The sequence below is a fragment of the Taudactylus pleione genome, unplaced genomic scaffold, assembly GCF_031769625.1.
Source record: "Taudactylus pleione unplaced genomic scaffold, aTauple2 ptg000138l, whole genome shotgun sequence".
NCBI classification, from domain to species: domain Eukaryota; kingdom Metazoa; phylum Chordata; class Amphibia; order Anura; family Myobatrachidae; genus Taudactylus; species Taudactylus pleione.
In genome coordinates, this window is record NW_028284540.1 from 11742308 (window position 1) to 11814396 (window position 72089).

General features: G+C 41.2%; 1 protein-coding gene across 2 annotated transcripts; it reads left to right on the forward strand.

Moving 5' to 3' along the window:
- The first annotated feature begins 9156 nt into the window (after window positions 1–9156).
- On the forward strand, window positions 9157–43692 carry TFCP2L1 (transcription factor CP2 like 1). 2 transcript variants are annotated; one of them, XM_088473665.1, is made up of 16 exons: window positions 9157–9283; window positions 19752–19903; window positions 27770–27846; window positions 27945–28050; window positions 28346–28452; window positions 28795–28947; window positions 29957–30067; window positions 30863–30954; window positions 31383–31431; window positions 31634–31687; window positions 31785–31878; window positions 33438–33528; window positions 33621–33721; window positions 34980–35122; window positions 40814–40865; window positions 40976–43692. In XM_088473665.1, the coding sequence occupies exons 1-16, from the start codon at window positions 9231–9233 to the stop codon at window positions 41011–41013; spliced, it is 1473 nt and encodes a 490-aa protein (XP_088329791.1). In that variant the 5' UTR covers window positions 9157–9230; the 3' UTR covers window positions 41014–43692. The 2 variants fall into 2 exon arrangements, with proteins under 2 accessions (XP_088329791.1, XP_088329790.1); XM_088473664.1 differs by lacking the exon at window positions 9157–9283 and adding an exon at window positions 9559–9930.
- The last annotated feature ends 28397 nt before the right edge of the window (window positions 43693–72089 follow it).

Here is a 72089-nt window from a genome sequence, read left to right on the forward strand (position 1 = left end):
ATCCTGGGACATATATCCTGTACCAACAGACGGAAATTAGATGCATATATTTTACAAGTGGATTGCAGCAACAGTAATACGTTTATATCTGTGACCCTGCCTACTTGCAATGTAAAGCACACCCCAACCCCAGTTGTTAGAATTAAATAGGACAGTTCCATTGTTGATACTGGGCCTGATTCAGCAAGGAACTCATGGATGCGGATGCACGCAATTGGCCGCTGTGAGAATATGCTAATGAACGCTTGGCTTTCTCAGCAGAATAAGCAGACGCCTAGCACTACATAATACCACCCACTTCCCTTTACTTGCGTCCTCTATACCGCACAATAGTGATTGACCTGACCCTCATGCAGACATAGCGAGACTTCTTGTGTGCAACTAGACCTCAGGCTGCGTCTATCGCTGCAAGGACTTAATTATGTACGCCCCTGAAACGCCGTCCAAACGCACAGGCATGCCGTACGCATACTCCATCGCACTGGCTGGTTCGCATGTGCAGTGCAAAACCATCGACTGATTGCGTGTGTCTGCATCCGTACGTTCCTTGCTGAATCAGGCTCACGGTGCAAAGAGATCTGTTAATATTAAGTGTTTACAAAGGCAATAGGAAGCAGTGTGCTATTATCTGGGACAACATAATTCTGGTCTTCATTACTATTGTGCCAGACACTTCCAATACTGGAAACTACAGCGACACCCTGAGAATAATTTGTGTGAAACGGTCTCTCTCTACTTGCTCTCTCTGCATTTGATGTGCACCGGCAAAAGCCTGGCCAGGGAAGATTCAAAAAGGTTATTACGTTGATACGGGACTGTATTGGATTATGTGTTATTTATATTCATGCCGTAGCTAAAGCGTGCAAGCTTAAACCCTGAGTAAAAAGTTCACCCCTTGGAGATATGTGCCCTTATACCCTTTTCAGACATAAGACCTGGGAAATACACGTGTACTTCCCGGGTCTATCTATCCTGGAAATCCCCAGGTCTTAGTCTAAGACCACCAAAACCCGGGAAATTCTAGGGTCGGATATGTTCACACTGAACCCGGGTCTGCCGTGGAATTTGGTTTAGATTTAATGGGTACATTTGTTTTTTTTATTGACAGTAATGACATAATACAAAAATTAAAATTTTTAGAGTAAAGGCCACTAAGTTTGTTTGCTATTAATGTTTTTTTTATTGAAAACCAATACATTTTTACATTACAATATAAGAAATTATGGATATAGCCTTTACAAATACAAAATTTTCACATAAAAAAGTTAAACATAAAATAATACACACTTAAATTAATTTGCTCCCCAGCCATGTGGTCCAGATGCCTCGTCATTGTATTGGAGAGCTAGGGGAGTTTCCTGTCTCTCTGCCATGGTGCAGGGGTCCTAAAGAGAAAGTATGGTCCACACCACCACTAGGGGTGTTACACTATCACTTTGCTTATGGGGTCGTAACCAACAAGCCTAATGGGCATCCGTCAGTGGGGGCTGGAGGGTACAGATCTGGAGATCACTTTCCAGTAAAAATTGCATTAGAGTAGCCCATAAGCTACTATGAGCTAACGCCATCAGAATGCGAAACTTGGTAAATCTCATAAACAGCAGCCCCCAAAGAAACCTATGGATGTTGCTTGTGTTATCAGAAATTGGGGACCCCCCCTAGATACATCCTGGGGATATTTTACATTTACAGCTATCCCTCTGAAATCAGGTGTTTTCAGGGAATAGCTGTTACGGATGTCGGGGATCCGACACCCAAGAATCCCTGTCGAAGAGCGGTACAGACAAGGTGGAAGGAAAAGTCTTATCGATGGCAAGCGGTCACTAATGGAGGTGTTTGCGCCAGATAGCTGTAGCAGTTGGCCAACTGGTGAAGATGAAGCTGGTGCCGAGGATTTGGAGCGGCTGGGCAGAACAGCTGAGGCAGCGACGTGCGGCCGATGCTGTTACCAAGGCCGATGTTGCGGTTTGAGGCCGATGGAGCGGCTTGAGGCCGGTGTTGTGACCGAGGCCAATGTTGCGGCTTAAGGCCCGATGTTGCGGCTTGAGGCTGATGTTGCGGCTAGAGTAGAAGTGCAGGCTGTGGGAGAATGGCTGCTGGAGTGGCTAAGAAGCAAAAAGAAATGCACTCCATCGCGACCATCGGGCTTGCGATGAGACCCTTGTGGTAGGGTCTCGTTGCCGCAAGCCCTAGAGTGCAAGCGCAAGCCCTAAAGTGCTTTCGGCTCTACCAGAGCCGAAAGCACTCCCACTGACATCACTTGTGATGTCAGTGGGGCCGGCCCCAGACGGTAGGCGTTCCCATGGGAACGCCTCCGTCTGGGCAGCCACACCCCCGGCCCACCCACCAAAGGGGGCGTGCTGTCACTCAACACCGACAGCACGCCCCCTTTGGTACGAGACCCGGAGCGACGGTTTGCCCGTCGCTATCCGGGTCTCACGCATGCGCACTGGGCCACCACCGACCCGCTTGCGAGCACATAGCGCTCGCGAGCGGGTCCGAATCAGGCCCAGAGACCGATTCCCTCCCCGTTTTAATGGTGGTACCCAATCAATAATGCAACATCGCAAAGATAGTATTTGATGTCCTAGTTGCAAAGAGTGATGGGCAACCGATTTATCAGTCACACCAGCCATTAAAGCCTATTGTATCGACATCCGGTGGTTGTCCATTCTCTCTCAAAACTTGCAGGTGGTCATCCCCATTTACGACAAACCACATGGGCATGTTAGTAGATAAGTTACATGGTCCAATAAGCAGTGTAGCTTGTATCGTATCCGTATAGGACTTCCACTTTGCTGGTGCAGAAAATGCATGCCTGGGATCACGGAATGATATCTAGTGCAGCCTGCATATTTAATAAACCGTGGTTTTTGGGTCATAAGCCAGGTCTGGTCACGTGATGTGAAGTCACTTCTAGGGTGCATTAGCAGTTGTTTTAAGTTCCTGCCCCATCTGTAAGCCATATTAGGTGGATCCCCTGTAAGCCAGGCTCAGATTTTGGTCAGTGGCAATAATGGGCAGGTGCTTCTTAATGGAATGGGCTACCTGTGAGGATAATGCATCATATTGAGTGACGAATATAATCCGATATCCAACTTTCTTGGATTGCAAGATGGCTTTTTTGCGTGCACTGGTGAGGCAACCTTCAATAGTTTTACGTTTATGCCCCCTCGAGGAATCGATCAAACATCTCCCTTATTTGGCATTCAGCCATAACAGGATCATTATTGTTTCTTATGACCCTCATTAACTGGGAGATAGGAAGACTGTCCTTTAATTTGGGTGGATGGTTGCTGGTGGCATACAGGAGGGTATTGCGATCAGTTTCCTTTCTATACAGCGTCGTACTGAGTTTGGAGCCAGCAAGAGTAACTGTCACATCCAAAAAATTGACAGTACTTGGACTGCAATGGCCAGTAAATCGCATCTTGCTTTCTAGGTGATTCAGCTCTGTTAGGGACTGTGGGTCTGATTCAGAGCCAGACGCTCTGACAGAGTGCTCTCTCTGAATCAGGGCCGGCCTTCTGTTTTTTTTCAAACGGCCTCCTGGCCGCTTGCATAGCTGTGGGTGACCACCCACAGCTATAGCGTGTGGCCACGATGATGGTCGCGATGGTCAAGACCATCGGGCTTGCGACGAGACCCTTGTGGTAGGGTCTCGTTGCTGCAAGCCCCAGTGTGCTTTCGGCTCTAACAGAGCCGAAACCACTCCCACTGACATAACTTGTGATGTCAGTGGGGCCGGCCCTAGATGGTAGGCGTTCCCATGGGAACGACTCCGTCTGGGCAGCCACGCACCCGGCCCACCCACCAAAGGGGGCGTGCTGTCACTCAACATCGACAGCATGCCCCCTTTGGTACGAGACCCGGAGCGACGGATTGCCCGTCGCTATCCGGGTCTCACGCTTGCGCACTTGGCCACCATCGACCCGCTTGCGAGCGCACAGCGCTCGCGAGCGGGTCTGAATCAGGCCCTGTGTTTGTTGTGGACCCGGGGTGGAAACAGGAGCAGACACCAGCACAGATTTAAACTGAAAGGTGGATTGTTTAATGTGAATGTTCATAGAAATGAACAATACGATAAACACTAGTCCAGTAATAAACACTGATATATGTGCCTGAAGGGAACTGTAGTGAATGGGAGTAAACATATGTACAGATCAGTGACAGAGATGAATCCAGATAGACTGAAAGTGAAGTGGATATCCTGGTTTGCTGAATGGTGGCTGAAAAGGAAATCCAGAAATGCTGTGATGATGGCTGAAAGGGAAATCCAGAAATGCTGTGATGATGGCTTTGCAGGAATGGGTTAACTGAGGAGGCAGGTTCAGTCTGGTGGAAGGTGCAGGGCTGAACTCCAGCGGAGAGCAAGGCAGAGCAGTGCAGACTATGCAGGGAGCCAGAGGCCGACAAGGAGCTAGGGCAAGCACCGGAGCACAAATCTAAGGTAAAAGAGCGCAGAGAACTCTCTCTCACAGCTATTCTGTGAACACGTTGCACTGGCAACTACAGGGAGCTCCAAACACCCTAAAGTACCCAGTAGCGGAACGTGATAGACCAGAGAGACCAGGTGACCTACAGCCAATTGGACTGCTATGTCACATGGCCAAAGACAACATGGTGGCACCCAGACACCTGTGACGCAGAGACGCCGCTACACTTAAGCTGGCCACACACTGGACCAACTTTCATCCAACCAGCTGATTGGTTGGAATGAAAATCTGGTAAGGAATGAAAGCAAATGACAATCAGCAATTTGCTCCCAAATGCCAGAAAATGGACAAAAACTGTTGTTTGAACAAATTGTGTAGATCAAACAGTTAACAAATTTGTCTGACGACCATTTTTATCTGTTTTCTGGCATTTAGGAGCAAATTGCTGATCATCAGTTACTCCCATACGTTACCAGATTTTCATTCCAACCAATCAACTAGTTGGCTGGTTGGATGTAAGTTGGTCTAGTGTGTGGCCAGCTTTACTCTTGCCAGGATGACCCAATGTGGGCAGACCTCTGTGAACAGCCAGTGCCAGTCTCCACACGCGAGCTCCTCCGACAGAAGGACTGCGCCACAGCAAACCTCCTCGCCGCGAAACCCTGGTCGTGACAAGCTCATCCAACATAACAAAAAAATCCCTCCTTGGTGCCCCACCAAATCAAAAAAATATCAGCAATGTACCTATTAAAATATAAAATGTTTTCACCAAACTTAGGCAGAATATGTTTAGTCTCAGTCATGCATGACAATAGTTGCATATATCGGTGTCACATTTAAGCCCATCATGGTACCCGCGGCTTGTATATAGTATGTATCCTCAAACATGAAATGATTATATACAAGAATGTATTCAAGGAGTTCCAAAGTGAATTCAGTGGGAGGCCCACCTGTGACCACTTTAGACAACTAAAACCGTACTGAAGAGAGACCTTCATAGTGAGGGATGATGGTGTATAGCGAGGAGATGTCAAGTGTTGCCAACAACACAAAGTCCCCCGGATCATCAAATGATATCACTTTATTCAAAAAGTCACCTGTGTCCCTCACGTAGCTAAGAATCAGGGGGACCAAATCCTGAAGGAAATTACATAAAAACCGTAAGTGACTGCAGCAAGGAGCCCCTGGCAGATATAATAGGTTTGCCAGGGGGGATCCACCAGGGCACGGTTAACCTTGGGTAGAGTATAGATGACAGGGCATACCGGATGGTCTACCTTCAAAAAAGAGAGAGATGTCTTCTGTCAGCCACCCAAGGTTCACAGCCCTGTCTACAATGGTATCAATGATCCTCTTGATCCTAGACATAGCATTACCCTCACATTTCAATTAGGTACTTGTGTCTGACAATTGTCGTTTTATCTCAATATCATAATCAGCAGTATTCTGCAAGACAACTGCCCCGCCCTTATCCGCAGGGTGTATAACAATAGAGCGGTTGTCACGCAGAGATTTAAGAGCTTGACATTGCTCCAGTGTTAAATTGCCAAATTTCTGCTTAGATCTAGATGTGCAGAAATCTTGCCGTCATCCGTAAAAAGGTATGTTCACTAGCATTGCACAATTGGGGATCAAACAGGCTAGGTTTGCGTAATGATGAAATAGTACCTGCATCAGGAGTCTGTACAATCCCCTGTCTTGTTCAAAAATTCTCTCAATCTTCATTTCCATCCAAACTTGAAATGATCTACTGCTAGGTTGAAATTATTATGTCTAAATGTTGGTAAAAAAGACATATACAAAGATAGCAAAGAATCTTCGTGTATAGATAATTGATAATCAGACAAATTAAATATTAAGCTCAGATCCTCCTTCTTCTGCCTATTCTCCTTGTGCCTCCCTTGCTTTGGATGGGAACTCCGTGATCTCCTATGGTGCCGCCAAATTGGTCTCTGAGATTGGGGCCTAAAAAACCACTTGGGGGGAGGGAGGCAGAAGTGTCAGAATCTGATGCTGACTGTGAAGACCCAGAATCTAATTGATCAGTCGCTCTTGTGTGGGGAGTTCTAAAGAAAATCTCTGTCGGCGTCCCCTAGATGGTTCACCCATTAATCGATGATAGACCTGGTGGGTCAAATAATCATTATTGACAGTTTGTAACTTCTTCCTTTTAAAGGAAATTAGTTCTTCCTTGAAGGATCCCATTTCTGTCTGCAGTTTGTCACACCAATTGTCTGTTCGATCAGATCCAATGAGCACTTGTTGAGTACTGTACACCGCACCATTGCTGCAAAAAGTGGCATCGGTGCGGCCAATGGTGGGTATATTAGGAATTCTAAAACCACGTGGTATGCGTTTAGACCTGTGATACTCCGACAGAAACTGCCCAAGTAATGTGTATATATATATATTTTTTTTTTTTTGGGAGGGGACCTCTCCTACACTCATATGAAAGTTTAGCACAACCAAAGAAGAACAGGAGGAGTTATATCTTAATAATATAAATCTTCATACTTCATTGGTTATTCTTTTAAACACATAATACATTTCTTCTAAATTGGAATCCTGATAAGTAAGCAAAATATTAGAAAATATAAATAGAATATAAAAAGTATAGATAAAGAAGATTGCAAAAGAATGGAATATATTCCCAGCCACCTATACAGTATATAATTATCTGTATATTTTAGTATATCTTATTTACCAGTTTTCAAACTTATATTATATGTATAGGGGTAGGGATAACATTATAACAATTAGGAAGCACCCATGAAAAGTGGTAAATAAGATACAGTATTCTAAAATATACAGATAATTATATCCAGAACATGTTGCATTGATACAGAATTTTAATTCACTAAAGCTAGGTACACACTGGAGCAACGGGTATTCGTTCCGACTTCAGAACAAATGCCCATCAACAGTGAATATGCTTCCACACTGGACGATTTTAATGAACGACGTAACGATCACTGTCACGTCATTCATTAACAATGCATTGGCTGCTAACGATATCGCTAGACTTGATGTGCAGCACATCAAACCTGGTGACCGTCACTAGCGACCGCGGAAGCGTGCAATCGCCCGTACACGCTGACCAATGTAAGCGATACGTCATTACGAAACGGCATATCGGCCCGACATCGCACCACTGTGTACCTAGCTTTAGGGGTCTATTCATCACCACATTTTAACAATTAACAGTTTCACCTACTTTTGTATAATTTAAGTGTCAGAACCATTCATTATAAAGAGAACGCAGGAGATATCACATTTTATATATATATATATATATATATATATATATATATAAAATGTGATATCTCCTGCTTACCGATCAGTCCCGGTCTGGGCCACTGTCCCCATACACTAGAATGGAGACCTAAATTCATCAAGCTCTGAAATACACAATTTTCAGAGCTTGACTGCGGGAACTTTCGCCATCTTCAGATGCCGTTTGTTCACACACATCCCTCCACCCAAGTTCACGCATGTGCAGCAGCACTACCCAGTCAGACTCAGTAGTGCTAAGTTTCACTGCTACTTAAGCATTCTTTGGATCAGCTGTCTCTGCACTGAAGCAATGTTGAATTGATACTTTGTTATCGTAGGGCCATCTGGCCTTCAATAATTAACATAATGAATATGCCTCTTATTAATTTCTTTAGCACCTTCTTTAGCTATAATATTTTTTAACACTTCACTTATCAGGATCCTAATTTAGGGGAAATTAATGTGTTTTGAGTAAATAATAAAGTAGGAAGATTGAAATTAATATTAATGGTCCATAGCGCTCTATCTAGATAAAACTCTTCTTGTTTCTTTGGTTGTGACAATAGGGTATGTAATAAAAAAGTTGTTCGGGTAAGAGATGGTGAGCAGGAGGATATGTGAAATGTCGGCGGGCAGATTTGCTTGTGAGGAATGAGCTGGTGTGCCGAGTGGCATGTGAAGGACAATCTGGGCACAGGGGTATGTGAGATAAAAGCTGGTAGGCAGCATGGGGCTTGTGATGAAAGTACTGAAGTTGGTCTTAGTGAAAAAGACTGAAGTTTTGCCTAAGGTGCCAAGAAACCTTGCAACAGGCCTTGGCGGAACCTGGCCATCATGATAGTAATAGCATTGTGCACCATTGAGGTCAATTCTGAGTGACACACTTGGTAACTCATAACACACACTTCGAGAACAGGTGCTCTAGAGAGTTATTACAGGAAATGCAGCCCCATAGACACCCTCCTGGGGGGAATACTACAGCAATACCCCTTTCCCACTAGCAGCAAGAACCCGGGTTATTGCACGTGAAAGCGCAGCATTCTGGGTTACTGTGCAGAGTGAAAGGGCCAGGTTGAAATAAGCCAGCTCGCATTTCAACCCTGGTCATGAGAAGGGTTGAACGAGGGTTCAACCCGGCTCGCAGGGCAGTGTGAACGGGTAACCTGGGTCAATGCGACCCGTGTCCTGTTCACTGCATAGGAAGAGCCGGCGCTTGGAGAGGAGATCAAGCGCCGGCTCACCACGTGATGGCCGTGACGTCAACAGTGTGACCCGGTTTTATATGTGTGAAATGGGTATAAGTTATACTTGTCAACTATGAATTCCTCTGCTCAGGGAGAAGGCTGCGGGGATCCACTCACTCTTCTGGAGATGGGGGGGGGGGGGGGGGGACTACCCTATAAATCGGAGTCTCCTGCAGTTTCTGGGAAAAGTAGGCAAGTACAACCCTACAGACATCTGCTCTCTGGAGGTATATTGCAGGAAAGTACAGTACAACCCCACAGACGCTTCAGCACATGTATGGGAATAGATCCCCTTCAGCAAATGTACCGTTCTCTGGAGAGATACTACAGGTGAGCAGGCACACCCGCTCTCTGGCGGTATAGCACAAGTAACAGACACCCGTTCTCTGGAGGGATACAGCAGCCCCAGACACATCCGGTCTCCGGAGAGATAGTACAGGGGAGACCAAGTACAGCCACCCGCCGGTCTCCGGAATGTGAGGGCAGGTAAGCTGCAGATTCCGTCCTACAGGGAAGGACGGAGACAGGAGGTGGGTGTAGTGGAGGTGACGTGGTGTAAGAGACCGGGCGGGGGGAGGGAATGTATAAAGAGATGGTCGGGAGCAGGAGATAAGGCAGTTGTTCCACTGTGGCCGCGGGTGTAGTGGGTGGGTCACTGGGCAGGCTGCAGAAGCAGTTGCAGACCAGGGGTATGAACATCGGACACTCGGGGTCTCCATACTGTAGGGGGTTACAGGAAGCTGGAGTGGGTATGAGAGGGGCGCTGTAGGAGGAACGGCAGGGGGTACTGTGGTGATAGGTCCGTCTGAGGAGAGATTACTGACCTGAGGGGGAGCTTGTGCTGTGCAGGGCGGGGGGCTTTCTGGAGCTTGTTGCTGTGCCCCGGATCTGTAGCCCATTCTGTGCCCACTGAAAATGCTCTTCTGGCACACCCAGCCTGAACACTACAACCAGCACCCGAGCGGAGGCTACCTGCGGTGAGTTTCCGCCATGTATGCAGCCACACATGGGCTTCTATCATTACGGAGATTGGATTGATAGCAGACTATTGGTTGCCTGCAATCTGCAAGCGATCATTGGCCGACCACTGTGTCACTGGTGATCTGCGGGTCTGCTTGGATGATGAATATGCTGTTACTTGAAACGCTAATTACTGGCTGAAATCATGTGATAAGTGCAGCCAGGCTGTGTAAGAGTGTGTCATAGGGATCCCTATCATTCAAGTGTACCTACTATGGCTTGGAGCAGAGGCAGCCAACCCTGGTCCTCGAGAGCTACTAACAGTACATGTTTCGAGGTCTCCTCACAGAATCGCAAAAGAAATAACTATCAACATCTGAGGATTTTTTAAAATGTGTCAGTGAGTAATGAATACACTGTGCACCAGCTAGGTTGTCTGGAAAATGTGAAGTGTTAAGGCGCACATCCACACGCTGACTAGGGAAAGACAGTACGATTACGACATCATAATCGTACTGTCGTTCCCCATCCCCTGCAGTGCCTACACTGAACGATTAGTTGTTCAGTGTGTGGCACCCTCCATCATCTGCAAACATAGCCAATCTGTCGTTATCGCCAGATTGACCAGCATGTTCGGGCGATGATTGATGTTGGAAACGACCAGTGGGAGCGCACATCGCTGGTCGTTTCCGACATTATTGTGCACAATTGATGAGTGATTGCACGATTACAACATTGCCTAGTGGATGAGCCCCATTACTAGCTCTCGAGGACCGAGGTTGGCTACGAGTATGTCTGTGCTGCTGGATGTGTAGCAGGGGAAATCCTTCATCTTTATATTTAAATTGTTTACTGCTCTAAGTAATCCACATTTTAGTGACATGTTGCTTCCTATTAATGTTTATGCAAACTGGTCTATTTTTTTTTTTTTTTTTTAATAGCTTGTTGACTAGACGTGTGAATGCCATCAAGCATAGTATGTTCTGTTCTCCACTAAACTGAAATTTGATCAGTGGCAGATGTCCAAGTATATTCCGGGGTCTGTCAATATAAATATCACCTGCTCTTCCAGAAAGCTAGCTTTGGTATTGTCTAGCAGTCATCAGTGTAAAGGTGATCGCAACCCAGTGATGGGCAACAGGCAGTCTCCGGGCACCTCACTGGCATCCTCCAGATCCTTTCTGCTTGTAGCCATATTTGTTTGTTGTTGGTTATATAGCTTGTAATACTTATTTAAAAGGCCTGCTGATATCTTATTATAAATAGATGTCTTTCATTGATCAAATGTATACATTTTAAGTTACTGTTGAGATTAAGGGGGAATTCAATTACCTGTGCCAGACGTGGAAATGCTATACAGTTGAATAGCATTTTCCTTGCACTGTAAACCAGGGGTTAACTAACGTGCGCTAACCCACTCATTCCGTGTAAACTGCAGAATCAATGGTGTTTTCCCCGCAGGTGCCTTTACTCCCAGTGTGTGTAAATCGTCGTGGGGTAAACACTGCGCAAATTGGATTCTCTCTAAGAGTTCTGTGCGTCACTTCTTGAAGGTTGGAGGGCCTCCCAATGGGGTCCCTGAAGTGAATCCGGTTGCCTATCGCTACGGTTAACCGGTTTCATTCCGGAGGGGTCTGTCCCTGTGTAGGTGCTGTAGTTTTTTTGTACTTTTCCATACTCTTCTAATTTGTGTAATTTATGGTTGGAAACCACTACCTGAAAGGGGCAGACTAAATTGGCCGAGTGGTTCTTATCTGCTGTCAAATTCTATGTTTCAAATTCTATATATTTCTGCCTGCGCACAAGTAACAGATTTAGAGAGCATTAAATCCTATTTACCTTAGTCAGTGAATTATGTTCTGGCTGGTATTTTAGGTCAGGGTCTCCTTTCTTAGCTAAACAAATATGTTCAACACCAGATTATCGCCACAATCAGCCTGCACTTTCCTGTGAGATCAGTAGGGCAACTCTGTGGAACAAACTACAGCATGATAGTACAGCCAGGACTTTGCTGTCAAGGTTTTTTTTTTCTAGTAGCTGAATTGGGGCAACCAGTGCTCTTATTTTATACAAGCATTTTTCCTAAATTTGTCACCCACTGAAACTAAATTAGGTGGCACAAATTTAAAAACTAACCTTATTCTTATGGAAATATTTATGTAATTGACCAGATTCTCAATCTGTGATGAATGTAAATAACTGGTACTTCTGACCGTTCGGCATATTCCAAAATAACATACAATGCATTAATAAAGACTAAAATGCATACATAATTAATCCTAAAAATTTATTTTTAAATTGATAAGTGGTCTGTGTGTACTACAATTAAATATACATCACTAAACGTACAAAGTATAAAAAATTTTAGAGCAAAATTGGTAAACCATTACTGTCGCCGAAGTACATGTTGAAGAGGTTGACAAATTACTGTATGTTGAAAAGAGTGACAAATTTGGCCTACAGTGCCTTTACTGTGATATTGGTCGGGGTGGTTTGAAATGGAAAGTTTTATATAAAAATGCAAAACCTTTTATTTTAAGCTACTTTACTTTTTTTTTTTTTTTTTTAAGTAAAGGAAAATTTGACCTTTTTTTGTGTTTTTGATTTTTAGGGGAGTTTAAATTTGATTTTTAGGGGAGACCCTAACTTGCAAATGTAGTTGGTAACCTACCCTATCTAATATTTTCCTAAGTATACTCTAGTATAGTAGATAGCCCTTATATGTTGTAAAGTTCCTGCCGTCTTTGGGCATGAATCAATTCAACGTGAATTGAATAGCACCGGGATGGAGTGCGCTGTTATGTCGGAGAATGCTCAATCTCGTGCCTTAAACATGGTGTTTAGTCGTGAGAATGGGCATTCTCTGACTTAACTACCTGTTTCCGCCGCGCTAAGGACAGAAAACAGCATCACACCAGAACTTTTGTCGGGTTTCTACTCGTACCCCAGGAGGGGTGCGAGAAAAAAATCCTTCGTCGGGCTTAACAGCGCGCCAAATTGAATAGCACCGGGAGCTCATTACCGGCACTATTCAATTCGCGTTGAATGGAATTGAGCCCTTTGGGTTGATGACCAAGGCAAGTTCTCGATCAATGACATTCTTAACTCTGTCTCAAGTCCAAAGGTTTTAACCGTGTGCATAGATTTTCACACTTCACATCTGAGGGCGTAAGGTGACTAGGAGCACCCCTCCACAGACTGAAGACCCATTACATTGGGAACATCTAAAGATGGCTGGAGCTTCAGGATATTTAAGCTGTATAGCCTATACTAGAGTTTAACACAGACACAACATTTAGTTTCTCACCATTCAGTATATTTAATATACATAAATACTAGAAACTATTTGTGGCTGTGTTGAGTTACTGAGTCCCGTTGCTACTACCATAAAGCACCAGGAATCGTTGCTGGACTGCCGGTATGTATGTGTATATATCTCCTCATACATTGTTGCTGCAGTCATGCCAAACAGCCCTTCCCAGCGTGCAAGGTGCTATGCGACTCTGATTGTGTTGAACGTCTTTTTTGCCCGACTGAGTGAGAATCTGTATAAGAAGTGCTACGTTGCCGCAGCATTTTTACACGCCAGGTTCCTTTGTGCTTCATGTAAGACTCAGTCGCACACAGATATACAGGTATTTCATATCAAATGAATCGGTGCAGTTTCCTGGATCTCAGACTAGATGTATGAAGACACATATGTATTTGTGTGTGTGTGTGTATATATGTATATATATATATATAATTGTAAGATCCTAGGAGCAGGGTCCTCCTCCCTACTGTCTCACAGCCCTCTTCTCTAGCACTTCAGAGACAACAGCCTTCAGCTTCCCAGCTGTATTGTGTATGGAGAATTGTGTTGCTAATTGTTTCCTGTGCTCTGTTTATATTTTGGATACTGTATTGTAATGTTCTGTGTACCCTGTACTGTCCTACTGTTGATGTATGTACGGTGCTGCGTACTGCTTGAGTCGCCCAATAAATAAAATGTAGTAATATATATTATTGCTTTCTATCTCCTCCTGTGACTTGGTGGTCATCAAAAAGAAGTTCTTTGGTCTGACATTTCGGATCTTGGCAGGATCAATCGCCCACTGTAAAACATATCTCTAACATATTGGAATTAGTCTTTACCTTTACTGCTACTTCCTGTCTCTCAGTATATTGAAGCCCCTTTGCTTTGTATAGAAATTGTACACCTGCATAGATCAATAGTGAAAATAGTTAATATGTTGTATGTGTAAAATAAATGCAGTGTATTTCTGTTATTGGACATTCCTTCTCCAACTAACTCACAGACGCTGACCGGGACTATGAATGTTTCCGGCACAGAACCTATTGCTGCATGTTTATTACTTTATAATGCTCTATATATACTGAATGCAGCGTTGGTGTGTAGCTTTGTTTCTAGTTATTAAAGAAGTTTGGTATGATAATCAACGTGTGCGTGTCCTCTCCAGCAGTGATTTAATATGTTTGAATGTTTGCTTCAAAATATGGGCCTAATCTAAATAGATGTTGCATATTTTGAGTCCTGAGCATTGTCATGTTGTTCTTGCAAAACCATAAGTTTATATGATACTAGTTTTCATTCTAGCATCTAATCAGTGAGGAGGGCATATTTGTATCTTCAATGGCAAACTGTTAAATGTGATGTATTGCTAAGTGAATAAGGGTCTCTACTTTCTCAGTTACCATGTGAGTGTCTTAGTGCAGCTCTCTCAGTATTACTGATTTTCATTAATTTTGGCACAAAAACTGGCTGATGCAGCTCAAGCCTGACTTTTCCGTGCCGATTGCCAGTTCTATTTCTGTTCTCCACCCTGTTTCAGTAACTAAGGAGACATGCCAAGTTTTTGTGCGCTACCCATGTCCATGTCCTCATCTGGCATGACCCAAAATGCAGGGTGACCTCCTGTCACCTCTTCTGTCCCTGAGATCAAGTCCTGGCTCCAACAGAAGATCGTCTGTCTAATAACCTCTCTACATGCAGACTTGCCACCATGAAATGGCAATCTGTTATTATTAATTATCCACAGCAGAGCACAATGCACAGTTTGCTGTTCTATTAGTCATTAAGTGATGCTGTCAGCTGTGTATTAGACCTTATATTTAGTATCATTTTAGTATAACAATTATGTTAAATGCAATGCTTCGTACTTTTTTATTTTCTACTGTTTATGTGCGGCTGATATTTGTTTGCAAGCTGTTACATTTTCCATTTATGCATTTGTGATAAAACAGAAGAACGTTTTTTTTTGTCTTCCTTTAGCAAAACACATGTGAAAAATGTGTATGCATGCAATTGGTGGTTATGTTCAATTTGCATTCTCATTGAAATCAGTGGATTATTTTCAATCATGATGCACTTAAATTACATGCCAACCAAAGGCAGACACAGGTAAATAAAAAAAACACAAACCGTTGTGCTGGGTTTATTTTTACTGTTAAACGGCATAATTTTAATGCTAGAGGTTACCAAACACAGTGTAAGTCAGTGATTCCCAACCTCTGTCCTCAAGGCACACTAACAGTCCTGGTTTTAGTGATATCCATGCTTAAGCACAGATGGTTAAATCAAAATAACGAAGGTACTAATGGAGTCACCTGTGCTCAACTATGGCTATCCTTAAAACCTGGACTGTTAGTGTGCCTTGAGGACCGTGGTTGGGAACCCCTGGTGTAAGTGGTACTACAGATTCCCTGGCTCATTCATATTGAATAATTGTCCCACTGATACAGCCGCCGATTGACTGCTGCACATTGTAAAGGGCATTAATATTTAGGCAAAGGAAGGAAAAGCTACATTGATTGCCGTAGCATACTGTATATGCAGATTGTGGCAAGTTCAAAATAGCAAGTGAATACATGTTAAATATAACAGGTTCTGAATGTCGACAGTCACAATGTTGACATGGACATTAGGTCAACAACCAATATGTTTACATACAATTATTTCAACGTGGTTAAAATGTCCACACATTCAGAAGGTTGACATAAGGTTTTTTTTTGTTGTTAGACTTTAGCTAAAATAAGCAAAAAAAAGTCACCATTAAACGTCGACATTCTGAATGTGTTAACATTTTTACCATGATGACCAAATTAAATGTCGACATATTGATTGTCGACCTGATGTCCTTTTTGACATTCAGAACCTGTCAACATACCCCATCCAATATAAAAGAATATTTGTTTTACTTCTGTCCTTTTTGAGGGTTTGATGAAAAATGAGAATGCATGAAGTGTCCAGAACCAGTACACCTGAATATCGCAGTTCTCCCTAATATATTCTACATTTTGAATGCAATATATAAAACTTAAAAATGCGGCACTCTTATTTCCCATGCATTAACATGTGTTTCCAATAAAAATACTGAGCTGATAAGTGCAGCACATGGGAACGCATCACTACAGCATGCTTCTTAATGTGTTTTTATTCGTTTTCAAAGTGCGTACTCTGTGAGTGATCCCTGAAAGTGACTGGTAAAATGCGTTAAGTTTACTCTCTTTCTTTCTACATCTGTATGTATTCTCCATTGTTTCAGTAGTATAAATATCACATAATAGTTTGGGAACTGAAATTACTATTAATGATCCACTGCCTCAAAACTTCATTTCTCAGGATTTCAAATTGTTTTATTATCAGACTCCTGTTAAAATGGTGTTGGAGACTTTAAGGGATTGTTCATATAAATGTTGATTTAGAGCTTACTTAATTCACATTTCAGATGGCATCCAGATGAGTAACGTAATAAAATGTTACAGGCTTGTTGCCAATACAAAAAACATTCACATTGCACATAATTAAATATGCAACAGTTGTTTTTTTTTTCTTAATTTTTATCTTGTGCCAGTTGCCCTTGTGAACAGCATATGTGTTTTAGAACAAGGATTGATTTTATTAGAGGTGCTGAACACTCAGATATTAGGTTGGCTAGGTGAAACTGGGGCAATGTCAATGGAAACCCTCCTAGCCCCACTTGGTTTTTTGTAAACCGTACTTCGAAACTGGGAAAAAAAAATTAATAAACATGGATATAAAGCTAAAGTAATGTGTATAGCCTATTGATTGACAAGCATAGTCCCAGAGGCATCTGATATGTGACTATATTCCTAGTGAGATTCATAACGAAGGTGTGGTCACTGTATACAAATGCTCTACATCTTCAGTATTTTATTAATATCTTAATCTCAGTGTATAACTGCACGTGATGGGTACATTGACCAGTATAGTGAGATCCAAAATTAGGTCACTCTGAAGATGTATAACAATTGTGTAATGTTTTATTTATATCTTTATTTGACTATAAGAACATGTGATGCACACAAGTTGTACAGTGTGTATTTTCTCTTTTAGATAATGTCTGCAAAAAAGCAAAATCTAAAAAAAGTGAAACCCATTTTTCTATGCTTCCTGAAAGTGCCATATGCTTACTTTCCTAGAACGGGATGAGCTCTAAGTTACAAGGGCTAAAGTTGGCATATTTTTCTGCAAATAGCGAGTATCCTATTTGAAATTAATTTAATTTGATTCAGCAGTACAAAAACCAGAGTGTCTTGTAGAATTAAATGTGCAATGACGAACAGTTTTTCTACTAAAGGAGTATAAGGATACACTGATTTTCCAGTTGAGTGCTGTGGTTCATTTCTGGCTTGTGATGAGGTTTGTTAACGTAGGTGGAAGTGGTTCCTGAACTCCTGCTGTGTCTTTAGATTATGTATTTGTGCCTGCTTCTACATGCAGCTGCCCTCATGTTCTGTAATGGACTTTTCATTTCTTACACATGGAATTTTTGTTGTGGCAAATTGTGTCTGTGTTTTTTCCAAACAAGAGGGGAGCTTAATAATGTCTAGTAGAAGTACTATGCAGTGTCAGGCTTTGAACACCTTTACACTTTATTTTTTTTTTAATATCTTTATTTGACAGCTGTTGCAGTTTCCCAGACCCTTTGTAGTCTCCTCATTAACAGTTTGTTGTAAATGTAACTAGAATTATGATGAGATCTAACATATGACTGATGTGTAGTAGCTTTGATACACTCCTGCTACTTTCATGCCCTGAATTTCACTATGAAATGAATTCTCCGCTTCAGAGTGCGGTGTGAATCTGGGACTGGGACATCTGCGTGCAACAGCCCTCTATGGTTTGGGTGGTTCCCACAGAGTCGAATCTGCTTTATTTTAGGACATGTGTTCACTGTTTTCTCCATATACAATTTATACAGAAACTGGTGCACATAAGACTTTATTCATTTTTTGACATTGCTCGATCTCTGGGCTTCTCTATAATAAACGGACACTAGTGAGTTGTGCTTAGTTTCTTTACAAAATTTCAAGTGCATGTATGAAATGATATATTGGGTATTGTGTCATGAAGTCAGGGAGTGCATTCTCTGCTGCATGCTGGGTAATATATTCCCCTTGCAGCTCTTGTTTGAACCAGATCTATCCTGACAGAAGTAGTCACATTCTGTTAAACATGTTTAATTTACACACATGGCCAAGCAACATCCATCTTCCCAAAGTTCTGGCCTGGCATGAATTATGGGGAAAGTCAGATTCCTTCTACTTAGGTGGTTCTCCAAGAGTTAAAGTTTTTTTTTTCTTAAGTAGAGAATTAAAAAGCAGAGAAAATTGGGATCCAGCAAGGAGATTTATTTTATGAATGTGCTTTGTAATGCGGTACTTGCATATTAAAGTGGATTAAACCTTTTGCTGTGAGATGTCCCACTGAGTAAGGGTCCAGCTCCCCATGGCAGCTAAATGAAATTTGGATAAAGCTGAGGGGTGACTTGATATCATTCAGTGCCAAAGATTTTTCAGGGTTGTTGGCAAAATTATTAGTTCTAAATACTTGACTCTTGACCTGAAAGTTCTCCAATTGGCCCAGAAATACATGAAGACTTTCTGTCCAGGTCAGGGGCTGTCCAGGCAGGCCAAGGGTAAAATGCACCTCATGCCCTGTAAAATCAATTTAGTCTTTTAAATATTTATAGATATATTTGGTTCCATACAGAACAATAAAGATATTTTGTTCTTAAGATTAATTTCTCTATCCACACTTGTGGCAGCTTCGGTCGCGCTCCATCCCATGGAATGACAGTGACAGGGGACTAGTGCTCTACCTTTTAAATCAGATGTGTCATTTTCCAGAACATATTTTGGGGAGACATTTGTCAACACTTGTTCATGTTACCAGCAGCACAGACTGTGTAATGGTTAGCATTACTGCCTCACAGCACTGAGGTCACGGGTTAGTTTCCAACTACGGCCCTAACTGTGTGGAGTTTGTATATTCTCCCTGTGCTTGTGTGAGACTCCTTTTGGGTGCTCCGGTTTCCTCACACTCCAAAAATATACTGGTAATTTACTAGGCTCCCAACAAAAATGTACCCTAGTGTATATGTGTGAGTATGTGGTAGGGAATATAGATTGTAAACTCCACTGGGACAGGGACTGATGCGAATGGCCAAATATTCTTTCTGCAAAGCGCTGCAGAATGTGTGCGCCATATAAATAACTGGTAAATAAATAAAATGTGTAAAAATTGCTGTAAGACAAAGTAGGTTGGATTCTCTTTATCTGTCCAACATTTTTCTCTATTGTGATGTGTCTGGTGTGGCAATTTAAACTTTGATTTCATAATCATTATGGCCTAATCTTTTCTGGGTAGATATCCAGTATGTACTTGTTAATGGATAGTCAGCCCAGGAATGTAGTATATCCATTCTAATCTGATCCATTTTCTGTATGACTTTATTACATGTGATCCCTCACTTGAAGGTTATTGTACTGAACAGAACGGTTTCACTCACTGCTCTGATTTTTGTTTTTATAGTGACGTCCTTGCACTGCCAATATTTAAGCAAGAAGAACCTCATCTCTCCCCAGACACGGATGCCAAGCTGCCCCCATTCCAGTATGTGCTGTGTGCAGCTACGTCACCTGCCATTAAACTGCATGAGGAAACTCTGACCTATCTCAACCAAGGTATGAAGCCAACGTGGTCCCAGCTAGTGCAGTCCTAGAGAAAGTGTAGGTGATGTTCAGCTTGTGTTCTGTATGAATTGTACAAGAAATCTGATGGAGAGGAGTACATGATGAACTGACGTATTGAGGGAATACTGCAGTATTGTACAGTTCTTTACATTACAAATAGTATTTAGCCTTTTACATTTAGGTCTGGTTCAGAAGTGGACGCTATTGCAGCAGCATCTTTTTATACAGCTGCGACTGTCTTTATTTAATGCAGCAGGTGATTGGTTTCCTACTGAGATGCCCACTGTCTGCGTTGCTAATACTTCGCTGTGCGTATTAAGACACACCATCGGTGATTGCACCTACCTTATGACACATGGCTGCCGGGGTCAGTGCAGCTGTGTCTTTGGACACAGTTGCTGACCGTGACACTCCCACCTGTTACTTCCCAGAAACATCCACCGAAATTTGTGCGGTAAACATCGGCACGCGGCATCGACATTATGTGCACCTCTGAATCCGGACCCATTTCAATGGAATTTACAGTCTATTCCCTACCATATGAATACACACACAATAAGGTTAATTTTGTCAGGAGCCATAAAACCTACCAGTAGGTTTTTGGAGTGTAGTTGATCTAATATAATGCTAACCACTGTACGTCTCTATGTATATAACCTAATGCTAAATACTATGCCTCCCTATGTATAAAACAATGCTAACCATTGTGTCTCCTTGTGTATATAACCTAATGCTAGCCACTGTACTATCGTATGTATACAGTGTTTTCAGAGCATTGACTGGCCTGAGTACAGGCTGTGTTAGCAAATAGGGTAGACATGGCCACGCTCCATCTCAATTGTGTTATTGATTTATTTTTTTTTAAGTACTTTGTGCAGCACTGGGAGTAGGATTGCCACCTCATCCCTTTAAAACTGGACACGTGAATTACACAGGTTCTATAGCTGATTAAAAGCAGGTGAAATGGAGACTTGGAGTCAGCCAGCTACAGAATCTGTGTAATATATAGGTGTCCAGTTTTAAAGGGATGAGGTGGTGACCCTAACTTGGAGAGAGGAGACTGCCTCCCTGGACCCTCTGCATCCCAGCACACAGCAGCATGGCTCGGGTGCCTCCCCATGTATATAAAACGAATGCTAACTACTGTACTTCCCTATGTATATAATCCACACTATGCAAATAATATAATGCTAACAACTGTACCACCATATACGTACTGTATAATACTAACCACTTTACCTCCCTATGCATAACATATACTAACCACTGTGCTTCTGTATGTATAATGCGAATCACAGTGGATTCACAAGAATTGATATACGTAGGGAGGCACAGTACCAATCTATACATAATATACTGCTAACCACTGTGTAATGTATATCTCTCCCCCTCCATTTTGCCGTTTTAAATAATGTACTGCTAACCCTTGTCAAATATACAGTGTGTGTGTGTGTATGTATATATATATATATATATATATATATATATATATATATATATATATATATATACACACACACACAATACTAATCACTGCTGCGTCACCATGTAAATAATAAATGTAATGTTAACCACTTTGCCACTATATATAACTTGATTTAAAAAACTGTGCCACCTCTTTTGCAGCAACTCCCTTCAACAGGTCATGGTAACTGCATTTCCTGCTTAAGTAACAGCTGACTCTCCACTTCCATATTACTTAGCACTGCGCATTGAGCTTTCTTGTGAGGGTTAGGGGGAGGCTAAATTCCCTGCACATTACATGTTACCAGCTGTGTCTATGAAGATTGTAGCTTAATATGAACTCTTATTTTTCTATGCCTCATTGTGCAAATCTGCTCCAGCACAAGAATCCGATCTAGATTCTAGCAAAGGCTGGGAATTCTCTCTCCAAATGTGATTTTGAGAACTGTATATCTGTAGATGAAGTCAACTTTATTTCCAGTTATCTGTTAAAATACTTGTGCAGAGATTCCCAAATGCAGTCTTCAAGACCAGGGCCATCACACAGGGCGCCACAGGTCAGGGGGGTGCTGTTTGGGCCTGTCAAATATCTGTTAATTATCATTCTTGCTTGTATCTTCCTCTTATTTCATCCCCAGCATCTCCTGGCCTCTCCTATCTCTTCCCTGGCCCTTCCCCATGAAGCCATGGCCCTTTTTTGGGTGCATTATGTCCCTTTGAAAAATGAGGGGGGCGCCAATGCTCTTTCTGGCACCAAAAAGTCTAGTTACGGCTCTGCTCAAAACACCCCAACAGTTTAGGTTTGAGAGATATCCATGTTTGGGCACAGGTGGTTAAATCAAATTGACTGTGGTACTAAAGAAGTCACATGTGGTCAAACATGGATATCTTTAAAACCTGGACTGTTAGGGTGCCTTAAGAACAGAGTTTGGAAACCTCTGCACTAGTGTATTAAAATCCGCTTTTTAGTGCAAAGTATTTTACCATGTGCCTGACTGGGTGAAATGTAAACTTTATGCTAATCACAAGTAATTTATCATTCACCTCTAATATTGTGGTATTGTCCCAAATGACACATACTACATATATTCTATGCAGTTCCGTTTTTATTTTTCTTGCCGTCCCTACTAAAATGTAATTTCGAAAGCCATAAACTGGCAGAACCCATATTCCGCTAAAGTAAATGGCAATATCTGATTTTAAGTTCCATGCCTAGTAGGTTGTTTGCATTAATATGATCCTTTAAGAAGTAACTGTCCTTATTTCCCATAGTTGGATCAGCCATGTTTGCTACATTTTAAGTGTTTATTAAAAAAAAAAAAAAAAAAACTCAAAGTGCTGTCCGTACATGTCAAAAAGACGGCAGTGGATTGCATTTAATCACTCCTCCATTCTAAGTAATTGAATTAAGCAAGTGCCGAGATTTCAGTGACAGAGATTTAAAGCAGATAATATTATTATTTATTAAGATATAGAGATAGATATAGAGATAGATATAGAGATAGATATAGAGATAGATATAGAGATAGATATAGAGATAGATATAGAGATAGAGATAGATATAGAGATAGATATAGAGATAGATATAGAGATAGATATAGAGATAGATATAGAGATAGATATAGAGATAGATATAGAGATAGATATAGAGATAGATATAGAGATAGATATAGAGATAGATATAGAGATAGATATAGAGATAGATATAGAGATAGATATAGAGATAGATATAGAGATAGATATAGAGATAGATATAGAGATAGATATAGAGATAGATATAGAGATAGATATAGAGATAGATATAGAGATAGATATAGATATCTATAGAGATAGATATAGATATCTATAGAGATAGATATAGATATCTATAGAGATAGATAGATAGATATAGAGATAGATAGATAGATATAGAGATAGATAGATAGATATAGAGATAGATAGATAGATATAGAGATAGATAGATAGATATATATATTAGTATTTTTTTTTTTTTTTTTTAAGGTAAACCCATCCTGGTTTTTTCTTTTCAAAAAGAAATTGTGTTTTAAATCATGCAGCAAAGTCGTACTTTTTTTTTTTTTTTTGTATCATTTGCAGCAGCTCGCAGGCCATTACGCTTGGTCCTGTGACTGAAGCAGGGTGAGCACAGTGCTATTTCTTCCCCCATCTTAGTACATTCACCAACCAATTTGCTCTTCCAGTCTGGCTTATGGGCTTGTTAATATAGCTAACCAAAAAAATTATCTTTTTTTATTTTTTTTTATTTCTACCTTTAATGAAACAAAGTCCATAACCTGCGCTTGTCCTTCTATACACACATCAGCCCCAGTCCTAGTCTGGGAGGATGGAGAATTTATATTCTATACCCAGACATCCATCTGCCAATAAAGCCCCTCATCAATGATGAAAATGGACCTCATGCTGTCATCACAATTGATATCTGTTTCTGTTCCGAATAGCCGACAACCTTGGTTTTGGTCTACAGTTGATTAATAGAAACTTAGACAAATTCACAACTTTTGACAGCTTTTAATGGATACAATCTGTACTACAGTATCTATAATGCTAGCTATGTGCAGGGAACAGCGCACAATGCCAGGGTGCTGGTATGTGCACATTGAATGAATAATATGCAGCAGCTGCTCCCCAAGGGGTTTTTATCTTTTTTTCAATAATCTTTATTTTAAAGATCTAAAAAAAAATAAATAAAACAATGTAATCCTCCATTCTGCGAAATGTCATGGAGTTGAAACCTAAAAGTCTTATATTTTGATCCACTGTGAAGTCAAATAATATAAGGCAGACCCCTTTATCCAGAGTATGTCAGGTGAAAGAAGTGGAGAAACTGTGTGTGTGGGTGGGGGATGAGAGCTGTACTAACAAGTGGTTTTCCATATTAAGGGTCTTCAGAGTTGTGTCCTTTTATGTGCTCTGAGGGCCTGATTCAGCAGCGTACGCAATTACGTACGCAGATCGAGCGAATGTTAACCACTACACGTGCGCTGCGATCACACTGCGATTTATGGACGCACTGAGGAATCCATCGCAGAGTGAGTGACAGGCTGTGAGCGTTTGGGGGTGGTGATGGGGGAGTGGTTGGAAAAAAGCAGGCGTGGCTGTCCGTTTGAACGCCGTTTCATGGGCATGCATAAATTAGCCACTACGACTGCAAACACCACTTGAGTACTCACTGCATGCGACGAGACTTGCAGTTTCTGCTGCTGGTCAGTGCTGGTGTAAATGTTGCGTGACGGACCGATGTGCGTAGATTGTACCGATATATATGCAGGAGTGCGATGTAGTACGGATGTGAGAAAGCAGCATTGGGCGTCTCTATGCGGCTGAGACAGGAATTGGCATACTTTCGCAGCTGCGTAGCATGAGAAGTCGCAACTGTGTACGCAATATCTATCCTTACTGAATCAGGCCCGAAGTCTCAACAGTCCCTTTCTTGGAGAAGATTGACAGGTTGTTAATATTGGCAGATTATTTCTAATGGATAATGCAGAACATTCTTGTGAAACCAGCTTGTTTTTAGTATTTTTTTCCAGTGGCTCCCTCAGTGATACAAGAATTTCATACATTGGATGCAGCTAGACAACCAGGCATTAGAGGTGGCCTCTTCTGTACTTGCTGGAAAGCAGCCTGTACAGTATTAGGTCTGCTCTTCAGGCACTACAGAAGAAATCTGTTTAGATGTAGAATGTATGTAGCTGAAAATTCTCCAGGGACACTGAGCCATGCTTACTCTCTGTGCACTATCCTGTGAGGTTGAGCTTATTGATGCCATAAATTGTAGTAATACTGATTACTTTGTTGCAACGTTTCTCACTTTGTGGAACAGATATGTACTAATTTGTGAGGCGTATAAAATAACCACTCTTTTATCCTGTAAGGAGATGTGCAAAGTACAGAGCAAAATGGGGGTTTCCCTCTCCTCACTGGTTTGTTCATATCCTGTTCCAATGTTACAGAATGTATAGATCTGTTGGTGATCCGTATTCAACTTCGCGGCGCCTCTTATCCCCAGCAATGACTGTCTATATCAGAACTATACGTCCTGCAGCTCTCTGGCTGTTGAGTAAGCTGAATCATGCTGAGACTTTTAGTTCCACAAAAACCAGATAGGCATTTTATCTATACCATGTATAATGGGTGACTAAGCCATTACAAAACTTAAGAGAGCCATGCTGTTTCTTCAGAGTACTTGGTAATAGATTTGATTTACTAGCTGGTGGAATGAAGAACATATGACACTTCTCTATGTAATGGATACTGTATTATCATGGAATGGAAGTGTCGCAAACACCACCAGAATCTGTAACTGTTACCAACTCTGCACATAATAGTGTCCTAAGACTTGATCCTGAAGAAACGGCATATGAGCTCTCCCAGGTGAGCTGTCTTTGCACCCACTAGGGCTGGCTTGTTTATATTCAGTCATCCCTGGGGATCCAGTGTAATGTATTCACCTCTCTCCGCAGGACTCATTTCCATCGTCCACTCTCTTCTCTATGATTTTTGTGTAGTTATGTTTGCAAATCTGAGGGAGTGTTTTGTTTTCCCAGTTCTGACCTGTTTTCTTTCACCTGTTTCCCTGTGGAGAAAAGGCTTATACTTGAAAGAATTGGCCTGCTTGGGTGATGCTCAGAAACCTTCATCCTGCTACCTTTTGTAGGTGGGTGGGTAGAGAAAATCCTGATGTTACACCATATGGAGGTGATGCTAAAATTACTCCCTTCTCACAGGTATCTATTTCACATTTCTCCCTCTACCTTTTGCTTTGGGGCGTACGCTGGAGGAATGTCCTTGGTTGTAGAACTGCTCGTTCAACTGTTTAGGGATCCAAAGCAATTCGACCTCTGTCCAAAAATAAACGGGGTACCGTTTTTCTTGTCTGGCTCAACTGTCTTGTGTGACCCTATTTCTAAAAATCTGTACCCCAGGGGAGAATGAAAATGAATTGTCACAAAGGGTAAAGATGTCTGTGTATGTGTGCATTGAAATTGTGTACTGATTGCATGAGAGCGGTTATCAATATAGTGTTGCACTGACTGAATTCTAGTGGTGCTGTGGTCATGCAATGACCTGTGTCATTGAGTACTGTACAGACCCTAAAGAAAATGTACACACGAGCAGCGCTAAAGGTTTTACTTCGCCATTTGTTATGTATTTTACTAAACATGGCAGTTGTTTCCAGTTCATTTTTTATCATTTAGACTCCTTCATTAGCTTATGTGACGACATGGTTACCTGTAGAAGCTCGTTCACAGGTAAGGTTTTACCATGCTGTTACTAGCATTATCATGTCTCCCATCTTTTCCCACAAATTCATTACAAAAGTTGGCATAGTATTTGGCTGCTGATCTAGAAACAAAGTAATTGCGCAGTATCATGTTAATTACTAGGCATCAAGCATTTCATATCCAACCGCTTTGTCATTGATGGGTGGAATAACCTGTTACCTAGAACACACCACTCCTCAGGCTTTTTGTTACTGTTTGAAAGTCTCTGAGACGCACGCTGCTCCAATTTGGGGAAAGTGGAGGGGAGGAGTGGACATATTTCCCCCCCATGTATCCCAGGAGTGTGCTGTCCTGTATTTATTTTTGCCATTTGAGAACTTGATATTAATGTTGCCCAGTTACTGTTGTCACCTATTGATGTTGCCACTTTGTATATATGGCGTTAATTTGGCTTATTTTCTCCCCCCTTTAATCTCTTCCATACAAAACATACAGTGACAAATGTTGAAATGTCTGGCACACATGTCTAAATGTTTGGGTTTTTGGGGTACATTCACAGATATATATTTGTTTGTACTGTTAACAATTGTCAGCTTCATATAATTATCAACCCTGTATGTAATTCAGGAACATGAGAATGTTTTTTTTTTTTGTTTTGTTTTTGGTGAAAGGTTCTTCTAGGTAATTTGTGTTCTAGGTATGATGACTTTAAGGGTGAGTGTCATGATGTGATCTGAAGTCTTCCAAGGCAATGCTGAGTTTTGCATGAGACCAGAGGCGGATGGGATGTCTTCATTAGCTCCAAGTATTACAATTCTTAGGTGGTAAATGTGCTGAGTTGTGGTCTCGTGTAGAAGAGTTCATGTCTGTGTATGTTTGTTTCACGTATGTGTCACGGTTTCATTGCAGTGAGAAGGTTGTGTGTGTGCTGTGTGTCTGCACAAGTTGCATGGTGGTATAGAAATGTACATCTCTCATAACTTTCTTGTCTGTAATTTTTTTATAATACATATTTAAATTCTCAATATTTACTAATGGCACTTATGACTTTTCAGGGAATACAACCTTTATAAATATATTGGCTATATAACTGTTAATGGGTAACTGAAATATAAACAAGGTTGAACCAGGTCTTCATTCATTTCAGGACAACCTTATGAAATTCGTCTGCTTGACAACAGAAAACTGGGAGAGTACCAAGAGCTGAATACTAAATATATCAAGGTATCTAATAAGCAGAGCCACACAGGATGGGTCATGTATGGGAAGCGTGTTCTGTGAAAGTATTTATGCATTTTTCTCCCTTACCTTTTATGCTTTAGAGTATCATCAGAGTAGTTTTCCATGACCGGCGCTTGCAGTATACAGAACATCAACAGTTAGAAGGTTGGAGATGGAGCCGGCCTGGGGATCGCATTCTGGACATAGGTCAGTGTAATTGTAAGGGTGAGGTTGGAAAATTTGTAGACACTTTTTAAAATCTCGACCTCCTTTGTGTCCAGCAGGTAGAGCCATAGAAGCTTTGGTGCAATATCTATTAAAATCATCCAATAGTTGTAAACTTCTCTGTTCTTGCAAACCAGAACAAAACCCCAGAAGTATGCCATTATAATTCTATTCTTTATCTCTTCCCAGAGCCCTTCTGTCTTTCGAAGGCATGTAATATTCCTCTTCATTTTCTGTTTACATCTATATTGACATCTTCCAATATTCACTTTTACAGATATCCCATTGTCGGTTGGCATATTGGATCCCAGAGCTAGTCCAACACAGCTGAACACTGTAGAGTTTCTGTGGGATCCCACCAAACGATCTTCTGCATTTATTCAGGTACTGAGGCACTGTTTCTGCCAGGAGGCTTATAGAGACCATTGCTCCATAGGAAGATGGGGAGAAGAGGTCGTGTATGTCCATTATCTCTAGATGTCTCCTCTCTGCGCCAGGAAACCGTTACAGGGTTTCAGTCCTGGAACCGGAGGTTTAGGTTCATAGACCAGTATGTACACGATAGCAGCTGCAAAATGTTTTACACAAATGGTCCATATGTTACCCCTCATTGAACCATCACACTTGCAGTAAGATGTCATTTAGTTTGATAGTAGTTTTATATTCAAATCAAAACTCCTAAATGCCGGTGCATCATATATAACAATGTGTTTCTATTATAAAAAGGTGCATTGTATCAGCACAGAGTTCACTCCAAGAAAGCATGGAGGAGAGAAGGGCGTACCATTTCGAATTCAGATCGACACATTTAAGCAAAATGAGAATGGAGAATATACAGAACATTTACATTCTGCTAGCTGCCAGATCAAGGTGTTCAAGGTACCGGTTTGTCTTTCAGAACATTTTGAAAGGCTTTTAAAGAGACTTTGTTTAAACAACAAATTAAGTAAATTAGATATTTATTAATAGGAGAATAAAAATCAAACTCCAACAAAGGAAAATCTATTTTACAGAGCACAATATACCCCACGGCTAAAACTATGTGTATGTATAAAAAAAAAGCTGCTTTTCCCCCTTTAGGAAATACATCTGCACAAACTCTGCTTTACTGAACCAATGTTACTGTCATTGTGCTATTTTTAGGTCAACAAGGTCTTATCAAAATTACATCCTGTTCCTCCCCCTAATGTGTAAATTTTCAGGTGCCTTCTGTTAGTCTTAAATGAGTTTCTTGATATTGGTGTCATCAGCAAAGTCCATTTGGTGATGCATTTGTTATATTTCTTTTTAAACTTGTGTTGACTCAGCAACACTATTGTAGTTGCTCTGATTTTCTGATATTTTACCACTGATAACTGATATATTCCATATACCATGCACTTTTAAAATTGTAGGGCTTATCCGCCATCTGTAACAGGTCTGTACTGCTATACATCACACAGTTGGGCAGATATAAGCCAGGAAAACAACACCATTCTCAGAAATGGGTGTAAATGCCATGTGTACATATGTGGTTGGGTGGTGGCTGACGTTACCTTTCATATACTATAAATGTGATCTGGGCTCTTATGGCTGCTTGTCAGTAATAAGTGAGATGTCACCACCTAGACTGGCGTTACCAAAATATCTCCCATATGGGACTACTGGATTCTCTACGTACATGTAGAGGTGGAAAATTCATCCAATTTCAGACTTGCCTCTTCATCCCTACTTTCATGCAGAAAAGTTCTTCAATCTTTGTCATGTCCACAATAAGATTTAGTGCAAACCTTTTGGGGGTTTTCTTTTGTTTTTGAAGGAGGTGTGTAGTTCTATTTGGCTATATTAACTTTCAAGATGGACTCTTCCACATTAAATGTAGTTTTACATTGCTCTTGTGGATCTGCAGCCCAAAGGAGCAGACCGAAAACAGAAGACTGACCGCGAGAAGATTGAGAAGCGAACTGCTGGGGAGAGAGAAAAATACCAGGAAGCCTATGACACCACTATCTTGACAGAGGTGAGAAACCTTAAATGTATAGGGACGAAAAGGAAGTAGTCCGCTCAGCAGGCGGCATCCATATGGAACCCTCTCTCATACTAGCATATTCATGTGTCACATAAACCTCATATTAATATTGGAAATGCAGATTGTCATTGTCTTATTGATACATTAAAATGTAGAAAGGGAAAGTTGATGTGTTGTATAGCAGCATCATTAACCGGCACCTGGTCAGAATGGACATGTAACATTTTATATACAGACTCCTATAGCCCATTACTGCAATTTGTTCCAGAAATGGTAGTCTCTACATCCTCATGTCATAGGCTCTAGTATGTAAATAAAGAAGGGAATGGTTCAGCAGTTCTTTAGTTTGGTACAGTGAGACTACAGAAGGCTACTGATGCTACATTTCTAGGCAGTGACTCTTAAATTGTATTTAACCTCTTCACCTATACCAGAGGTTCCCAAACTCTGCCATTACAGTCCAGATTTTAAGGATATCCATGCTTGAGTCCAGATTAACTCAAATTGACTGAGGTGCTAATTAAGAATAGAGATCCTTAAAATGTGGAGTTTGGAGGCCTCTGACCTTTACAAATCATTTTAATAGTCCTATTATAAGTAATATGTGTAGGGTAACAAATTAAATATACATATTTGTGTGTGCTTAATATCTATCTGTCTGGTTATTAAATCTTTATATGTTTTTATTGTGTGCGTTACAATATTCTGTGACATACCCTGCAGCTTCTTGGACCATAGAGTTGTACACCAGTCTTGGTTTTTAACATAAAGCTCTCTACCTCCTAGTGTTCTCCATGGCCAGATTTGCCTTATCAGTCAAACAACTCTTCTTCTCCTGGTTACAACAGCTCACCAAACAGTTTCACCATTGGAGATGGGTAAGTGTTGACAAGTTAGGGAAGTACTAGGTGCTGAGACTTTGCTTCTCCCTCGTGAGGTCTGATGTTTACATAATTCTTCTAGCACTGTTACAGATGCCATATGGTTATGTTAGTGTCATCTGGTTTTTGTGTGCAAGTTAAATGCATCCAACTGTACAGCATTTAGAATTATAATGCCTGATGTGTGAGCCTTGTTCTCGTGAGAAGCGACATTTCAGCATCATTATCTTACAGTAAAATATTGTGGTATGTAAGACTTGGGGAAAGGTAGTTGTCTTCTGTCATCTGGAATGTTCTAGAAAGTCTGCAGAGGTTCAGCACTAGTCTTGTGGACAGCAGCAATGTCCGTTTTTTGCTGACTCATTATTCTTGTACGTTTTTGCACATGGCATGATCCCAATTATCACATTTCTTGTCTGTTTTAGCAACTGTTCTCCAACCCCTCAGGTGGAACCTCCTCCCATTAGAAATGAGGTTAGTATGCATGAAATGTGTGAACTTTAGCACAAAAAATATTATCTCTACAATGCAACTTTAGTAGAGCTTCATCACTTTACTGCCAGGGCCCTTTGCAGAGGAAAATTTGAAAGCCATTTTAGCCACAGAATGTGAGGGATTTCTGTTCTTTTCAATCTTCTTCTTTTTTTTTTTCTCTCCCCCATCCCCCCGCCCCCAGAAAAATATTTCTGGATTCCATACCGAGGCTTGGAATCAAGATGGTAAAGGAAAGGTAAATGTTATATTTAGCTAATCCCTATTCCTTTAAAAGGCATTCTCCTCTTTGATTGTTTGGCTACTATTTTAATTTTGGTTTTGCATTCAAATAGCATCTTGTGCCTTCAGCCACCATACAAGATGTCCAGCAATGGTTACAGCGCAACCGGTTTCCCCAGTATTGCAGACTTCTTTCTAGTTTCTCAGGTATGTGATGTGTTTTGGTTCTAGTTTACCAGATCTGCACCATCCTATAAATCAGGATCTGGGAAAGGGCAAGCTCACTTCCTGTCCTGCTCTAACTTCCTTGTTCATTCTAATACTGATATTATGTACTATTATGAATTGGACTAAAATCTATAGTGTAGGATATTTATTTATAGATTCATACATTGACCACTGCATAGTGTATCTAAGTGTAAATTTTAAGTGACTATGGAAAATTTTAGTGACTAATATCGGATTCACATTTAGAATAGTAGGAGAAGTGGCAATTTGGCATTCCTTTGTGTATAGACCCATTTGGACGTGTGTGTGTGTGTGATGTGTGTATACGTATGTACATACTGAGTATCCTCTTTACAAAGGGACCTAAACAAATGGCGTTTGGACAGTCAAGTGTCTGATACATTTGTGAGAATAAATACTGGGTTATGTATTTCAGGCTTAACCATACCCATTTACAGTAGCCTAAAAGTATTGACTCAATGATACAGGAAGATCTAAAAGTACCTGCTATTGTTCAATACCAATCAGTTACCATCAGATTTTCTCTTGTAATATGGGCATATGGGGCATAGACAAAGTACATTTCTTAATTTTCTAATTTTGGGGGAAATGTGTGGATATTGTGGTGCAGAAGTGTGGGCACAATACAGATGTGTCCACATCTATCCTATGTACTACATGTTTCTACAAATTGCGCTACACAACGCGGGAGCTCTGTGTGCCTCGGTAGCGCCGAGCGTTTTTGTGCGACTTTTTACCTACAAATGCATCTTATTCACACAGTGATGTGAATAGCTAGCACAAGCAGCTTCTGCTGATTAAAATGATATGCTGCATGCCTATGTCCTCTGCGTCTGCTGGTGTATCTGCAACGCTACATTAGTGTTACAGCCGCTGACAATGTAACGTAGTGTTTAGCATGCAGATACACATGCAGTCACTCACAAAACATAGACATGCTGCATATCATTTTAATCAGCAGAAGCTGCTTGTGCTAGCTATTTGCATCACTGTGTGAATAAGACTCATTTGAAGGTAAAAAGTTGCACGAAAAATGCTCGGCGCTACGGAGTCAAGCCACGGCATGGCGCGATTAGAAGGGCTGTTTAACGCGCAAGGAGGTTAGATGTATGAGGACACATCTGTAAATTCTAAACCATGTCCTGGGAATGGAGGTTGTGAGGGGAGATTAGCTAGTCTTGATGAACATGTTACCTAGTGAAAACTTTGTAACTATGAAGATTTTTGTTTGAAACATTTTTTTTAAGCAACTGAAAACAATCTTTGTAAGTATCATTCAGTAGCCTGTTAGTTGTGAGAGTGTATCTGGCACTTGGTGAAGAAGCATCGGAGAATGCAGGAATTTAATGATTGTTACCATGATTAGTGGAACAAAAGTACCAAAATTGATTAATAAACGACACCATTTATATACATAAATTTTGGCTTGCGATGGACCCAGAAGATAAGTTCTCTCTCAAGCTTGAATAACTATGCATGGTTAAAACTCTGATTCAATAACCACAATTATTTTCTAGGTGCTGACTTATTAAAGATGTCCAAAGAGGATTTTATCCAAGTCTGTGGCCCTGCGGACGGAATCCGTCTCTTTAATGCAGTGAAAGGAAGGTTGGTATAAGTCACCTGTAGTGCAGTGGTTGGCAGCGGGATTCATAGTTCATATAGATAACTTTTTTTTTTTTTTTTTTAATCTGTCACAGAAATGTGAGGCCTAGACTGACCATATATGTCTGTCATGAATCTGAACAAAACAGATCTGTCCTGCGAAATGAACAGGAGCGCAATGAGACTACTGTATGTGGTAGGTGAAGGTGTTATATCCTAATACCAAACATATCTTACTGGAGACTGGAAGGGAGCTGGCTGGATCAGAGGAACAGTATTTGCGAATACAGATTAATTTTCAACATCTTCTGCAGTTACTCTATATACAGCCCTTATAATTATTACTCTATGGATTGTCCCTTTACTGTGCCTTAAGTATTCAGTTGTACTAATTGAATGCTTCTTCATTTCCGTTTAGTGTGGCAAACCATTCCTGACTACAACTAATGAGTTTCTAATTTGTCTGAGGATGGTAATTAATCATGGCATTTAAAAATGTTTAAGATATATGTAGGTAAAAACAATCCATTGCTAGGACCCTGTCCTGCCTGGCACAATAGAATGTTGTCTTCTTTCCTGCATACTCTGAACCTATACAGCTGAGAAGGATTTTCTATCTCCTATGGGGGATGTGAAACTGGTTCCTCCAATTTCATAACCAGGTTCTACAGACCTTATCTTAGGTTCTGTATTTCCTGTCTAACAGGTTTTCTCACTCTGCCCATCTGTTGCAGACCTTTTATATAAAGGACAAATTGAGCAATCCAGCAATGGTTTGTCAAGTATACTAAATACTATTTGACAGTGTGTTCCACTAGAAGTGCATTTTCCATATATGGGAGACCATAATATCCATAGGGAGGGAACCCGGTATCACAGCCAGAACTACTGCAATTGCTTTACCGCCTCAGTACTGTAGGTATTAATCCAACCTTGTCAGCTTTTGTAGGCAGTGCTGCTTTACCCAATTAAGCTTTGTGTGCCCCCAGGATGTTTGGTGTCTTGGGTTGTTGGGCAACTGATAGTCTTCACCACTACCACCTATGTGGATCATCTTTTATCTATTGCTGGTAAACCATTTGTTCTGAACAAAGTATTTGTTGTGGTGGTGGGGTGGAGTGTGGTATGAGATATCAAAGATTTAACAAGATACTGTAAAGCAATTTTAAATAAGCATTTTGCTTAAAAAAAACTGAAACACTTTTGTGATTAAATATTGTGACAATCATTGTTATAGAAAAACTTTTTTTTTTTTAAAGCTATAATTAGGAGCTGTGTGGACTGATAAAATTAAGATAACCTTTTAGAATTAAGGCTGTTGTAACTGCTGCCCAGTAATACAAATGTAGAATGTAGTGTTGACCACAATTCTGCATTAATGGAGCCACTACAGAAGAGAAGTCTTGTGCTTTCATTTGGAGTGCCATCACGAAGTGTGTTATTTCTTTTTGCAGTGTACCATGCGATTTTCCTGGAAGATCTCACCTCATTGGAGTTAATTGAGAAGATCGCTAACCTGTATACAATATCCCCTCAGCAAATCCATCAGCTTTACAGACAGGGACCAACTGGGATCCATGTGGTTGTTAGCACAGAGGTGTGTACCCCTTATCCCTATCTACATCCCCAGAGCTACTTCTAACCGTCTACTCCCTAAACAGCTGAACTTTTCATGAGTAGGGCCCTTTTTCTCCTGTTCTGGTTTTGTTCTCACTGTACTAATTTTACAATGTGTTAGAGTGAAACCACCAAACTCTCAAATGTTAAAAAACAGACTGCCCCTATATAGTAAAAACTTTATGGTCATACTTGGGGCCCCCATGATTTAAATGAAAATTTTCACCAGCTAACTAAACTAACAGTGAATAAGCAATGACTACCTTGATACGTTACGTAAGCTGTGCTCTTCCAGAATTAAGTTTAAACCTTGAACTGTGTGGATCAATGTTTGGGAGTTGAAGTGTCTTGTATTGGTTTTCCTGCAGTGTTTTTCAAAAAGCATCAACTTTTAAAATCCTGGTTGATACAAGGAATACTTTACTTAACAAACAAGTAACAGAGGTTTCCAAACTCCACCATTACAGTCCAGATTAAGGATATCCAAACTTAAGTCCAGATGGTTAAGTCAAATTGACTGAGGTACTAATTAAGAAGAAAAAAAAGGGGGGTTGGGGGAACCGCACTGGATGCCACTGTTCATAAATTGTGGACAAATGCGTAATATCAGTACCAAACCTACAACTGACCTGACAAATAGAAAAGGATTTATGCTAATGTCCCCCCTGTATCAAATGACCTCGGTCTATGTACTTAAAAGTGGTGGGTCAGTGGTGTTCCCCAGAGTCCTTTTAGGAATATAAGCACCTAATTTAATCCAAAAGAGGGGGGCACACTTGTATGTCTGTAAAATGGGTATATAGCTTATTTAAAACTTAATATTTAATATTCTTGCATAAAAAATGAGCAACCAATAATCAGAAAAAGGACGGCAAAAATATCAACAACAAAAAAAAATCTTGTCATTCTGTGTACTATTGGCACAAATACAAAGAAGGGATTACCAGCTAGTAAATTAATAATACAATATAATTACCCCAATGTAAACATCACTGTCAAAAATAAAGCAGAACAGTCTTCTAAAGTGAAAATTGAAATCTAGTGAATGTCATGATATTCCATATATTGATCAGAGATTGTGGCCTATGGATTATAGATGTAGTAATATCTGTAGGTTTTTGGTCCTGTCAAATATCAATTTAATCAATAGTCATAAAGGACAATTCAGTATATGTGATGCAATACCCAACTTATTCGATTTGAGTAATATCATATGGCATGTAAGCAGCATTTCATGTAGTCAGAATATATATAAATCAGAATAAATATTAAATCTCCCAGATTTAGTGCAGACTGATTAGAAACTGAAAATGAATACTATACAGTATATTGTCAAAAAATATCAACACAGACCCAAAGGTCACAATGGTAATCAATATGCCTAAACAGAAAGAGATCACGTTTCCTAGTCAGTCAGATTCGTGTTCTCAATTAAACATCAATATTGTGAAAAACCTATAAACTGCGAGCAAGCACTAAAATCATATCACCTGAAATAGGTAACCACCGCAATATTAAATTATGCGTTGAATACTTCTCAGATCTAAGCAGGTGTTGGGTCCATAATTAATACTCTTTAAATCATGTATAGTGAATGCATTCCGAATGATATAGATATCTGGCTTCCCTGCTTCTGCTTTTTCCAGTGAGGCTCAAAGGCTTGTAAACTGGAAATGAGAGCCAGGAGCAGACAGTGGGAAGGAAAGAAGGAAGGAGGGTATCCAGCTGTGAGAGTTCATGGCCGTCTGCCCTGATGTGCTGGGCAGTGCAGAGGATGCATGACACTTATCCTGTTCAGCAGTACGAATCAGAAGGAGGACAGAGTAGTTTGTAGTCAGTGGTGCTAATGCATGCTGCTGCGGCTTGCCGGAGAGTCTGGGTCACTTGTGAGCACCACGTGACCCAGATTGCACTCGCGCGTTTTGCCGTAGACTGCTTGATCACAGTTCCAACGTTGATGTTTAATCGGACCAAAAACTTAGATATTATTCCATCTATAATCCATAGAACACAATCTGTGATCAATGTATGGTATATCATATTCACTAGGTCTCAGTTTTCAATTTAGAAGAATGTTCTGCTTTTATTTTTGACAGTGTGGGTAATTATATTGGGTTATTGATTTACTAGCCGGCAATCCCTTTTTCTTTGTATTTGTGCCAATAGTGCACCTAATTACATGAGATTCTTTTATTGTGTTAATATTTAGCCGTCCTTTTTTTCTAATTATTGGTTGCTCCTTTTTTTTTTTTTTTAATGTAAGAATATTAAATGTTAACTTTTAATTAAGCTGTATAGCCCCTTTTGCATACCTACAAGTGTGACCCCAACAAGAGTCTTTCTTTCTCTTTCGTATTAATTAGGTACTAATTAAGTCACCTGTGCTCAAGCATGGCTATCCTTTAAAACCTGGACTGTAATGGCAGAGTTTGAGAAACTCTGTCTTGTAATGAGACCCGTTACATCTTATCTCTTTACTGGTAACTCATTAACCTTTCATGGATAGACCTTGTGTGTTTGTGTATATGTTCAAACATGTGTATATACGGCAGTATGAATCTGTATATAATTAACACTTATTCATAAAGCACCAAAATGAGTCTGCAGCACGGTATATTGGGGATTTCAACAAACTACAAAATTACACATATATGCCCAAGCATCCATAGTTTACGTAGTACAAAGTAGGACAAAATAGCTACAGGTTACATAGTTAGTATATGGCAATGAGTTCCACAGTCTAGAAGGAAGAACAGAGGAACTATGAGGGCAAAAGAGGGAGCTTACCAGAGTGAATCAATCCTGTGCCCAGGCGCATGGGCACAAGAAACGGGACTAGAGACGCTTAGGCTTAAAGGATGGGCAGAAGGTACATCTCTGAAATTGCCTGGGGCAAAGAAACTTATCAGGATGGCATTACGTAGCTGCAATTTAAGGATTTATCTGCTAACACTGTGAAACAGAGCTCGTATGCACTCCCTAATGAGCCTTATCCACAGGAGAGAACAAGTTGCTATGTGGAACTCTAATATAACTATGGAAAAGGCCGATTGATAGAATCCTTAATACAAGATTTGCAGACTGGCAAGACCTTATCGCTCAAACAAGAGATACATAACTGGGGTCTATTGATTGCCAAAAGAGCAGTGATATTATCCAGCACAACTGGTCTGCATTTTTATTTGGAAACTTTTACTGTTCAGGGCCGATGCAGAGTTAAACGTACATAATCTATCCCCTATGTATAAATTATAATTTAATATATGTATTCTATTAGTGAGCACTTTACTGCAAGCACAGAAGATACAAGACTAGGGTAAGTTAAATAGGATAGTGTAGATAGGAATACACAAGGACAAAGGGCCCTACTCCATGAGATCTTCCAAAATAGGAGGGTGGGGGCTGGTAATGGGTGACTGAGGAGTTTGATGGGAGATGTTGATAATATGTTTGTGTCGAATAAAAATAGTTCAGTCCTTCTGCAGTCAAGATCTGTAATATGTGAACATAATGTACTGATCTACCATTATTTAATCCCCTTTAAGGATAATTCCTGTGAACTGTCTTAAACATATGTCAAAATGTCCCCTGACCCCCTCCTCCCTCCCAAATGTGTCCATGCTGTTCCTGTGTTGAATTGTATCTTACAGGGGTTTACTGGTGGGAGATCTATTGGGGCAGCCTTGAGAGAGAGAGAGGTGTGTGTGTGCGTGTGCGCGTGTTCGTGTGTGTCCGTGTGTGTATGTCCATGTCCATGTGAGTGCACTCACATCCCATAGGAGCTAAAAATAACTGGTTTACAAAAATATAAGAAGTAATAATGGAGAAGTGCATAACCAATAGCTTAAAATTATTTGCCACCTGAAATGTATTTCTTTTAAAACAAAAGGGAAAAATGTTGCCAGTCTATTTCAATATTATTTAAGATTTATTTAATGTGTATATAGTCTGTCCTAAATTGTAAAAATAGTGATCATTTACTTGTCACTTGAATTTTATGTGCTGATTATATCGCAAATAAAGATTGTACCTCCAACAAGTAGTTCTGATTAGGGGTTGGGTACGGGATCCAGGCACTGATAATGCTGGCAGTGTAAACGCGATGCATGCAGATAAGTATCCTAACCTTTCCCCTACCCCTAACCCCCCCTTTCCCGCAGTCTGACCCTAACCCTCCTCTCCTGCAGCACAACCCTCCCCCTAGTGCCTAACCCTACCATCGGGATCACAGCAGTCTGGATTCTGGAGCTGGGATTCTGACTGCTGTCCGGATTCCGGCACCAATTTTGACCACCGACACTGTGTGTGCCAGGATGCAGACTACATCACCTAATTAGTAGTGCTTCAAAAAATAATAGTAATAGAGTGTAAATGTAAAATGTCATACACAGATGATGAAACTAATTAGGGCTGATGTTAAGTTGGATGCAATTCAAGATGAAATTGCATTCAGAGATGCCAATGTATGAACGGTCTCAATGTATAAGGTGATAAAATTATACATTAACAAACTATTAAAAACACCTGATTTTAAAATTCTTAAAAGATACAGCTCTCTAATTTGAATAGTCTCCTCTGTGTAGTACTTTCAGTTGCATTTTGTTTTTTTATAAAATGAAGCTGAAGATTTATTACATTTAGTGAGAAACCTAATCACGCTAATATGCAGTTATTCAAACTAAGGGGCCTATGTATCAAGCCGTGTCTTACATAAAATGACTGCATAATTTTATGTTAGTGTACTAATGGCACAATGCAGGCAATTTCACAGAAAACTCAGGCAAAGTGTTAATTGGCACTGCAGATCACAGTCCCCATTATTATCAATGGGGACTACGATCTGACCCCCTATGTACTAATTTCTAAAATGCAAACCTTTTTTGGAGTTTAGCACCAGTAGTTTACACCATCTTCTGATGGTGTAAACTACTGTCAGCCTATGGGTGCACCAGGTGCAGGAGACCTTTTTCGATCTCTCCCCGGTCGGCTTTGGAAGCTGACTCTATGTGCATGTGTAGTGTCAGCTTCCTTGGGGAAGTCTTTCACTTATATGAAAGACTTCTCCTAAATTCCCGGGATATAACTCGCAGGGACAGCGGTTACCGCAACCTCTGTTACTACGAGTTTCCCATAGTACACAGCCAGGATATTTTTATTAAACATTAAAATATACCCGGCTAGTTAGGTACATAATAATCGTGGCAGTACCGCAATTATTAGTACATAGACCCCTAAATGCTCCTGGAATGTCATATTGAATCTGTAATCATAATACATAGACCAATTAATGATTGTTAATATGATAGTGTATATAGTATGTTAATCGACAAGCTAAGCTGTAGCTATTGATCCACTGAGCGGCCACAAAAAATGTCTGAAGCACTTTGAGGCAAGATGAGTTTTTAAAAATAATAATAAAAAAAATAGTTTACCTTCGTGCAAGATATTTTATATATCATATGAGTGCTTAGTTCACTGCTGTATGTCTGCCGATTTTATTTACTCAGAATACACATACAAGTAAACACTGGGTTAAATCTGAGTCATTGTGTGATAATACTTGGATCAATAAATAAATGTAACCCTTCCCAATGCTGATAAACTGCAGCTGTTACTACTTGAATAATTTTTCAATCTAGCACCTGATCCTGTTTATTTTTTTTCTCCTCAGATGGTCCAGAACTTCCAGGATGAAACCTGCTTTGTGATCAGCACCCTGAAAGGTTGGTAGATAGAAGTGAACTGTATCTGCTTATTATAGACACTATAACCTATTTCAGTCTTGATTACTCTCTGGGGTCTGTAACAAGTGTTCAATGTTTTTATTTTTCAGCAGAGAACGGTGTTGGATATCACATCATTTTGAAGTGAAAACCCTGATTTGTGCCAGGACAAAGATTTACATTTTCGGCTCCCCAATCAGACTATCTACAATAGAGTGTTAAATGGCCAGTGAACAAAATCCTGGTATCCACGCCGGTGTATGTAGCAGCATAAAACTGTTATTATTAATGTGCATGTCCAGGTCTTTGTAGACCAGCATCTCTACAGGGGCCCCTTATGGCTGCAATATATGAGCTGTACAGGTTAATTGTAAATATGTGAGATCTAGTCCCTGTTGAAGCCTGCAACCTGTTAGATACTGTAAATACTAGAATATGCAAAGCTTTCTAAACACTGGATCTTTTGGTATATTGTATATTTCCCCACATTTTTATTGTACATGAATTTGATAAAGAAAAACTGGTTCTTTCTAGATCTTGCGTTATTAATAAAAAATAGATTTTATTTGTGTGTGTATATATAATATTCTAGTCCCATTGAGGTAGGGACCCCTACTCTCTGTACCACTGACTGCCAGGCCCAAGATGGGTAGCAGACCACAGGGTACATTGCGAGCGTGTGTGTATGGACAATGATGTTGCTTGAGTATCTAGCGAAACGTGGACTTGTTGCACTGTACAAACTGGTTTTGTAAATGTATAGCAAGCGAAAGGCATCTTAGTTTCCCTTTATTGAAGCTGATTATCCAGTGTGGCTCTATAAAATCTGATCATCCTAATTTTTCCATTTTGAATTGCTGAAGTTTTAATTAATTTTTTAATGCTGCATTTGATTTATCATTGTGGCATACTCTAATCTGCCGTAGCTTTATTTATACTGCTGGTACTAATCAACCTATTCCCTATACAACGCATGTTAAACCGGGAATAAATGTTGCAGCAATTTACTGAAATGTAATTTTGTCTTCTCTAAAATATGCATTCTCCTATTCTGATGTTTATGAATTTCTTGCTGGCGAGCCAATGAAATTGGGGTTTATGTGTAGTTTTTATACTGTGTATCTAGCTAAAAATAAACTGTTGCTTTTTTCCACCAACCCTACAAATTATGTGTTGTAAACTATACACAAGTCTGAATGCTTACAATGCAGTCTATTCAACACAGTTTCAGACATTCTACTATTTGTTTTTATGCCATATAGGGGCCTCTGTATCAAAGCTGGGAGAGAGATAAAATTGTGAGAGCTAAAGTAGTAACCAGTCGGCTTAAAATTTGCATTTTGCAGGCTGTGTTTATAAAATTATATTTCGTAGCTGATTTGGTTTGTAATTTTATTTTTTACAATTTTGTCTCTCTTCCAGCTTTGATAAATACCCCCCTAAATGTCTAATTGGTGTAGTGTTCTCATTTTTCGTAGCCTGACTTTAGGTAACTTTTCAGTACATGGTGGGTCTGAGATTTTGTGCTTTAAGGAACATAATTAATCCAGTTAACAAAGTCTAATACAAGCACAAGTAATGGGGTTGTCTTATAATGAAGCCACTCTGGTTACAACTACTGTAAAGGGAATAAACCATCATTTTAAATCAAGCTAAAAGCTGGAGTTCTGGTATATAGCTACTGAATGTTTTGTGGGGATTCAACTTTTTATTTTTTTTTCCCTATTCACCAAACTTCCTATTGTATTACTTTTTTGTCTCATATTTCTGAATAGTATTGTATACCCATTACATAATTATCCAATGTACTAAGCTTATTGGGCTCTTGCTTTTTGAAGTTGACCTGTCATTTATGTGTGGTATACTGTTCATAGAAGGACATTTAGCTAAATTGTCAATTGATTACATTTGTAATTACTATCACTGTCATTTTTATTTAGCCAGCACATATTTTCACAAAAAAATGCAAACCCAACCCCTGCTTATAGCTTTTTTTCCTTGTGTATTGTTTATCTATCAGCATCTAGTAATTCTTGTCCGTTAAATTGGGTTGTGCTGGTCAAATAACAGAAGTGCTTGTAACATCTAATATTCTGCTGTGGGAAGAACCAAAGTTTATTCTGTCCAGGCAGGGACCGCTATCTGATTTCTGTCAGAGTAACTAAGCTGTTTCAAACTAAGCGCATTTGAAATAGGGCAAATTACTAGAGGTGATTGTGTAGAGGTTGTACAGCTCACAGGACTGCTAAAGCCTTTACTAAATCTGTAGTGTATTTGTCCCCTTTAAATCGCTGTCTTTCAAACTGAGGTTACATTTTTTTTTTTTTTTCTGTGCTTAGAAATGCTGTTGTGACGGGAAAGGGTCAGCTCAGCAGGTCTGAGTGCTCGGGTGAGTGGGTGTTTGTGTAAACCAGAATTATAATGACCAGCAACCCTCAACACACACACACACACACACACACACACACACACACACACACACTTTTTCTCTCTTTTTGTATAACCCTATTCCCGTGGTCTGTATCAGCAGTAAGTATGCATTATGGGAATATCTGGATAAAGTTGCGCTGTATCGGGTGGTTTGGTGCTGGGATCCTCTAGAAGTGTTTTACTATTTTTTTTGTGCATTAAATTGGCCTTTCTACACTCTATGCAATCAGAATGAATGTCTGTGCTGGTGAGTGGGAAGATTACAGAACCAGTTAATTACTGCCATATTTTTTCTTTTGTACATGAATGGAGAAGAATAATCTATTTACTGTTGTACAGGAATATCCTAGAACTGGAATTTGTATGAAATGCAAATAAACATATTTGTACAAAAGTATTAAGATGCTAAATGTGTGTTTTATTTAGATTTACTATTGGTTAAACCTGGTTGAGATATAGTAAACAACACTTTTTTGTGCTGGCTGGTCCAGACTACACAATGAAACCATCCATAATGTATACTTATCTGCATGGATACAAAGCGAATCTTAAAGATAAGTCAACAAAATTGTTGCTAACTCTAATGTGAACCTGGACCATAAAGCTGGCCACACATCTCAAAGATTATCTTTTCAAACAGCCAGCTATTTTCTGATTGGCATGAAAATATGGTAATGTATGGGAGCAAATGACAATCAGCCCAAACACTGGAAAATAGACACCCTGCCGTTCAGACAAATTACTTAAATCAAACTGATTTAACCAACTTAACTGACTATTTTCGTCTGTTTTCAGGAGTTTGGAGCAGACAACCGATTAGAATTTTCTCCCATACATTACCATTTTAGTCCAACCAGCCAATTAGTTGACAGATAAAGTAATTTTTTTATATTTGTGGCCAGCTTTAAGTTGGGTACACACTGGCCGAAATATTGGCCGATCAATTGATCGGCCAGTGTGCACCAGCGATAGGTCTGTGAACCACGTTGTTCAGATATATCACATCGGCTGTCCTGCACAGCCGATGTCAGATATATCTGTCCATCGTGCTGTATGTACAGTCGGTCAGCCGACCACCCGTACACTTGCAACAAAGCCCGCTGGGAGGGGGACGCGACCTGCGGCCAGATGAGAGATCTGCAGATATATCTTTTAGGTCTGTGCCTTGAGGACCAAGTTTGGGAAAACGCTGGCTTAGGGTATACGCACAGGTGCTGCCAAAGTATTGCACTGAACAATGCATATAAAAATGTACTTTAAAAGTATTTACAATATGTTATGAATTGTGTTTGAACACCATGTATTCAATTGAGAGCACTTGAAACACCTTAGTTTTAAATGTCCTGCATTCCTGTTAAATGTCTTCAGATCTTTTTGCAAATAGAGCTGTGTTTTGTGAGGTCATAAATCTTTTATGTTTATCTATCTACATAGATATGGAGATGATGCAGATACACAGGTCACACACACTCTGTAGACAAAATTGGTACCAACCATTGTCACTGCAACTTTCCATCTGGTATCAAAGATTTGGGGGCCTATGTATTAATAATGTCGCCACTGCCTGGATTGTCAGTCCATATTGCAACAGAGATTTTAATTTCGAATGAAAATATCCCTGCTATGTACTAACTGTTAGCACTACAGCTGTCCCTGAGTCCCGGCATATTTGAGGAGTGATTCACAATTGTGAGATTCTACTGCGCATATGTACAGTGTCAGATTTACCAGCTGCCTGGAGGCACTGGGAGAGGGATCATAAAATCCCGCTCCAGCTAGATTGCCTGCATAGGATTATGGTGGTTTACGGAGTTCGTACATAGGGGACAGACTGATAGAGACTGTGGTCTGCAGTGCTTTTACTATTTAGACTTGTGCAGGAGATTTCTGTTAAATCTGCAGCATTAGACTGTTGGCACATAGCAATAATTCATAAAATTGTGCTGAAACTTCAGTTTCTACATAATTTTATGAAAACAATGTGTGACAAATATGCCCATAGGTTTGAGCACAGGCACTGATTAAGTAGGGGGCAAGGGGTAGGAGACTAAAGCCAGGTACACACAATAAAGGCCCCCCATACACTAGCGACAGATTTCCGCAATTCCCTGATCCCTAGGGGTTGGGGCATCGCTGACATCCGACATGTTGGATTTCACTGACTTGCCGATCACAATCAAAATATGATGGCTATCAGCAAACTGCGATTTTATTTAACATGTACACTTTCACCGATGGATCTGCCTCTATTGATGGTCTGGATTTCCAACCGGCTATTCCAGCTCGTTTGAGGGATCGGTGAATCGGCTGCAAGATGTATGGGGCCCTTAAGATTATTTGCCCATGTAATGTGTGGGAGCAAATCACAATTGACAATTGTTTTCCTGAATTTGGGACCAAGACTAATCAATTTATCCAAACTACTGTTTGCCTTCTTTCCAGTGTTTGGGAGCAAATGGTCGACTGTCATTTGCCCCCATACATTACCGGATTTTCGTTCCAGGCAGATTATTATTGTGTGTCCTGAACTTAAATTGCAAAATCTGTCAGATTTCTAGACACACCTAGTTCTTCAAACCTCCAATTCTATTTCTGAAGAAGAGGGGCTCACTCATTATGGGAGAGATGTACTAAGCCTCGGACAGAGAGTGTACGAACCAATCTGTTACAGGCTGTTTGAAAAATGATAGTACGGAACTGAGCACTCGCAACCGGGTCGATGGTGGCCCACAGCGCATGCGCACGACGGAGCCGGCTCCGTCGTGCGCATGCGCGAGACCCGGCTAGCGACGGGCACTCTGTCGCTCCGAGTCTTACACCAAAGGCGGCGAGCTGTCGATGTTGATTGACAGCTTGCCCCCTTTGGAGGGTGGGCCGGGGGGGTGGCTGCCCAAACTGAGGCGTTCCCATGAGAACGCCTGCCGTTTGGGGGCGGCCCCACTGACATCACAAGTGATGTCAGTGGAGAGCTTTCGGCTCTGTTAAAGCCGAAAGCTCTCTGGGGCTTGCCATGAACGAGACCACAAGGGTCTCGTCGCAAGCCCGATGGTCGTGATGGTCTTGACCATCATCGTGGCCGCTCGCATTAGCTGTGGGTGGTCACCATATGACAGAATCCCCACATTTCACTGTTATTAATGGTCTTTAAAGCCAGTAACTTGTATTTTAGGGTTAATAGTCACTTAGCATATACTTGCAGTTTTTCAAATAACACAAATAGAATTTAGCGATGAAAGATTGTGTTTTCACCATTTTTTTCTCAGTCTAATGATTCAGCTTTTCAAACAGAACATTTTAATTACACCAGTATTTCAGTAAATCATCGGGCGTGCCGTATTATAGGAAGAGCCCAGTTTTCTAAACCGCTCTAATCTGGTCCAAGCACCAGTAATCTGACTGCTTTCTCCTCACGCACTGATTCTCCATTCTCATCTGGGTAGATCTGGAAACATATTTACAGATAACCATGCCAACCATATTTACACTATATAACATGCAGGCTTGAAGAGCAACTATTGTGGAATTGAGGAACTAAGCTTTGTTACAGCAAAAATAATATATTCTCTGTCATTGTTTCATATATTTAATGTTGCTGTAATGGTTATTACTAGTTTTGCAGGTGCACAAGAATTATTGATATTGTTCATTTATTAATGCACTATAAATGGTCTGCAATGCTGTACATAGAATGTGAACAGAGAGCACATTTAACAGGAATGGGTATGAAGTGCCGGCGGCTGAATAAGTACCCTATCCCTACTTCTCAACTCCCTAAGTGGTGCTTCCCCTCGGGTGCATAGGCAAATGCAGGGGGGGGGGTGTTCTGGTTGCCTGGAAACCCCCCTCCCTAGACCACACATTGATGACCACAATAGAAATAGCATATAATACTAAAGTTGTACGTTTCAAAGATCCCCTCAGTGTCACAAATAAAGTCCTTAGCACTACCTATTTGATCTTTTTAAAATGTGTCAGCCAGCAATGAATATAATTGTGCACCACCTAGGAGATCTTGAAAACATGCACTGATGTAGACCTTCAATAGGGTCAATTATGAATGCTGTTTAATAATACACTATCCCCCGCCCAAGGTTCCCAAACTTGTTCAAGTGATCTGTAATGGAGCCCACATCTGAAATAAAAACACTCAGCTCAGACAGTATAGCCCCACTTCCACATTTAATGGCTTACTGTGATCGCTGGTCCTGTACATGTCAGAATTGTTACATACACTATACTTCGTATGACGTAAATTATAGCTGGTTAAGTGTTGATCATACCGTCTTCATGGACTGGCCACACTCACTTTAAACTCAAGCATTTGGAAACCCCCCCTCTAGAAATCCTGTGTTTGACACTGCGGTGCCTAACCCTAACCCCCCCTTACCACACCCTAAAACTAACCCTCTGGGGGGGGTGTCTAACCATTCCCCCTAGGCGGTGCCTAAACCCCCCAAAACCTAACTACGCTACAATAACTTACATATAACCCTCCCCACCACCCCAGCCCTGCGGACGCCTATCTTAAGTCCCTTGTTTGGATTCGGATGTCGGTATTTAACAGTATTAAACAATACATAGACATCAAAGAATAATACATAATTCACAATACAATTATGTAGACCAGTCAACAACAAATTGACAGACTATAAACAGAACATAGAATTGCAGATCCTGCTTTTGATAACTGTTCGCACCACATAGGCAGCATTACATGATGTAGGCCAGTGCTTAGGACAACCTCCGTCCTCAAGGCACACTAACATTCCTGGTTTTAGTGATATCCATGCTTGAGCACAGATGGTAATCAAAATAACGGAGGTACTAATTAAGGGCCTGATTCATTATGGATCGCAGCTGTGATTACGCACACAGTCTCACTGCGAAACTATGCTAATGATTTCTATCACAATGCTGTCGCAGTCTAGCATAAGAACGCCCACTTTACCTTACACACATCCTTAATACTTAGCAAGTCTTTGAAACCATCTGTAACATCGAGTACCATCGGAGCATCAACCACACTTACAAGGTCTGACCTTACTCAGAAATTGCTAACCTCATCGCATGCAATGAAAACCCAAGCTGCATATGGCATTGCAGTGGCTAATTTATGCACGCCCCTGTAATGGCGTTCAAACGCACGGGCACGTCTGCGTTTCACCGACCACCCCCCGTCACCACCCCCAAAAAGCACACTTCCTGTCAATCACTCTGTGCTGGGTCTGCGCAGTCACTGTGATTGCAGTCCGATCGCAGCGAGACCTTCGCACATGCATACTGCGATGCATGCGCAGAACGCAACAATTGTCCGTCTGCGTGCGTAATCGCAATTGAGATCTGTAATGAATCAGGCCCTAAGACAGGGGTGTAGTGGTGTGAAGGAAATCGCAAGGAAGAAGGGCGCTACTCGTGTAGGGTTAAGAGAAAACGAGATAAGGTACATCTACCGCCCACTCTCAGCTTCAGGAGAAAATCGGATTATTATCCATCACCCTTCTGGCACCAGAACAGATAAAACCCAGCAACTATGAGACCTCACTACATGGTTGAATGTAAAGTCATTGGCATCTATGGATCAGACACCCTTCTTTTGTCGAGGCGCATGTTCACATGGTCTCTAACTCCCATGTGCATTATACGAGCATGTGCCGATTCACACAGGGAAATCACTAGGAGAGCAGTAATACTCAAAAGAAATAACTGGGGCCTTTCCTGGGTTGCAGTGTCATCTCATGGGGATACGTGTAGGTTGAAGCAGACTTTCCGCAATACTCTCAAAGGGCTGGAGGTCTTCTCAAGCAGTTGTATCTCCCAAGTAATAATCTGTATGAACAAGATGCAACTACGCTCCTGCAGAAGCTACTTCTTCCCTCTCCTCAATCTAGTATGATAGGCCACACTCCCTAGTCTACTGCTGTGTGGTGCAAAACACTCTTTATGCTGTGGGCACTACTCCTAGACTAGGTATGGTATGTACACTACCCTAACCAGACTATCCACACTTTCTACACTAATGATAAGCACCTACCACTATTCAAGGCTATCACAATGAAGTACTGTACACTGAACAATACAAGAAACTAACATTAACAATTAGAGTGTAGTACACAGACTCAGCACAATACAGAATACCATTGTTACTGCCTGACCCGGTATGCTATTACACATTGAGGGCTAATGGCTAGGGCTACAGGAACTGAGGCCTGTGGCTAGGGGTAGGGTCTGAGGCCTGGTGGATTGGAGCTAGGGGCTGGCCTTGAGCTTGAAGGAAGCTGGAGATTTAAGCCGGGTACACTAGACGATATGTTGTCCGATCTGGCGGATCGCACAACATATCGTCCATATCGGCCAGTGTGTACCCGCTATGTTGCTGACGATGCGCACTCCTGCACATCAACAGGTCTGACAGGCCCCCGCTGTCGCTCCTGGCATCAGAAAGTGTGTACGCACTTGCCGAGGTCAGGTCCCGCCACATGAGAAATCGGCCAGGGTACACATCGTTTAGTGTGGACCCAGCATAAGGTGTTACCAAAGTGGAGATGTTGCCAATAGCAACCAAACAGATTCTAGCTATTTTCTTTTAGAAGGTGCTAGATAAATGTAGAATCTGGTTGCTATGGGCAACATCTCCATTTCTAAAAATCTGCACCTTAGTAAATATACCCCTAAGACTTAGGAGGCTTGAAATGGGGATCTAGGTGAGGTGTTAATGTTAAGGTCTGTAGGAGTCCAAGTAGATTATGAAGAGATTGCTATAGCGATGCAACAGAACTTAACACCTCATTTTGACTGTCTGGCAGTAACGTTAGAAGCAAACACTGTGAACTAGTTGAACTGAATGCTAAGAATACTGCATTACACACTAAAATTGAATAGATAAGAAATTTCAAGTCAAGTCAAGTTCATGTCACAAAGCTCTGAATGTAAGCTGAAATGAGTAATCTTTGAGTGTCACAGTCAGCCGCAGAAAAGACTGTTGGTGTATTGACTCAGGTTCCACTAGACATTTCAGCTGCAATAAAGAGTGGTACACTACATTAACTATATGTGATCCTATAACAAAAGAATAGAAAATCATATGCTTACAGCTACAATAGTTGGGACAGTCACTACCCATTTGAATATAGGAACTAAAACCAAAGTGACAGAAATCCAAAATGTGAAATCTCATAGCCATTAGTGTCTAAGAGCAGGGGTGGCTGGACTTTTGTGACCTGGGATTTACATTTTGTTTACTTAGCGGTGATGTACCAGTGTCAATGTGTTCAGATGTAAATTATTATTGGTGCTGTTAAAGAATAGCACCAATAACAATGTCTACATCAAATAATAGCACCAATAATAATGCACACATTGTGGGCATTATTAAGGCTATTTTTAATGTAAACATTATTTTTCTTACTATTATTTATTAATAGGACCAAAAATAATTTTCACCTCAAATGATAAACCCAATAATTATGCCCACAGAACACTTAACTTATCTGAAAAGTCTTCAATATTGCTCTGTGACCACTTGGGCTTCCCACTCTGTGACCACTTGGATGACAGCTGCATTTTGCTACCTGACGGGATCTGACATTCATAGGCTCCACACAGCCCTTGTGAAGTCATGACATCATCCGTGCGCTACACCCTTGGGAACTGGGATTCTGAGCTTTGTTTACAAACTAAGTTTACAAGCTCTTAACAATCAAACAAGACCATCACAAACAGTAGCCTGTTTGTTTGCAGTGTGTGAGTCACACACATACACTGACAATGATGCCTGCAGTCACCCTTCCCACACCCACTGCATCTACTAACATCAACAACAACTACAAGCCCCGATGTCCTCCTAATGGTGTTTTATACTTAGCACATGCTACACAGCCCATAGTCGCACACCCTCTATCTCCACTCACCTGTCTGAAAGGGCACCCGTTATTGAGCGAGGGACATTTATATACAATCCAAAACATGAGAGATCCAAAGCCGTGAAGATGACGTTTTGTGTTGTCCTGGGATACGAAATGGGTGGGACGACCCAAGCCGGGACTCTGTTCTACTCGGAAACCATAAGTTTGGATGTGCCTGGTGTCACGGTCCTGCCAGCTGACCCTCCAGATACGCCAATCTGAGAATCGCCGCTCTTGACCTTTACAGGTCACCTCAGCACGTGTGGTTAAATACACCGGGTAACTGCTACCTGCAGAAGGAAACTGTAATGCTAAAGCATAAGGTAGGCTTCTGTTTCCACCTGCACACACAATTATCAATACTTAAAAATAGGTAACATGAGCCATATGAGGCCTTGGATCATAAAAACACAGATCCTGAACTAGAATTACTGTTTTAATTCAAGAATGTCTTCAAAACTTAGTTCCAAAAAGTTACAAGAAAATAATAATGGTAAAAATAGGAATCACGCAATTACTCACAAGTTCAGAAATAAAATAAAATGGAATAAACAAACCATGTCACTTAAGTGGTTGTGGGATGAGGCAGTCCCAATAGTGAACTCCGGATCATCTGTACCTTTCGATAGCCTCAGAATGAAGTGAACTACCCGTGTGTCACATTTTTATGCCTGCTTCTCCAGGCCCCCCTCTCCCCCTCCCAGGCGTGATTTTAACCCTTGTCAGCTCAAAGTGTATTGTCCATCCAGCTGGAGTTCCAGAGTTTCTCGCCCATTTGAGTAGGGGTTCTTGTATTATACCTTCAGCTCTTTTGTGAAGCTTGGGTTGATAGGCTTATGTCAATAACCTTACACACTGATTAGGTGACGGAATCCACACTACTGAAGACTGAGTGTCTCTGGTATAAGCAACCCTTCTTTGATCTCTGACCTTAGATAGAACACAGGGCTCTTAAGGACTGGTTATCAAGGGTCTGGCCAGATATCATGTAATTTCCCCGGACATCTTTGTTATATGCTATATACAATTTGACATAATTATGGTTGAGGCAAGAAAGCAGAACTTCCTAAACCTCGCTTACAACCTTTCTATCCATCTTCAAAGGCTTGTCATCTTACAAACATACAGTAAATGACGTTACAGTACATACCAATTTAAAAGGGAAAGTTACATGTTTATACCAATACCCTATCATGTGCAGTTATGCCAATGCGGACGCAAAATCCACTTTTTCGCTACATCTGGTTTTCTCAAACACCAAACTGCTCATCTCTAATATTAAACAATAGAGGGAGGTAAATAAAGAGGAGAGTTAAAAAAAAAGAGAAAAGGAAGTGTCACAGGAACAAAGAAACATAGGAGGAAGAGAGAGATTGGGAAGAGGCAGCTTAGGAAGATGGGGTAGAAACAGTGTGGCAGAGAAAAAAAGGGCAGCAGGTTTGAAGAGAGAGAAAAGGAAAGGGAAGTTAAAAAAATCCAAGCAAATTTATTAGATGCAAAAAAGTATAAAATAAATTGTTCAAACAACAAAAACAATTATAGAGAAAAGAGCAGAAGTTGAAACAATAAATAACAAAATATATGTATAGTTAATTTAGTGTAGAATGGGCCTGTTTCAGAGTTGTACACAAACTTAATGGTTTACCTACAACCCTGATGTTTTGCAATCTGTGCATGCGTAGATCAGTTTCTGCGACGACGATCGCAGTGCCCCCTAAACCACAGCATGATTAACATTCAGTACTGCTGTCATTAGGGGGTGGAGAAGAAACAGCGACGGCCAGCATTCTGGAGAATGGGGGTGCATTGGCCCCATTATATGGACATTCTAAAGCCGCATACACACTAGACGATGTGCTGTTGAAATGATATTGGTGAAAAATGTCCCTTGAACTTTCTGTAGTGCAGGACAAACGATATTGGGTGTACACACTGAAATATATCTTTCAGTGAAGTCATCCTGCCACATCTCTGAACAGGCAATTCTTGACGATATCATCCAAATTGGCCTGCAAGTACGGATGACCAAAGATATCGTTATCGTCCAGCGGGAGCGTGCATCATTGGTCCTTCATTGCATACACACAAAACAATATGAACGATGTATCGTTGAACAATATCGTTATCGTTTATATCGTTCAAAGATATCGTCTCGTGTGTATGCCACATAAGGCCAATGGCTGCATCCTTGGATGCAGCTTCACTAGTCCGAACAGCATAAAATACACAGAAAGCATGAGGGTTACTCAGATGACCGGTTGATCCAATGCTGCATTTTGGGATGCAGCAGGAGATCAGAGAAGATGGCAGTGGGCATCTTATTACTTAAGACGCCTCCTGCGGCTTTTGCATATTGTAGTACAGACGCTGCGCACAAACAAGTAGTGATTGTAGCTACTGCGCCCATTCTGAATCAGGCCCTATAGCAGAGTTTCCCAAACTCCACCATTACAGTCCATGTTGTTAGGATATCCATGCTTTAGTCCAGATGGTTAAATCAAATTGTTTGAGTTACTAATTAAGTCACCTGTGCTCAAGCATGGATATCATTAAAACCTGACTTGTAATGGTGGAGTTTGGGAAACTGCCCTCTAGTATTAAAATAATAATTTTAAGAAAGCTAGTACAAACATAAATGCTAGTCGGCTATTAAATTTATTACAAATCCATACTATAGGTAATATACAATAGATCGAAGCAACATACCCCACAGAAATAACATATGGTGAATCACCTTTAGCATCTGATGACTACATAGTCTATCAAAACTCACAAGTAGTGAACCAGTCATTTGTGGTTTAACTCCCATTTATACCAGGTTCTGCTTAATAGTATTGCTGCAATAGATTTGCTGCAGAGTAAATACCATGCACTCGAGGGGTTAATCACTTATTCACCAAATCTCTGTCACAACTGATCTTCATAAATTTAGAACGTAATACAATACAAACATCCAAGTTTCCACTGTTTAATTTCATGCATGGTCAGCATTTCATAGTCAGCTCAACAGTAAAGAACACATAGATCCTTATTAATGGAGCAATCCTCCCACTGGATAAATATGGTCACCATTTCAGATGGTTACACTTCATTAATAACAGGAATGAGTGATAAGGCTCTATTCATACTTCAAACTTGAGGCTCTAACCTGCAATCAGTTCAAGTCATAGTGATTGCAGAGTCTACTCAGCTGGTCAACTAGCATTATTGGTTCATATATATATATATACATATATATATATATATATATATATATATATATTTCTCATTGCTGTTGGACTGAATTTGCTGGTCCAGGTGCTCGTATTGGCGTACACATATACCTTTATAGACACATTATCAAAATAGAGTGCATTTTCTTGGTCCAATTTGTACTTTTTTAGAATATTTGTGGTTTGGATTTCAGAGAATCCCCGTCTGTTTGCCCGTTGTGGCGCAATTTTAATGTGTAAAAAGTACCCCTGAAGAAGTCCTTATCAGGTCGAACCGCTTTGGGTACAGATTTGGCACGTTTGTTTGGGTCCCCACAGATGTGAATTACAGAAGTTTAAGGTTGGGGAAATATTACCAATATACCCACAAACCATGCTGTGTTCTATCTAACTATTACACCAAATGATATCGTATATACCAAAAAAATATCTTTTAAGATTTTTTATATCTGAATGCATTTTGTAATAAATATATTTATGTATATATGAATTATTGACTTAATTTTTGGGTGTCTTTCCTTGGTGCGAGGGTTTATTTACAGTAGAAGGGAAAAAACCCTTAAAGGAGAAACACTTTGGGGAAAAAGACTAAACCAATATCCTGGAGGTTTCCGTCTATTAAGAACACTTACTTACTTGGATGGTCCTCTTTAGGCGATAAGTAATTACGTGGAGTCATTGGTCTTTAAGAAGACATCAAGATCCGTGGGTGATCACTATTCATCACCAAATGGGAACTTTCTCTACTAATTTATTCAACTATAAAAAGGACTGATTATCATTGAATCAAACTATTCAGAGACTTAAGATCATTATTAGCACCCTCTCTCGTATATTTGTTGTGTGTTTTATCTAATCCTTCTAACAGGGGATTTTGTGAGGGGAGCAGCTTGTGGATAAATTGAAGTTCTGTAATATATTTGTATTTGTAATGCGCAAATTAAGGGCAACGGGAGACTCCACCAGGGGCACAGATAGGACCAGCAAACTTGTCCAATAAGTAACAGCATTGCTGGGGTACATCACAACACCCAGCTCCAAGTCCCAACAGTTGTATTGGTTCATACCATCATCAGGGGAGAAACAACAACAATGCCTGTGCAGCCTATAAATACACATAATCATTAGCTCAAACCAGTGCTCACCTGTCCCATTGCTGGAAGACGCCACCAACATTCTGCAAACCAGGCAGCGTGCACTAGTGGAAGACGCGGCACATCGCGAATGACGTCACGCCGGAAGTGACGGTGACGGAACGTCAGTTGCATCCACGTTGCCCAGCAAAACACAAAAGGCCCGATACAGCAAAGTTGATGCGGCGTCATTACCTAGCAACCAACATAAACAAAAACAAACAACAGAATATCACATGTAACACACATAATAATATACAAAGATGAAGGGGATTGCATGAGATGGGTATTAACTAATCAGTGTACAGATAATTTTGACATCAAGGTCATATAATAAAGATAAGCCCAATTGCTTAAAGCCGACTTCATCTAAACACATGACCAACTACATAGCAATCACCAAGATCACCAATAAGGTGAAAGGTCTGATCAATAATGAAAGATAGAGTTCGGTCATGGTATAAAAATATCACATATTGAAAAACAGGTTTTAATAACGAACATTTTAAGAATGGAGTCCAGTACTGAAAAGGAAATCTAGAAAAATATATACATTAGATATACATGACTACAGATCAAGGTTATACAATCACAGTGTCAACCCCCTAAAGGTATGATGAAAAAAACAATTCCTCATTCAAACCATCAGGTACCAATGATTTCAGTTCATAAATCCACCGACACTCTTATTTTAGCAAGATCTTGCTTCTGTCACCACCACAATGTAGGGGGAGTACATAATCCAGAGGCATGAACAAAAAATCCTTAATATTATGGCCAAACTGAGAAAAATGTCTGGCCACTGGCGGAGTATTGGGTTCCACGAGTACTGCTGATATCTTTATTGATGAGCGATGCATAGCAACTCTCTCCATGACCATATGAACAGTTTTGCCTGCGTACAAATTCTTATACAATTTCCTGTGGCGTAGCTGATACCTATCACTGCGTGTGGGGTGTATAAAGGTATTTCCAGTCTGCATAAACTTACAGTTGACACAGTTTTCACACTTGAAGGGGCTAGTTTGCAAGCTCAGCCAGTTAGTGTTAGAAACCAGCCTGGGACTGATATCAGGCGGTCAGCATCACCAATGCAATTTCGTGTCTCTAATAATTCCTCAACGTCTGCATTTTTTACAATGTTCAATAGCCCCTCGTACTTTGCTGGGATCATATCCATTATCAATAAAGTCTTGTCCCATACGTTCTAGAGCCCCATGTAATTTATCCACCTCCGAGGTAATCCGTACCACTCTGATCAACTGGGAGAATGGTAGTTCCTTTTTCAGTGGCTTAGGGTGAAATCTGGAAACCAAGAGTAGCGCAATTAGCTAATTTTGGCCAACCGCCCAAAGAGTGCTTGCTGGTGACCTTGGATGTCACCAGCCTGTATACAAACATCAACCACAGTGAGGGTTTGCAGGCTATTAGAAGGGCCATTGAGACCAGTCCACAGTATGTGGGTCCTCCGATTGAATTTTTGTTATTATTGATTGATGTTATTTTGCACAAAAAATATTTTTTGTTTGATAATTTTTTTTATTTACAGTTAGTCGGCACTGTGATGGGTCAAGCATGGCCCCATCATATGCCAATTTGTTTATGTTTGATTATGAGAAAACGCATATTATGGGTATCATGATTTTTCCAGATATATCATTTTTTATGTGCGTTTGATAGACAAGCTTTTCATACTGTGGACTGGTGGTGAGGTGGCCCTAATGGATTTCATAGAGAAATTAAATTGTAAGCCCGGTTCTATCAGATTTACATGCAATCACAGTGTTACCAAATTAGAATTTCTAGATGTATCTGTAGGGATTAAAGATGGAACTTTTACCACTGAGATTTTGAAAAAAACTCACGGACACAAATATGCTACTCTTGGCTTCCAGTTTTCAACCTGAGCCACTGAAAAAGGGAGTACCATTCTCCCAGTTGAGCAGGGTGGTACGGATTACCTCAGAGGTGGATAAATTACCAGGGGCTCTAGAATGTATGGGACAAGACTTTATTGATCGTGGATATGATCCCAGCGAAGTACGAGGGGCTATTGAAGACGTGAGGAATTGTTAGAGATACAAAATCAAATTGATGATGCTAAACGCCTGGTGTTTGCTAGCATTTTCTCCATTTCATTGGGTGTGATTAAGAAAGCAATTTTGAGACATTGACATATCATACAAAGTGAGCCATCCATGAATACATTTTGTGAACAAAGACCATTTGCTACAAACATAGTAGGAATTTAAAAGAGAGGGTCACCTACTCTGATATCAGTCCCAGGGTGGTTTATAACACTAACTGGTTGAGCCTGCAAACCGGCGCCTTCAAGTGTTGAAGTTGTGTCAACTGTAAGTTTATGCAAACTGGAAATACCTTTATACACCCCACACGTGGTGATAAGTATCAGCTACGCCACAGGATGACTTGTGAAACCAAATTCATGACCTATGTGATCATATGCCCGTGCAAAAAATTGTACGTTGGCAAAACTGTTCATATGGTCAAGGAGAGAGTTGCTATGCATCACTCATCAATAAAGAAATCAGCGGTACTCGTGGAACCCAATACTCCACTGGTGGCCAGACATTTTTCTCAGTGTGGCCATAATATTAAGGATGTTTTGTTTATGCCTTTGCATCATGTATCCCTCCTACGTCGTGGTGGTGACAGAAGCAAGATCTTGCTAAAACAAGAGTGTCGGTGGATTTATGAACTCAAATCATTGGTACCTAATGGTTTGAATGAGGAATTGTCATTTTCTTCATACCTTTAGGTGGTTGACACTGTGATTGTTTAACCTTGATCTGTAGTCGTGTATATCTAATGTATATATTTTTCTAGATTTCCTTTTCGGTATCGGACTCCATTCTTAAAATGTTCGTTATAAAAACCTGTTTTGCAATATGTGATATTTTTATACCATGACCGAACTCTATCTTTCATCATTGATCAGACCTTTCACCTTATTGAGTGTCTTGGTGATTGGTATGTAGTTGGTCATGTGTTTAGATGAAGTCGGCTTTAAGCAATTGGGCTTATCTTTATTATATGACCTTGATGTCAAAATGATCTGTACACTGATTAGTTAATACCCATCTCATGCAAGCCCCTTCATCTTTGTATATTATTATGTGTGTTACATGTGATATTCTGTTGTTTGTTTTAGTTTATGTTGGTTGCTACGTAATGATGCTGCATTAACTTTGCTGTATCGGGCAGTTTGTGTGTTGCTGGGCAACGTGGATGCGACTGACGTTCCGTCACCGTCTCTTCTGGCGCGACGTCATTTGCGATGTGCCACGTCTTCTAGTGTACGCTGCCTGGTCTGCAGAATGATGGTGGCGTCTTCCGGCAACGGGACAGATGAGCACTGGTTTGAGCTAATGATTATGTGTATTTATAGGCTGCACAGACATTGTATTGTACAGTATTGCTTCTCCCTTGTGGACGGTATGCACCAAAATAGCTGTTAGGACTTGGAGGTGGGTGTTGTGATGGACTCCAGCAACGCTGTTACTTATTGAACAAGTATAGTATGATATGCCGAAGATGTCTTATATGCTGCTTACTACTGTGTTGCTATGAAGTAATTGTTTCTGAACACTGAATTAAACTTGCATTTGGAGGAAATGTGCTGGTCCTATCTGCGCCCCTGGTGGAGTCTCCCATTATGGATGTATTTCTATCTATTTTTTTGACCCTGCACCACCAATTCTTTGTCTTTGTATAGAAAAAAACGCACTATACTAAGACTATATATATATATATATATATATATATATATACAGGGCTATTTTTCTGGAAATATAGGTTCAGGAACTGGGGGTGTAGCTACTGGGGGTGGAGCTATAGAAAAACAATTATTATCCCAAGTCTGCTGCAGAACATTACTCCTGATGTGCTGCTTTATTTGAATAATATATTTAGGTAATCAGCAATTATTATCGCTAGTCTGCTGCAGAGTAATATTTTATTGTATATAAATTGCCATAAGTACTATCTCCAGTCTTTAGATTGTGTGTAGGCATGATTGTACTGGCTGGCTAGTGGGGGGTTGTCATTAATTAGGAAGTACACTTGGCTACATCTCTACTTAAATATAATTCACTAGGCTGTTTAGCCTTGGCTGAAGTTAGTAGACTCCTAAGTGCAGAATCACAAGTGAAAAATAAATTTTAGGGAAAATTTCAGTGTTACACTGGCTTTAAACCGAAGGAAAACAGAAGGAGAACATTTCATCAAACACAACTAAACTGCTATCAGTACTGCATATGTACAACTATGGAGCATCAAGTGTGAGTTCACTACCTCTTCACAACAAACACCTGCTGCCTGCATAACCAGGACATTCAACACTGAACTCCTTGTTTGATCATTGCAAAGACATTATCTCACTTGCTACTATTTGTGCTGCCTCTTTTTTTACAAAAAACTAAATTCTTATTTGTACCAATGCATAGTAACCTCTAAACCTTGCATATATGGTCTGATTTACCATTGCTTTTGCCTAGCCTCACAACTTTGAACTTATTTTTTATTACTCATTTTCAAAACACTTTAAATCACATCTATTCCCCTCAATAAAAAAAACCCTACTTTGTTCATCAAGCATATGCATTCACCAACAGTGTTCTTTCACCAGCATTTTTGAAAAACCTACAACATTGTCGTTCTCACACATACACTATTCTTATCTCATCCACACCGTGACCATGTTTTCTTCAAATTCTCCCTTTTCTCAGTGCCTACCTAATCCTTTATTCTGCCCCCTGTTCCCATCTCTATCCTTCCCCCCTAGTCTCCTCCACTTATTCCTCCCCTTCTCTCCCCTCCTCTTCCTGTATTCCTACCCTCTGCTTCCCCCCTTCTTCTCTCCTGTTACTCCACTTTCATTCTTTTCCCCCCAAAATGGTCCTACTACCCAACCACTAAGCTGAGCACCCTCCTCCCCCTCTCCCTAACACTTCACCATCACACTAATCTCCCTCCCTTTCCTACAAATGCATCCCACCTCTTTTGCCTATTGATCACTCATCCACTCCTGCCTCCAAGATCTCACCCATGCTGCTCTCTACCTCTGGTACTCTCTCCCTCTCCGACTCTCCACCTTTCAAACGGGCTCTCAAGACTCACTACTTCCAGCTCTCATCCTAACCTGCTGCTTACATGCTTCTTCCTGACTGTCTACCTAATCTGTGTCACCCCTGTCTGTCTCCCCCCATCCTATAGAATGTAAGCTCTCACGAGCAAGGCCCCCTTCCCTTATGTGCTTTCCCTTCCCTCACTCATACGATCATCTACTCAAAACTCTCTACAAGGGCACGTAACACTTGGTAGCTGATGCCCTACTGCTTTTTTGAGTGTTATGATCGCTGCAGCAATGTTTCTAAACTATGTTCTTATTCTGTATTGTCTTGTACTGTAAGTCGCTGTTTTACGAGTCTGCTCATTTGTTAATGTACTTTGTGAGGCACTGTGGAACCCTTGTGGCGCCATATAAATAAAGGATAATAATAATAATAATAGTAATTAACTAATTATATATATATATATATATATATATATATATATTCCAGTGGCGTCACAAGAGGGGTGCGGGCTGCTCTCAGGTGACACCAAGTGCCGACTGCAGCATTACGTGCAGCATTCGGCTCTGGACACAGTGAGGGGGTACTGCACAGATACTTGGCCCCGGTGCAGTCCTCATCTCCTGGACCTTGGAGTGACTAAAATGGGGGCCACACCCTCTATTATGAGGCCACATCCCTACCGCGAGGCCATGCCCCCCTTATGGCAGGGCACTACAATCCTATCCACACCGGGTGTCACCACGGGGAGGAACGCCACTGATATTATCTATATTATATATATATATATATATATATATAGTATTTAGAAAAGAAGGCACTCAAAAGGGACTTTAAAATTAAACTTATCTTATGGAAAATAAATTTTGGCACAGGGCATTATATCATAGTTAATGAGATGTTCAGGAACTGAGATCCTGCTTGTTCCCCTGTAGCACCATATATACAGTATATGGTGCAACAGATTCCGTAGTGCCCTGACATAAACACTCTCCAGGATGCTGCATCTAGTGGTCAGCCCTGGAACCAGCTCAGATGCACTCCTAAGGAAAGAAGCCAGATTGATACCTGACACCCTTGCCTATTCAGAACAATGGAAACCTAGTAACTGCAGAACCTTACTACCAGGTTAGGTATAATATCATCACCAGCACGAGTGTCTCAGGCACACATTTTCATCTATACTAGTGCCTGCGCACGCATGTCATACTGACACTTTCCTGGCATAAATAGTGAACAATTAATATTCACAGAGTGTCGCTGCGGTCTTCTTAATTTCTATATATAATATTTTTTAAAAGTGTTGTTTTGTTGGAACAATGGTTTATCACTAAATTATCAAAATAATGGAAAACATCGCTCAAAGAAGAAACCTACTGTATGGGGACTGGGGCTGCTGTTAGAAATGGAGGGACCGCACCAAATATCGGAGATGCCTTCATACATTTGGAGGATTTATACAAATATTGGGGGAATATCATACAAATATTGCTTTATAAATAGGCCCCAAAGAACCTAAAAGAACATGGGAGGACAGTATAACTGTCACACAGGGCTGATTTAGAGTCACACACTACTGCGACCACTTTAGCGTCTTTTGCCGTAGTGGCGTGTGTGACTTTATGCTAATGCTAGTATCAGTTTGGTGTACAAGCGAGCATCTGATTGTGCAAGGCCTGAGACACTCACCTTGAGCGTCTTTAGATGCTGAAATACCACTTGTTGTGTTTTTAGATCCAACCATCGGTCACACCATCAAAACTTGCATAAGCCCCATGCTAGGTGCAGATTCCCCGACAGAGTATGTGAGCGTTTTAGCATCTGAGTTGGCAACCAGCTCAGCGTTACACCCGCGTCACTCCTATAACACGCCCATAAGACGCATCATCTTTGTGTGCCTGAATAGCCACCTCACAGTCACTGCACAGGAATGCCCAGTACATTTCCAGTACACTTCTGATACCATGCACCTCAATCACACACCATGGGAGGCAGTCGCTGGGTGCTGCATTTAAAAAAAACCAAACGTTATTTTCCTGTCAAGCCCCTGTTGTCACCGGGCATCTACAATCGGCCCAGCACAGGGGAGCTAGCGGCTGTGGGCCTGGCAAGCAACAGCGGAGATCTCCGGGAGCTGTCTCGAGCTCCCCATGGGCCTGGGTGGTAGGAGCCAGGGGCAGGCCCCCCATTCTGTCTGGGCCCAGGACTCTAGTCCTAGCAGTTCCCTCCTGATGGCGCCCTGGTCAGCGAGATGTGTGACTGTAGAGGAACATATGTAAAGTTATATGTGGCTGTGTGGAGGGCCGGTAATTGGGTAATACTATCTCCATAGTGGGTGGTTCTGGAATCTGATAAGCTTGTCTGAAGAGGTGTGTTTTCAATCTTCTGTGTCCCTACCATACCTAGTAATTACTTACTAAAAAATAAATAATGAATTAAAAAATCTATATTTAAATAAATATTTCAACAAGTATTTAATTTGTTTTATGTATGTGTTGGCACTTTATAAATTAGTTAATTATAACTACTGTCTATCAATTCTAAAGATTTAGACTGCTGGGGATATATTTACTATGGTTCGATTTGAGATTCATTTTTATGAATCTCTGAACAGAGCCGTAAGTAGACTTTTGGTGCCCAGTGCCAGAGAGACCATTGGCGCCCCCCCATAAATAATTTTTTTTTAACTAGGGACCTAAGATAGTGCACCGGAAAAAGGGCCAAGGCCTCATGGGGAAGGGCCATGGAAGAGATATGGGTACAATTGGGGCAGCCAGGAGATGCTGGGGATAAAAGAAGAGGAAGCTACAAGTGAGAATGAAAATAAACAGGAACATTTACAGGCCTAAACAGCGCCCCCTGCCCTGCGGTGCCCTGTGCCATGGTACAGGTCGCACTACCCTAGTTACGGCACTGTCTCTAATCTCCTGAGATCAAACTGAGGGCCTGATTGAGACCCGTTCACTAGATGCATTTGCACGAAGCCAAAGTATGCAAATCCCACGATCGCACGCCAAGGCATTAGAACGCCCACTATGTCTTGGTGTGCGATCGCGGTGAATTTTTAGATGCCCACCAGCCTGCCTCAAGACGCCCACTTTCCCACATCATCTCCAGGAAGTGTATGAAACAATCGGTAACATCGAGTAACATCGGACCCATATGCAGCACTTGTGGCTGACCATACCCTACCGCATGCACTGCGAGTGCTTCAGTGTGTAATTCAGCCATGTGACACGTACTATGATGCTGAGTCTTAATTATGCACGCCTCTGAAACGGCGTTAAAATGCTTAGACACGCCTGCGTTCACACCACCACACCCCCATTTTCATCAACCGTCCCCTGTCACCACCCATAATCGTCTTTTCCTGTCACTCATTCTAGCGAGCTGGCCATGCGCAGCAAGTGAAGGCTTCCTGATCACATGGACTAGTTCGCGCACGCGCACTGCATCTTATACGCATGCGCACATTGCAAACATCGGTTGGCTACGTGCGAACGCAGCTTAGCGAGCGTTTTTCATTCAATTTACAAATCGAATGTTAGTAAATTAAGGGATCCTATTGTCCTCTATGTGAAAACATCAATGTTTTTCAGAAATTCAATTTCATTTCAAATTCCTTGTTCTGTTCGATTTTGACATTCGATTTTGCCTTTAGTAAATCCTTTCATAAAACAATCGAACCAAAATCGAATGCAAAATCGAACAGAAAACAAAATCGAACTTTAGTAAATTTATCCCATGGTGAGCTAATTAAAAACAATTTAGTGTCAATAAGAGTTTTCAATTAATTACAGTATAATTTGCATTGCTTGCCCTGTGTGTTCTGGAAATGATAATTGTTAATAAGTGAAGAATTGCTCTGAACAGCTGATGCTTTCTGCAGCACTTAATGTTGGAATTAGATACATTCCTCAATATTATGTGCTATATGTGTTAGCGCACTATCAAAATATTTACTATTAAATTACATTGCTGCAGGAACAGTCAAAAATTTGGCACACAATTTAGGGTGTGCTACAGTAACTCAATCAATAACCAAATGTCTAGCACTGTCATCAGGCTGTCCTCTGATCATGCAGATGATTCTGACAACACAGAAGTGATGATGTCCAAATAAGTCTATTGTATTGTACCTTACATTGTTAATAAAAAAAAATGATTACATGCATTGTGACATGTATTCACTGGCACGTGTTTACACTGCTCAATCAAGGGCAGATTTGGTTGGTCGATTTCATTGTTTGCGTTCAACCAAAGTAGTTCAGCACTGATCAAATTGTTGTTTATGCAATCAATCTGCCAATTAGAATCAAATTGAAATCTATAAGTATAATCATAAATCTCTTTGGAGATCTACCCATTCATGAGAGGTGCCATTATTCTGTTCTCTTCCACATCATTTATTTCTCTCCTCCCAAAAACATTTGTTGGAATTCACATTTGTGAAACTCCATGTGTAATAAATCATCTCTCCAAGAAATACAGTACAGGTATACAGTAGATGGGATCCATAGCTTTGAGACAGATATGGGTCTGATGTCACTGCAATGTTTAGTATGGTCTACAAATGATAGGGGGAAATGTATACGGTAGACATATCCCTCTATCAGGCACAGTTACTGTACATAAAGAACATTTTTTTATATTAAAGTATATTTAAACTAGCACATGTAGGATCAGTGATCAAATAATTAAAGCATTGTTTACTCATTAGGAGGGAGTGCATACATTTGCAATTATCTGCATTAATAATTAACAATGCTGGTTACCTGACGCTCTGACAATACAGGTTTTTCTGCATATATGGATTGTGTGGTTGTATACAGAGTGTTTTTCAGAGCCTCTTGTTTTTATGGTATTTTTTCCTATACAGTTTGGAGGGGTGTGGTATGTTTTGTCGACAGTTATCATGTTATTATAGAATATATCATGACAAAATGTTATAGCAATTATCATAAATGTAACAAAATATCTGAATATTTAAGGTCCTTTAATATGAAAGGACCACTCTGCTCCCTTCTCCAGTCCATTCTCTTCCTTCCAGGCATCACCTCTCTGCTCCCCTTTCCTGACCACTCTCTGTCTTCCAGGCATCACCTCTCTGCTCCCCTTTCCTGACCACTCTCTGTCTTCCAGGCATCACCTCTCTGCTCCCCTTTCCTGTCCACACTCTGTCTTCCAGGCGTCACCTCTCTGCTCCCCTTTCCTGCCCACTCTCTGCCTTCCAGGCATCATCACTCTGCTCCCCTTTCCTGCCCACTCTCTGTCTTCCAGGCATCACCCCTTTGCTCCCCTCTAGTGTCCGTTCTTACTCACAGGTCCTCACCTCTGTGCTCCCCTATGCTATACACCATCCTCCTTGCAGGCCCTTACCTCTCTGCAGGGCCGTAGCTAGGGTAGTGCGGCTGGTGCCATCGCACAGGGCACCACAGGTCAGGGGGCACTGTTTGCGCCTGTCAAATTTCTGTTTATTATCATTCCTGCTTGTAGCTTCCTCTTATTTAATCCCCAGCATCTCCTGGCCTCTCCTATCTCTTCCCTGGCCCTTCCCCATGAAGCCATGGCCCTTTTTTGGGTGCTTTATGTCCCTTTGAAAACTGAGGGGGGCGCCAATGGTCTTTCTGGCACAGGGCACCAAAAAGTCTAGTTACGGCTCTGCCTCTCTGCTCCCCTTTCCTGCCCACTCTCTGCCTTTGAGGCATCACCTCTGTGCTCCCTTTTAGTGTCCTCTCTTCCTCATAGGTCCTCACTTCTCTGTTCCTTTATGCTGTACACCATCCTCCTTGCAGGCCCTTACCTCTCTGCTCCCCTTTCCTGCCCACTCTCTGCCTTTGAGGCATCACCTCTGTGCTCCCTTTTAGTGTCCTCTCTTCCTCACAGGTCCTCACCTCTCTGTTCCCTTATGCTGTACACCATCCTCCTTGCAGGCCCTTACCTCTCTGCTCCCATTTCCTGTCCACTTTCAGCATTCCAGGCCATTTTATCTTTGCTCCCCTCTAGTGTCCTCTCTTTTTCCCAGTTCTCACCTCTCAGCTCCCCTGTCCTGTCCAAACCTTTTCTCGCACGTCCTCACCTTTTATTTTCCTGCTCATCATATGCATTCACGTCCCTGCTCCCCTATTCTATACTACCACCTCTTTACTTCGCAGCCCTCACCTCTTTGATACCCATTCCCATCCACTCCCTTCCTCATAGGCCACCTATATGCTACCCTTTTCTGTTTACTATCTTGCTACAATGCCCTCAAGTCTCTGATCTCCTCTATTATCCCCTCTTCTTCCTAGGCAGGGCCGGTCTGGGAAATAAGAGGGGCATGACCTAATCCAGGAGGTCTGGCCACAACCCCTTCCAAAAAATGTCAATGTAAAATACAATGTGCGGCGCCCTTCAGCATCTGGCCTGGGCCCACGCGGGGCCATTTCAACAGGCCTGACTCCGCACCTCGTATTTCTCCTCTGCATCCTGTATAAAAGGACATGCCTCTGATTTACTCTGTACAATGGAGAGTGCCCTGAGACCCCAAAATCCACTCTATCAACACCGCAGTGTATATTAAGAGACCCCGTTGCCACCACTGATTATAGGTCTTAATTCAGATGTGGACACAATGCCGATATTTACGCAGATTGAGTGTTTTCCATTGCGCATGCGTGTAAACCTCACTACACATGCAGAGATAATGCTCACACAGAGGAATCACTTGCAAAGTGAGTGACAGGTAATCAACATTTGCGGGAGGTTTCCTGGGCTTCCATAAATTAGCCGCTGCTTTCTTGCATTCAGCAGGAAAACCTTTTGCATATTTGGAGACCCTCTATGTCTGCAACAGCTTAGCCCTTATTACTCAGAAGGCCGATGGCCGTCTGATCTGCGTTCAATGTTTTTGATGTTTCTGGTTTTGTACATGAGCGGCAGATGCTTTCAGTGGGCGTCTCTAAGCTCTGGTTGGTGAGTGAGTCATTAGCATATTTTAGCTTCTGCAACCTGTCAGAAATCACAGCTGTGATGGCATTTGCATCCACATCTGAATCAGGCCCATAGTTGCACACCTGGAGCACCACAACACTCAGCAACCCTACAAATGCTCCTTGCTACATCAGGTACATCACGATAACCTGTGCCTCCTATTAACCCTGTGTAACCAGTTCCTATTTCTACCTGGTTAATAAACCTTTATCGGGTTAAGTCATCTGCCATGTGGACTAACTTCCATTTGCACACTGTTGCCACTTACCATCGTAGTGTCTGCCAATATTCCTCACATACCATTATCTCCCAGGCCCCTTAACTTTCTTCTCTGCTCCGCTCTACTGATTCCTATTCTTCCCAGACCATTTCCTCTATGCTCTCTGTTCTATCCCCTGTTTTTTACTCCCAGGCCCCTAACTACTCTACTACCCTCTGCTGTTGACACTTCCTCACAGACCCTCACCTCAGCAGACTGCAGCTTTCATGGAATATTATTAGGACTTAATGGATATGTTTTTTTTCCCAAGAGTTACATATTAATCTGAAAAGTTATATATTCACAGTATGCCAGCCTGCCTCTGGCTATGTACATTTTGCTGCAGTCACTTTGATCTATTGATATTTCCACAGTAGAATAAACTGAAAAAATTAGAATGTATTTTAAGACACTATTTGCAAGAGGCAATTAGGCAACATGAATGCAACAAATGTATATTTTAAAGCCATGATACATTACGGGAATTCTACCAAGATCTGAATTATAGAGTACGATCTGCGATAATGATCAGGGAGTATGAAGACCACCAAGAAACTCTGCAATCTGGCTGGACCAAAATGCAATATATAGCACCTATCTTTGTGTATCAATGCCTATTTCCCTATAAATTGTAAGCTTTTGAGCAGGGCCCTCTTACCTCTATGTCTGTCTGTAGTTACCCAGTTTTGTTCTATTAATGTTTCCAATTGTAAAGCGCAACAGAATATGTTGCGCTATATAACAAACTGTTAATATATAAATAAATATTCTAAGATATAATAGGAAATGTACTGCTTCAATTATCTATTATTAGAAAAAGTAAGATGTAAACATATAAATAATGTAAACAAAAGAAATATCAGCTCTATCATGCAGTGTAGTTTGTTTAATGATTAAAGTTTCGCTCATGAGGTATAAACTCTCACAGTAATATGAGAAAATGCAGAGAGCTACAGCTGAACAGTTAACTAAACAGAGCTGTTCATTTTCATCTATGGCATATCAAATATATATCTGGGTTTAAGTCACAAATCCCTAAGTCATGGAGTTAATATGAATTTATATGTTTGTGCAGTAAAGTAACAGTTGTTGCAGGCTGGATAGGAGGCAACTCAACTCCCACCAGGAAAAAGAGAGACTGCACCAACTACTATGACTAGTACCATATACCTTACATTGGGCCTGATTCATTACCATTTGCAACTGCGATTACGCACGTAATCGGCCAATTGTTGCGTTCTGCATTTGCGTATGCATCGCAGTGCGCGTGTGCGAACCAGCCACTGCGTTCGGTACTGCGATTGTAGTGACTATGCAGACCTATCGCAGAGTGATTGACAGGAAGTACTGTTTGTGGGTGGTGATGGGGGGTGGTCGGCAAAACGCAGGTGTGCCAGTGCATTTCAACGCCGTTACAGGGGCGTGCATGAATTAGCCTCTGTGATGCCATACGCAGCCTGTGGTCCTACAGACAAAGCATTGACTTCAAGGAAGAATGGTTTCTCCAAATCAGGCTGATGGAGGATTAGTTCTGAGGTAAAAGCTTGTTTTTAAGCATGTAAAACAGAGGTGGCTTCAGAAGACCAGTGTGGAGGATTGGCTCCCTTCTTTGTTATGGCTGTTATTGGGGCTACCAAAAGAAGAAAACATTTTTATGAACTTCCGGTAATAGTTAGCAAATCCTAAAAATCACTAGACCGCCTTCAAGGTGGAGGGCTGTGGCCAGTCTCGAATGGCACTTCATTTTTCCGGATCCATTTGAAGATTATTCCCGGAAATAATGTAGCCTAAAAATGGTACTTCGGACACTTCAAAGATACAATTGGACGGTTTACTGTAGAGATGATTGACACAAAGACACTGCAGAACTTCTTTCACATGCTGCCTATGGAACTTCAGGTCTCGGGAGAATATTAAAATGTCGTCTAAGTAGACAACTACATAGTTACAAGATGTCTCGGAAGATCTCATTTACAAAGTGCTCGAATACAGCGGGGACATTGCAAAGACCGAATGGCATGACTAAATATTTGTAATGACCATCTTGTGTATTAAAGGCCATCTTCCACTCATCGCCTTCCCTTATTCTGATTAGATCGTAGGCTCCTCTTAAGTCAATCTTGGTGAAAACAGTTGCTCCGCTCACCCTATCAAAAAGCTCCGTAGTAAGAGGCAATGGACATCGATTTTGATGGTTATGTCATTGAGGCCCCGGGAGTCCATGCAGGGGCAAAGACCACCATCCTTAACAAAGAAAACCCCAACCCTGGCAGGTGATGAGGAAGGTCTGATGAACCCCTTTTGTAAATTCTTTTGGATGTATTCAGACATGGCTGAAGTCTCCGGCACGATGACATATATGTTCGACCCCTAGGTGGAAATTTTCCATGAATTAAATCAATAGCACAGTCCCATTCTCTACGAGGTGGTAAGGTATTAGAAGCATGTTCACTGAAAACATCAAGGTAATCTTTATAGACCTATGGAAGTACTACAGACCAACCAGACTGGATTAAATGTAGAGGAATCACACGATACATGCAATACTTGAAACAAGAGGAACCTCATGACTTAAACTGTGATGTAGGCCATTCAATCTGGGGATTATGAAGTTGTAGCCATGGAAGACCGAGGACAAGACGATGAGTAGCGTTGGGAATAACTAGTAGCTCTACTTGCTCACAATGCAGTTCTCCAACTTGCAGAGTGAGCGGAGTAATGGAATGAGTAATGAGACCTCCTTGATTGTGGCTCCTATCCACCATTGTGAGAAAGACTGGATTAGGCAGATCCTTGATGGGAATGGAAGTCTCCTGAACCAATCATGATGAAGTGAAGTTCCCAGCAGCTCTGAAGTCTACCAGGGGATCTAAAGATTTGGGCCCTTGAGTGCTCTTGATGCTGAGAGAGATTAATTCTTGCAAGGTCCCAGTAGTATCACGAGTGGCCAGCTCATCTTTGAGCTTTTCAGAGAGGCCGTTCCAGAAGGCTGCTTTAAGGGCCTCATTGTGCCATTCAAGTTCTGCAGCAATAGTTTGGAACTGGACTACATATTGACCTATGGTCCGGGATCCCTGATGGACTCGCAAGATATCCATGTAGGCTGCAGAGGAATGACCTGGTTCATCGTAGATCCTTTTAAAATTTGCAATGAGCTCCGCATAATTATATACCATAGGATCTACATGTTCCCACAAAGGAGACACTCTGGGCTCGGTACAGGGAAGTCCTTGCGAGCAGTTTCCTGAAATTGGAACGAGGCTGGACGAAGGGGATTCCTATTCATGAATGTCTCTGCCTTAGCAGAAGAAGCGGAGGACGATAGTCCGGATGAGGGAAACAAAAAGCTAACCCCTCCGGGGAATGCAGAACACCACTTTTGGAGCAGCTGAGGTACAGGAACCCAGTACCGTGCTGACTGAGAATGCTGGTGGAGGAGACTATGTAACGTAGCACAGGCAGCGGTGTAGGTCACCAGAACTGAAACAGAAAAGACCAACTGGCAGTGACACTTCAAGATGGAGCAAGTAGCAAAAGGATTCTGCAATAGTGTACTACAAACTAAAACACTGGAACCAAACGAGACTAGGGAGCACAGAAAACTAGCACACAGACTAGCTGTGTAAGACGTTGCACTGGCAATTCTAGAACTCCCAGGAAGCCTTAAGTACCCAGTGCTTGGGCTGGATTGACTGTCAGAGCCCACTGTGAATCATGCAAACTGGATTGGCTCATTCCTGTCATGTGACCAGATCCAAGATGGTGGTGCCCAGCACCTGGCAGCATCAGCACGGACTCCCAGCCACCGCATCTCCGCCATGCCCAGCGTGCTGCTCAGGGACCTGCCTGCACACCATGCTAGCCACCAGCAGCATGCATCCCATCAGATGGACCCCGCCGGAGCACCCAGATAGGTAACTCCCGTACCCCCCGTGGGGCTCCACTGCGCGCCCATGATACACCCATTCCAAGGCTGAGCCAGAGAGGAGTGAGAAGATATAAGCTATCTGAGATCTTTGTGTTGGAAAGTTCTGCAGTAAGAGCTTAAAGTGAATTTCACACTGATTAATAAAGACATGGCAGAGTTTTGGGGTTCCATCAAATCTGCTAGGAGTGGGAAGCTGCAGATGAGACTTGGGATCAATAGGAAGTGGTGGAGCTGAAGTTGGCACCAAAGATGGAGCACTGGACGCTGGTACTGTCGTTACCAGGGTTGTTGAATGG

Coding starts and splice junctions, on each gene's coding strand:
- TFCP2L1 (XM_088473664.1), top strand. CDS start 9,869: ATGCTCTTCTGGCACACCCAGCCTGAACACTACAACCAGCACCCGAGC. Junction 19,904..27,769: donor TCTGACCTATCTCAACCAAG/GTATGAAGCCAA, acceptor CATTCATTTCAG/GACAACCTTATGAAATTCGT. Junction 33,529..33,620: donor TTTAATGCAGTGAAAGGAAG/GTTGGTATAAGT, acceptor AATCTGTCACAG/AAATGTGAGGCCTAGACTGA.